Source organism: Vipera ursinii (genome assembly GCF_947247035.1).
Source record: "Vipera ursinii genome assembly, chromosome: 7".
NCBI lineage: Eukaryota > Metazoa > Chordata > Lepidosauria > Squamata > Viperidae > Vipera > Vipera ursinii.
Genome location: NC_139521.1, coordinates 61009509 through 61081597, shown reverse-complemented (window position 1 = coordinate 61081597; position 72089 = coordinate 61009509).

Below are 72089 nucleotides of genomic sequence, written 5' to 3'. Positions count from 1 at the left end.
GTTTACTCTCTGACAATAGAGATGGTCGTGGACTCTGATTATTAAGACATCCCTAATGACAACCTGCTTGAAACTGTCTTTTAGGGACAAGCAAGGACTGTCACTTTTAGAATATCTTGCTATTATGGTTAAATGAACTTCTGAGTATCATTACATTTCAAAGAGGCCAGGTTGGGGATATTAATATTTTTGTTTCAATCTCAATCCTACTATATTTTTATTTTCCCCATCCTAAAGACACTTAAGAGCAACTCAAGAGACTATGCAGCAGTAAAAACCAGGAAGTCCAAAATGATCCCTAAGATCATCTTGAAAGGCCCTGCTCTGAGACCCTTCTAAGTGGTATGTAAGAGTGGGTCTTCTCAATGATAGCCCTTTGACTCCCAAAACTCATTCTCCACAAAAATATTCCTGGCACTAGGTTTATTATCTTTTGGATTCCAGAAACGATGCCTTTAGTCTTTCAGACATTTTCATCCCTTAAGGATATGTTACGGGTTCTCTCATTTAGGGAGCTAGATTTGGTGGGCCCCTAGCTGGTGGGCCTTTTCTTCTGTGGTGTTTGCCTTCTTCTGCCTCCCCTCCCCTAGGATGAAATAGGTCTCATCACTCCTGGGCTTTCAAAGGGCCGTCAAGACATGGTTATGCCAGGAGGTCTGGGGAGCCCATGGAAGGGATAAACTAGTGAGGTAGGTCCATTATTATTAACATCCACTTGTCTATTCTTTTCTTGCTAATTTCTGCTTTAATAATTTTTAATATTTTAATAAATATATAATGGTTTGAGGTAATGATGTTTTTAAAATTTATTTTTTATTGAATTGTTGTATGCCACCTAGAGTCACTTTCTGTGAGATGGGTAGCCATATAAATTTGAATGAATGAATGAATGTGCTATATTTAGAATAAAAGGTAAAGGTAAAGGTTGCCTCGCACATGCGTACTAGTCGTTTCCGACTCTAGGGGCCAGTGCTCATCTCCGTTTCAAAGCCGAAGAGCCAGCGCTTGTCCGAGGATGTCTCCGTGGTCATGTGGCTGGCATGACTAGATGCCAAAGGCACACGGAATGCTGTTACCTTCCCACCGTAGTGGTCCCTATTTTTCTACTTGCATTTTTACGTGCTTTCGAACCGCTAGGTTGGCAGAAGCTGGGATGAGTAACAGATGCTCACTCTGTTACGCGGCACTCAGGATTCGACCTGCCAAACATCTGACCTTCTGATCGACAAGCTCAGCGTCCTAACCCACTGAGCCACCATACAGTGTTTTAAAATGTATAACTACTGTGGCTGCTATTTCTATTATTTTATCTTATTATTTTATGTACTGCAATTGTACTTTATTGTATATTGTAACTATTGCTATGAATTTTAATTTTACCATCTGATTTTAATGTATTATAATTCATTCTGACAAAGCTTAATCTTGAAGGACAGCAAATAAAATTTATAAATATCATCAGACATCAGCCAAAATTGGGAAGGGAATTCTGTTAACCATGGCAGAATACAAGCAATCATTAGAACAGAGTTAAAGTTTTCTCTATCTTTTTACTCATATCTAGTGGTCATCTGGAATTTTTCAGTTCTGTCATGATGGTGCTATGATAATATCTCTTTGGCTAACATGCAGATAAGAGCTTCATGTTCTTTTACTTTTTTTGAAAGTCATAATTCATAAATTTCAAATTTCAAAACTCTAATCTAACTTTGTATTTTGATCTCAAATTATTTCCAGTTGCATTACATTGAATGATGTACTGTAATGACAAATATGAATCTGAAAATTAATGTCTTGAAGACCAACTAGGCCAGGGGTGTCAAACTCAATTTCATTGAGGGCCACATCAGCATTGAGGTTACCCTCAGGGGGCCGGGTGGGTATGGCCTACTGGGTGGGCGTGGCCTACTGGGTGGGCATGGCTAGAGTGCATATGGCCTACTCGGTGGGCATGGCCAGCTCTACATCGTTCGCATCAAGGGTGCCTATGGGGGCCTGGGCAGGAGTGGGACAGATCTGAGGGTCTCTGGCAGAAGGAGGGTCTCTGGGCCAGGTCCAAGGCAGTGGGGGCCGTTCCCTCACTGTTTCCAGGATGGCTTTGCGGGCCACATGAAACCACTTCGCGGGCCGGATGCGGGCCCCGGGGCCTTGTGTTTGACATGTCTGAACTAGGCTTTTAACCCTGTCTGATTTAATGGCTTCCTTAATCTTAAGTGTTCTTCATTTGTTTTGTCTCCTGCAGGTCACCCAAAGTTCTCAGGACTGAGGTAGGATAGAAAAAGTGTAAACAAAAATTTTGCATGTGGCAAAAAGAAGATAAAAAGAAGACTATTGGGAGTCACAGGACTGAGACAACTCTCTTCCTGCCGACAGAGAGAGATTGCTGATGACAAAATTTTAGGTAAAGGACAAGTGAGAATGCATGCAAAAAATTCTAGAATATTGGTTGACAGCTTAGTCAATGTGGAAAGTAGCTGGAAGATTCACAAGGAGGATAGTCCAGTGAACTGATGGGAATGAATCTTGATTTAGGAAGTCAAAAGCAGGAAAAGGCTGAATTTAGCTGAGTCAGATGGAAAAAGAGATTATGATCCCAGCAAGAGATCAAGTGGAAAACAGCCATGTATGCAGAGATTATGGACATTTGCAAGGGAAAGGTATAATAATAACATTAGTTTAGAATGTACTGGACTTTTAGAATGTAGAATTCTCTAGGGAAATCAGTGCTTGGACTCCAAACATATTTTTGAGGTCACAAATGTAATATATTTCACAAATGGCTACCTATATTCTGTGGAAATCTGTCAGGCTTGCATGTCAAAGAAGGTAAGAGCCAAATGAGGGTGGAACCAGAATGCTCCCACATTTCTTGTTGTTGTTGTTGTTAGTTGCGAAGTCGTGTCCGACCCATCGCGACCCTATGGACAATGTTCCTCCAGGCCTTCCTGTCCTCTACCATCTTCTGGAGTCCATTTAAGCTCACGCCTACTGCTTCAGTGACTCCATCCAGCCACCTCATTCTCTGTCGTCCCCTTCTTCTATTGCCCTCTTTAATCCTTCTCAAGGCCAGACTGTGCCATGTGGGCAGTTGTGAAACAAGGGCAAACAATGAAGAGGATGAAGCTGGCAATATCCCCAGAACTTTTATATTTTTGAACATAAGTGGTGGCAATTGAATAACAGATGGCTACCTAGGAGAACATAGCTGTCATAGAAACAATATATTTCAATTAAACAGTTACATCTGTCTGAAAGACTGCACTGTAATTTGTCTCCTTTCAGGTAGTCCTGGAGACACTTTTCTTGCACAAGTGCTGCAAGAGTGAACTCCTTCTATAACTCATTAGCATTGGTTCATTCATTCTGATAAGTCAGCATTTCACGAGTGATAAATAACTTCCTCTGAGTTGAGCAGATGATAATTTACAAGTAAACATGTATAGGTTGTTTGTGGCTATTTTAATATAGAAGAAGCTGCTTTGACTTATAACTGTGCCATGTGCAAGCTATTAAACTATTGCTGGATATCAGGAGAGGAACCAACAAATAGCAAAAAAGACTTATATACAGCTTACAATGCTTTACAGCCCTCTCTAAGCAGTTTACAGAGTCAGCATATTTCCCCCAACAATCTGGGTCCTCATTTTACCAACCTCGGAAAGATGGAAGGCTGAGTCAACCTTGAGCCAGTGAGAATTGAACTGCTGGAAGTCAGCAGAATTAGTCTGCAATACTGCATTGTAACCACTGCGCCACCATGGTTCATCAAACTTGAACCTTATGTATGTCATTAATGTTTTTACTAACTGTTTTTTGAATGAATTTGAATTTTCAGTTGGGAATTAAGCTGGGGCTTGCACTTTTAAAACAAAGTTAATTATTTGAATAATCCAAGAATATTCCTTCTTGGCCATTTATGGGAAAGAAATATAGATAATTTTAACTAGAAAAGTGCTTTTTTTTAAAAAAAAAACAACAACAACCTCCTGACTATAGACCAGACATGTCAAACACAAGGCCCGGGGGCCGGATACGGCCTGCGAAGTGGTTTCATGTGGCCCGTGAATCCATCCTGGAAACAGTGAGGGAACGGCCTCCACTGCCTTGGCCCTGACCCAGGCCGGCCAGGAGCCAATGTACAATTTTGTGGTGGCCATCTATGCTGAAATGCATTCAGTCTTAGCTCCACAAGGCCGTCTGGAAACAGCGAGGGACCAGCCCCTGCCACGTTGGCCCCGCCCCCTGGGTGTGCGCTGGGGAGGTATCACCCTTTGTGAGGAATGAAGAAATGCACCATTGCCTGGAAGTGGCCTGCTACTTTGGGCAGCCTAGGGGCTGGGAAGCGTTGCGCTTCTCTTCAGATTCATGCCACCCAGCTCAGCCTCTCAGCACCTTGAGTAGAGCACCACACTGCCTGCCAAAACTGGGCAGGCTGGGGGTTGGGCAGCATTGCGCAGGTAACATCGACTCTCATGCTGCTTGTGGCATCCCCTCCCCCAGAGCCCACCAAGCTGGATATGTGAAGTAGGCGAGGGCCATGTGCTGGCCACTTCCAGGTGATGGTGCATTACTTCATTCCTCACGAAGGATGAAACTTCCCCAGCTGCATTTCTTGCCTATTTTTCTCCCTCCCTCATCTCAAATATTTTCCCACCACTCGAAGGAAGGAAGGAAGGAAGGAAGGAAGGAAGGAAGGAAGGAAGGAAGGAAGGAAGGAAGGGAGGAAGGTAGGTCTGAGGGAAGTCCTGCCTTAGTCCTTCCCTTCTGCCCTTTCACCATCCCCTTGCCCCCTCCTCCTGACCTATCCTAGGGTGTCTTCCATCCTATTGCTAAGGAAGCTTTGGATACAAAGCCAGGTCTCCTCACATGGAGAGGAAGTGGGCCTCCCTCTTGACTTTGCCCTCATACCCATCATAAGCAACCTGGCTAAGGAGAGCAAGCACAGGAGCAGCAGCCTTGAGGAGGAGGTAACTGCAGCTGTGCGCCCCCTTGGGGAAGTGGGTCTGGGCTTAGTGCCACGGTTGCTTGAGGGCCGGGCTGGGCATTTGACCTCCGCACCACTGTCCAGCCACCCCTCCTGCATGGCCTCAGAAGAACAGTGAGGCTTCTCCAATGGACCATGCCTTGGCACTTGCCCCAGTCCGAACTCCTTCTGCCAGAGACCCTCAGATCTGTCCCACTCCTGCCCAGGCCCCCATAGGTATCCTTGACGCAAATGATGTAGAGGTGGCCATGCCCACCCAGTAGGCCACATGCACTCCAGCCACACCCCCAGTAGGCCACACCCACCCAGCTCCCCAAGGGCAACCACAATGCTGATGCGGCCCTCAATGTAATCGAGTTTGACACCCCTGCTATAGACTATCAAATTTTGTGGAGAGCAGTAATTATAGTAAATAAATGCATCGAAAATTAGCTTCCAATGTAATGTGGTATCACCGCATTTTGTACGTGACATCAACAATGTCAAAGGTGCCAGATAGATTGGTGTGCTCCCTTTATAAGCATAAAAAATGGATGTGTTTTTTTTTAAGATGGAAAGTTGAAGTTATTATTAAAGATGGCACCTACTGCTGACCTCATCTTTCTTCAATCTTCTGGCATACAACAGTGCTCCCAGGAAAGTGGAGAGTTCAGTTACTGTTCCCTTTGAAATGTTCAGGTGAAGTTTTGTCTGCTTCTATATTATCTGAACCTTATGAAAAATTCTATTTTATCAATACATGTTAAAGGATTTGGGAAAGTACCAATCCTGTCGAATGTGAAGTAAAAAATCTTTTATGTCTGGATGTTCTACTTGAGGAAAGGTTATGACTGTTCTGAGTTTTTAGCATACGTTGATCAGAAAGCACAATAATAACAGTTTCCTACATCATTTTTGGAGATGTCAAACTGAAAACTTTCATGATGTTGAGGGACAATTTCTCCATATTCAAAGCAAGCTGCCAATTAAATCCCTTCTGTGTTCTCCCTTTTTGTAGTTCAGTCTTTGACTGTGCTCCACAGGCAGTGGAAATATTCCACAGATAAAATAGAAATACGCTATGATAGGTTGTTATTCTGTAATCCCCAATATAATTTTGGCTCAGTATTTCTGTTAAAGTAGGTCAAGATGCCCCCTTTGCATGCTCTTCATCCTTTTATATAACTGGGGGTGGATTCCATTTTCTCAGTAGTTCAGAAGTAATCTTCTCAATGAAATCCAGTTTGATGTAATGGTTAAAGGCAAACTGGAAGCCTATCAGCACTAGTCCTGCCTGAGACTCAAAGCCAGCTGGATTATCTTGCGCCAGACAATCTCTCTCTCTTAGCCCTAGGAAGGAGGCAGTGGCAAACACTTCTGAAAGTCTTGCCAAGAAAACTGCAATTGCCAGGTGTCAAGACTGCCTCAATTACTAGTATAAAGAAAAGAAGAAATAGCAGTGACAGGATAGCAGTATTCCAGTATTTGAGAAGCTGCCACAAAGAAGAGGGGGTCATGTTATTCTCCAAAGCACCAGAGGGCAGGACAAGAAACAATGGTTGGAAACTGATCAAAGAGAGAAGCAACCTGGAATTAAGGAGAAAGTTCCTAACAGTGAGGACAATTAACCAGCGGAACAGCTTGCCTTCAGAAATCGTGGGTGCTCCATCACTGGAGATTTTTAAGGAGAGACTGGACAGTCACTTGTCTGAGATAGTATAAGTTCTCCTGCTTGAGCGGGGGGGGGGGCTGGAATAGAAGATCTCCAAGGTGCCTTCCACCTCTATTCTATTCTACTATAAACTAGTAATAATAAATAATAAGTAATAATGAGACAGAGAGGCCAGTTGTGGCTGCACAAGACCAAGCCTTAAGAGCAAAGGCATACTAAGGCAGAATTGAGAAGACAGCAACAGACAGCAAATGCCATCTCCACAAAGGAGCTGAAGAAACAGTGGAACACCTGGTTAGCTGCTGCAAGGAGATTGAACAGGCTGACTACGAAGTAGCAACAATAGAGCACTGAAACATCTGCAAGATACACCATTTACCTGAAAGCAAGAACTGGTGGGACCATAAGATACACAAAGTAAGAGAAAATGAAGAAGCTAAATTGCTCTGGGACTTTAGACTTCAAACAAACAAGCACCTGTCACATAACATCCTAGACTTAAGAGTTGTCGATAAGACAGACAGAAATGTCTGGTTAGTGGATGAGGCAGCAGAAAAGAACAGAAAGAACTGGAGAAGGTGACAAAATACAAAGGCCTTAACATAGAAATAGAACTATTGTGGCAGAAGAAAGCAAAGTTATACCAATAATAATAGGCACCTTGGGGACAATCTGAAAAAAAAACCTGGAACATCACCTGAATATCATTGGCATTGACAAAATCACCATCAAACATTTACAAAAGGCAGCTTTATTTGGAACATCCACATCTACCTGTCTCAGTTCCTTGGGAAAAACTCGTTAAGTGGAAAAAATTTTCCAAATTTAGTCTAAACACGTACGTAGCTGACTGTGTTGAATCAATTATAATAATAATAAAAGTCTCACTATCCCAGTGAATTCTGAATATTTTGACAACTTTACATTGCACTAAGAGATATCCTAGAAAAATAACAAAAGCATCTGGCTGGTAACCATTCTGGACCAAAAATAACAATTCCCGTGATTTTAGAAGAGGATGGCACAATTTTGGACACTTAATTTAAACCATACCACGATACTCTCACATATTATTAATAGTTTCAAAATTCCATAGTAATTATTAGACCCTGTGGTACCTCTCTTTTCCTTACTACTGATAATCTTTCAGATCTTACTTCTCTACTGAACATCTTGCAAGTGTTGCTCATAGCTCCTTTAAAATTTAGACTACAAGTCAACATTGTTCATATAAAAATGATTCCTCATGTTGCTCCTGGTGTAACCAAATTATCTCAGTCAGAAAACTTGACAGTTCCACTAAAAACTTCTAAGACATAATTAAATATATCACAGGTTGTTTTCACTTTGAATTCTGAGCATATTTGGGAATTGTATCCAGCGCTATTTTATTTCTTTAAAACATGGTAGGAACCATGGTGGCTCTTATTACTTACAGTCATTTTAACAGCAGTTTTGAGTTAGTACAGAGGTCCCCAACTTTTGGGCACCAGGGACCAGTTTCGTGGAGAGAGGTTGTTCTGTGTACCTAAGGGTGTGTGGTTTTGTGTGCTGTCTGCATCTCATTAATGGGGCTTTGCTTGTTTGTGTGGACTGGTTGCTGGCATGCCGCGGCCCAGTACTGGTCCACGGACTGGGGGTTGGGACCCCTGAGTTAGAAGATACTGAGATACAGGAAATAATCCACCTGATGGTATTTTGCCAAGCTCTCCTCAAAGACTGAACAAAATCTGAAAGATGATTATTTTTTTGCATTCCATCTTCCTATATCCATTTTTTACTCCTATTTCTATCGTGAACTATAAATCATCTGAACAAAATCTGTGCTACTCTTTGTCCTTTTTACATCATGCTGATTTATGGAGAAATAACAGTATCAAGTTTGCATTTCTTGAAAATTAAGGAATGCTATTAGGTTCTTTGGATTATGGTCATTATTTCTAAACTAATTTCTAATTTTGAGTTTCAAATGTTTCACTCTTTTTCCAGAAGAGGATGAATACAAACATGACCTTGAGGCCAATTAGGTAGGATAAACTGCAGCCACAGAAGGCCTGTTATAACTGGACTTAATTTTAAAGTTTAACCCAGGATGACAGAAGGTAAATGTCACTTCTATAACAACAGCTGCTTGACAGCAAGACATAGTGAAATGCCTGTCCAAAATCCCAAGATAGAGGCATTAGCAATGTCTTTCTACCTTATTTAAATTCCTTCTATTAAGGTCCTAATCTACACTTTACTGAAATCAGCAAATCATTCCTCCCCTGAAGTTTCAATGCCGCCCAAATTTTTACTGTGCTCTCTATAAAATCTATATTTATAGTATTTCATTTCCTCATGAAATTGCCTGAAGCCAACATAGTTAACTAAAATGTATCCGTGCAAATAGATTATGATTGTATTTCAAATACAAACAAAGCAAACAGTTTCAGAAATAGCAAATAGCCCATATCCCTTTAGCTCTTCCTTGTATTGCTTTTTAATAATAATAACAAAGTTGGAAGGGACCTTGGAAGTCATCTAATCCAACCCCCTGCTCAGGTAGGAAACCCTATACCATTTCAGGCAAATGGCTGTCCAGTCTCTTCTTAAAAACTTCCAGTGTTGGAGCATTCACCGCTTCTGGAGGCAGGTTGTTCCACTGGTTAATTGTTCTAATTGTCAGGAAGTTTCTCCTTAGTTCTAGGTTGCTTCTCTCCTTGATTAGTTTCCATCCATTGCTTCTTGTCCTGCCTTCAGGTGCTTTGGAGAATAGCTTGACTCCCTCTTCTTTGTGGCAGCCCCTGAGATATTGGAACACTGCTATCATGTCCCCCCTTGTCCTTCTCTTCATTAAACTAGACATACCCAATTCCAGCAACCGTTCCTTATATGTTTTAGCCTCTAGTCCCCTAATCATCTTTGTTGCTCTTCTCTGCACTCTTTCTTGAGTGTCAACATCTTTTTTACATCATGGTGACCAAAACTGGATGCAGTATTCCAAGTGTGGCCTTTCCAAGGCATTGATTCCTTCTTATTATTTTAGTTATGTTGCATCCAACCACATATAAAACTATCACCCAATGTTAAAGTCTTATATAGTGTAATGTGCTAGCCTAGAAACCTGTGAGTTCTAGCATCACCTTAGGTATGAAAGCCAGTGGGTGACTTTGGGCTAGTCATTCTCTCTCAGCCCAACTCACCTCCCAACGTTGTTATGGGGAAAATAGAAGGAAGGAGTGTATCTGTATATGTGTGTGTTTACCATCTTGAGTTACCTATAAAGTAATAAATCTAATAATACATAATAAAAATCTAATAATACATAATAAAATATTAGTTGCTGTCTGGAGCAGATGTTTATTAGTATGGGAGAATTCCATTATTATTATTTATTGTTCACCAAGGAGAAGGATTCATTTTAATCAGTTGAATAACCTCTGATAAAATTAGCTACCAAGTTGGGTGCACTTTATATAACTGTAAAACTCCATGCTTTGTCTTTATCGGCAATTCTATTAAGTACAGAAAAGGTAACTACTGAATATCACGGCCATAAGTGCTTTATTGTCTCTGTTATGTATAAATGTTGTTTATCTCTGTGTGCTGTTTAGTTCTACATCTGTGTTGTTTATATCTAGAGTTTATAAAGTGATCTAAATCTTTTAAAAATGATTGCCAACAAGCCCAAATTCCTGTATTTTGCAATCCTTAAGACACAACCCTTTAATGCTTTATAGTATCAACTTGGAATCCCTATTAATTCTCTTTATAATATAAATTGTAAAATAGAATATTTTGTGCTCTCTCAGCTTGGTTGTTTTCTTGCAGAAGTTTCGTTATCCAGCTAGGTAACATCTTCTGTGACAGAAAGGAATAGGGTTTGCTCTGCTCATATATTAATAGCTTGCCCTGTATCGGTGGTGGGAGTGTGGTTTTCTGCTTGATTAGTGTGATGTAACATAGTCAGGAGTTGCATGAGGAGGAGGGTTGTTTCCCAGAGAGCAAGGAGACATCAGAGCTTGGAATTTTTGGTATGTGGTTCCCCTCCTTAGCAATCCACAGAATCTATCTAATAGTTATGCAGATAGATGCTTTAATCTGTCAAGTTTTATGTCTATAGGCAAGCAACAATAAAAAAGCTACTCAGAAGTAACTTTACATGTTATTACATGTTCTTTGGGCCTGGAGAGTTAGGCTTTATTTACTGCTTACTGCTTACTAACAGACCACATGGATCAACACCAGCTAGCAGTTAGAAGACAGAATGAAAACTCCTTAATTTTGTGACAATGGACAGACTTAGCCATAGTTTCAAATTAAAAACTGTGAGTATCCTATCCCAAGCAAAACCCAAAAATGTTAGAAAATTCCTGGAAGCTTGGCACAAGACAAATCGACCATCAATAGACACATAGAGATAAACAATATTTACACACCATTCAAGAGAAATGGTAAAAAAGCTAAAAGGGAAACAAAAAGACCAGAATGCCTCCCTTAGCAGCAATCAACTCCCAGATGAGCAGAGATTAAAAACAGAATTAACACAAGGCAAACAATCAAGCAATAAACAATAGCTTAATCAAGGAACTACTAGAGAGAAAAAACACACCTCCATCAACAGTGACTGGCAAGCTACTGTATATAAATAGAACAAATTCCACTCCCTTCTAACACTGAAGATCTTACTTATTCTAATAATGACATATCTGCAAGCCAACAACAAAGCTTAGAGAGCATCAAGGATTCTATAGTTCAACCCTGAGCTACTGATATTCTCTTTTATTGGTAGAAACTGCATGATAGTAGGAAAAATTATTATGCAGGAAGAAATTGGAAACAGGAGTTCTGGGGAAAGGTTTCTCTTTTGGAAACTAACCTAAGAGTATTAAAGGTTTATGTAATATTTTTATTATAAGTAACTAAGTAAACCACATTATCGTTGTTCAAAGAACACTTTTTTTTAAAAAAATGGTCATTTGCAATGTTCTTCTTTCCAACGACTGTTTTTTTTCTTTTCCTGGAAAGTTTGCACTGTCTTTAATTGGTTTCTTATCCTTACAGGTGTTGCTTTTGCCAAAAGATAGAGATTTGGTTCCCTCTCTGTGCTCTAAATGTGCTTTAATGTACCCATGCCAGATATTTCAGAGGCTTAAGCGTCTAGGTATACAAAGATATCGTAAGTAGAAACTGTTATCACAGCCTCTTCAAGGGTGAGCAAACTGAATCCTGCATAGAATGTTCAGGTTTCCTGAATTCCTTCTGTCCCTAGTAGCTGGGAACTTATGAGATAACTTCCTACTAATTTGTTATAGGAAATGCATGAAAAGAGCATAAATCCCAGAAGAAACTAAAACCTTCTAGAAACTATTGTCTTCCCAATTTTGTATCATCACTCTGTTTGCCTTTAGTTTTCAGTCTTCAAAAGAAATTTGGGATTGTTTGTTTGATCTATATGAAAGATTGTTTGCTTCTAACCTATTAAAAATGAATCATAATGTTTTCTGAAGCCTTCCTCAGGAAACATTAACTTCTTGAACCACTACACATACTGGCGCTCTGCACATGGAAAGCACTGAAAGGCTAGGTTTTTTAAAATAACAACGTCAGGATGATTATATAGAACAAGAAATATCAGATCATGATGTATTATTACTAAATAACATTGACTTTTCACCTTTCCTGATGGGGGAAAGAAATCTGGAAATTTATGTCATAAACAAAACAGTTCCAACAATTATTATTATTATTATTTAACTTCAAGCCCAATATTTCCTTTACAGAGATAATATATAGAAAACATGGCTTCTGAAAGTCATAATTTAGTGTGGCTGTGGCTTTTAGTTTTTGTTCTGTGGTATTTTGAGGTAGCTTTAATTCCCTATATCATTGGCTGGGTTAGGGTTAGGGAGGATATATGCTACGCAGCAGCACCCTGATCCATCATGAAGCATAGGAAAGAGAAATGTCATGTGGGTGGAGGCCACACAGATACCTCTTGTCTTGAAGGAGATAATGGTGTACTCTGTTGTATAACCGGTTCTTTGCAGGCAATGAGCGAGATGGAAGGCTCAAAACAGCAACATACTTTATTGAAGATCAAACAGAACAAAAGCAACAAGGGAGCTGCTGCGCAGCTATTTGTACGGTTGGCCGATAGGTGGCGACCAATAGGTTTGAAGCATAGGTTTCCCGCCCAAAGACCTACTTAGCCGGCTGGAGGCAACCAGTCTGGGCCGGCTAGCAATCGTTACAACATACACGTGAACTAACACTTAGCAATTGAATGCAAGCAATTAGCAAACAGTGCAACATGAGCAAACACCTACAACATATACAAAAGGCCAATACATTGCATGCTCCTTCCTCAGAAATCTGCCCTTGAACCTAATGACTAATGATTGTCCTGTCTTCAATTTCCCCTTTTTTAGAGAAGTTTGTTGAGAAGGTGGTTCATCTGTAATAGATGAGAACACTGCCTAAATCTTATTATCTAGAGCCATTTTAATTAGAGTTCAGGCTAGGATTTAGTATAGAGGCAGCCTTAAGCATACTTCCAGATGGTTTGTGGTGGAGCTGGGTGGTATACCTCTCTTGTGCTCTTTGATTTGTCAGTAGCTTTTGATAGTTGATGCATAGTGTCTTTCTGTGCTGACTCTGGAAATTTGAGGTAGGGGACACCATTCTGCAATGATACACTTTTTTCATTCAGGGTTGTTTTCAGTCAAAGTTTTTTGAGGGGGAAAGAGAGTTTCCTAGTCTCCTCTTTGTAGGGTGCCACACTACTCAGCTTTCTCTTCCCCTTTATTCATATTTACATGAACATCTGGATGACGCCATCTACTGATTTGGGGTTCAATATAATCATGCTGATACTGATATTATCATGCTCAGTCCTACCACGACTCAGTAGCTGTGCATTTACCAACACTTAGTTTGATGAATGTTCCATCTCAAACCTTAGATGGGATAGTACTCCTCTTCCTTACAGTCCTAAGAATCATTTTCAAGCAACAAGGGATGGAGTCATGCAGTTTATAATTCTAACAAAGAAGTAGAGGTATATTCCCATGTTTAAATAAATACTAGGAAATTCTGTACAAATCTTGCTAGCTACAAATATGATTCTTTGACACATAGAAGAATATTTTCTCTTGGTTCACCTCTAGTTCATGTGGAGGTTACTGAGCTGAAAGATATACCTACTGCTAGTTAAGTTCACTACAGTATCTACAACGGTGGCCCCAACCTTTTGGGCACCAGTGACCAATTCCATGGGGAGAGGCTTTTCCATGGAGTGGAGAGGGCGTGGGTTTGCATGCTGCCTGCATCCCACAGATGGGGCTTCACTTGTTTGCACAGCCCAGGTTTTGGCATGCTGCAGACCGGTGCCAATCCACAGACTGGGGGTTGGGGTACCCTGATCTAAAACCTGTCTTACTGATTTCAATTTCCCAGGTGAATATTTGATTCATTTACCAAGAATCAGGTTTATTTTTTGTTATAATCTGGACTACAGTACAATGTAGTTGAGCAGAGCTGCCTATCTCTTCTAGACAATTGGAGGAATGAGCAGTCTAAAAAACAATATATGCTATTGACAAATAGCTATCCACTATCTGCTGTATGACCTAGTTTTCAGAATTTCTTCTTTCTCTGTTGCCATGCTTGTGGTTATGTTAATTTAAACACTTCTAATTTTCCCTCCTTACATACTCTATATTCTATAATGTTTGTATGAAGGAAGCTTAATAGTATTAAACATGATTGCTTAATCAATCATGCCAAGATTTATGAAACTATAATGACTTAGTACAATGACTACAATCAGTTTTTAAATACTGAAGTGCTGTGCACACTGAAAACTTTCATTTATTCTGTCACTGACTTAACTGGGCAAGATCAAAGTTCAGAAGATTTCAGCTTCACACTGTAAATAATTTAATATAAGAGTTGCAAATTTAAGGAAACTGCAAATTATTAGTATGCGTTCCATCTTGCCTGTTTAAATAATCACTATCAAGATTATCTGTTTTTATTAAGTTCTTTGGTCATAGCAAACACTCTTTTTCAACAACCCAAGAGACAGCTCTACACATGGACATCACCAGACGGTCAACACAGAAATCAGATTGACTAGGTGCTCTGTAGCCAAAGATGGAGAAGCTCTATACAGTCAGTAAAAACAAGACCAGGAGCTGACTGTGGCTCAGACCATGAGCTTCTCGTTGCAAAATTTAGGCTTAAACTGAAGAAAGTAGGAAAAAGCACTAGGTGATTCAGGTATGAACTAAATCATATCCCTGATGAATATACAGTAGAGGTGACAAATAGATTTAAGGAATTAGCTCTGATAGACAGAGTGCCTGAAGAACTATGGACAGAGCTTCGCAACATTGTACAAGAGGTAGCAACTAAAACCATCCCAAAGAAAAAGAAATGCAAGAAAGCAAAATGGCTATCTGAGGAAGCTTTGCAAATAGCTAAGGAAAGGAGAGAAGCAAAAGGCAAGGGAGAAAAAGGAAGATGCACCCAACTGAAGGCAGAATTCCAGAGAATAGCTAGAAGAGATAAGAATACCTTCTTAAAAGAAAGTGCAAAGAAATAGAAGAAAACAATAGAATAGGGAGGACTAGAGATCTTCAAGAAAATTGGAGGGATGAAGGGAACGTTTCATGCAAAAATGGGCATGATAAAGGACCAAAATGGCAGGGACCTACTGTAACAGAGGCAGAAGAGATTAAGAAGAGGTGGCAACATTACACGGAAGAACTATACAAGAACGAGCTTAACGTCCCTGATAACCACGGTGAGGTGGTCACTGACTTCGAGCCAGACATCCTAGAATGTGAAGTGAAGTGGGTCTTAGGAAAGCTGAGCAACAACAAAGCTAGTGGAGGTGACAGTATTCCAGCTGACCTATTCAAAATGGCTTTCTGAGGAAGCTTTGCAAATAGCTTAGAAAAGGAAGGAAGTGAAAGGCAAGGGAGAAAAAGAAAGATATGCCCAACTGAATGCAGAATTCCAAAGAATAGCTAGAAGAGATAAGAATGCCTTCTTAAATGAACAATGCAAAGAAATAGAAGAAAACAATAGAATAGGGAGGACTAGAGATCTCTTCAAGAAAATTGGAGACATGAAGGGAATGTTTCATGCAAAAATGGGCATGATAAAGGACAGAGACAGAAGAGATTAAGAAGAGGTGGCAGAAATACACAGAAGAACTATACAAGAATGAGCTTTATGTTCCTGATAACCACAATGAGGTGGTCACTGACCTCGAGCCAGACATCCTAGAATGTGAAGTGAAGTGGGCCTTAGGAAAGGTGAGCAACAACAAAGCTAGTGGAGGTGACAGTATTCCAGATGACCTATTCAAAATCTTAAAAGACGATGCAGTAAAAGTGCTACACTCAATTTACCAGCAAATTTGGAAAACTCAACAGTGGCCACAGGATTGGAAAACATCAATTTACATTCCAGTTCCAAAGAAAGGCAGTGCCAAAGAATGTTCAAACTATTGCACCATTGCACTCATTTCACATGCTAATAAAGTTATGCTTTAAATCCTACAAGCTAGACTCTAGCAGTATGTGGATCGAGAACTGCCAGAAATATAGGCAGGATTTCGAAGAGGCAGAGGAACTAGAGATTAAATTGCCAACATACGCTGGATCATGGAGAAAGCTAGGGAGTTCCAGAAAAACATCTACTTCTGCTTCATTGACTATTATAAAGCATTTGATTGTGTGGATCACAACAAATTGTGGCAAGTTCTTAAAGAGATGGGAGTACCAGATCATCTTATTTGTCTCTTGAGAAACCTATATGTGGGTCAAGAAGCAACAGTGAGAACTGGACACGGAACCACTGATTGGTTCAAAATTGGGAAAGGAGTCCAGCAAGGCTGTATACTGTCACCCTGCCTATTTAACTTATATGTAGAGCACATCATGAGAAAGGCGGGGCTAGGTGAATCAAAGTTGGAATTAAGATTGCTGGAAGAAATATCAACAACCTAAGATATGCAGATGATACGACTCTAATGGCAGAAAGTGAAGAGGAATTAAAGAGCCTCTTGTTGCGGGTGAAGAAGGAGAGTGCAAAAGTTGGCTTAAAACTTAACATTAAGAAAACCAAGATCATGGCATCCGGCCCTCTCAATTCCTGGGAAATAGATGGGTTAGTAATGGAGGTAGTGACAGATTTTATTTTCCTGGGCTCCAAGATCACCGCAGATGGGAACTGCAGCCAAGAAATTAAAAGACGCTTGCTCCTGGGGAGGAAAGCCATGGCAAATCTAGACAGCACACTAAAAAGCAGAGACATCACCTTGCTAACAAAAGTGTGTATAGTCAAGGCTATGGTCTTCCCAGTTGCAATGTATGGCTTTGAAAGTTGGACCATAAGAAAGGCTGAGCACCAAAGAATTGAGGCCTTTGAACTATGGTGCTGGAGAAGATTCCTGCGATCAAACCAGTCAGTCCTAGAGGAGATCAACTCTGACTGATCTTTAGAAGGCCAGATCCTGAAGTTGAAACTCAAGTACTTTGGACACCTAATGAGAAGGAAGGACTCACTGGAGAAGAGCCTTATGCTGGGAAAGATTGAGGGCAAGAGAAGAAGGGGACGACAGAGAATGAGGTGGCTGGATGGAGTCACTGAAGCAGTAGGCGTGAGCCTAAATGGACTCCAGAAGATGGTAGAGGACAAGAAAGCCTGGAGGAACGTTGTCCATGGGGTCGCAATGGATTGGACATGACTTCGCAACTAACAACAACAACAAAATGAGTTCTTTGATCAATTTCACAAACATTGTAGTAATATTTGTAATAGAAATATATAGATTTAAATACAGTGTAAATTGGAAAGATTATGGTAATATTTTAGAAAGGAATAATTTCAAATTGATAAATAATGAACAGTTTTATCTGTTCTATAATTGTTCAATATAACCTGGATTTAATGGATCCTCATTTAGAAGATTTGGAATGCTACCAATCAAATATCTATCATTATATACCCTCAATAGATAAATCCATTACATTCAGGAATGAAGCAATTAAATATACATTCTGTTTGTTTTAATTTTATGATTTCTAGGTATTTGCATCATTTTGCAATATGTAAATGATGCATATTTATCAATTTAAATACATTGCATAATGATGATGTACTGTCACTGATTTGGCTACATCATTTTTTTTCTTTCCCCAAATATTCACTAAAGTTAAGTTTCATTCTGGTTGCACTGTGGTTAAACTGGTTGACTCAAAATGTCACATAATAGTATGTTTGTTGGTATGGTATAAGGTAAAGGTAAAGGTTCCCCCTGTACATGCATGCTATTTGTTTCTGACTGTAGGGGCCGGTGCTCATCTCCGTTTCAAAGCCGAAGAGCCAGCGCTTTTCTGAGGATGTCTCCATGGTCATGACTAGATGCCAAAGGTGCACGGAACGCTGTTACCTTCCCACTGTAGTGGTCCCTATTTTTCTACTTGCATTTTTACGTGCTTTCGAACTGCTAGGTTGGCAGAAGCTGGGACAAGTAACAGGCGCTCACTCTGTTACACGGCACTCAGGATTCGACCCACCAAACTGCCGACCTTCTGATTGACAGGCTCAGTGTCCTAACCCACTGAGCCACCGTGTCCCTATATTGGTAAGGTATAATTTACCTTTAAATGTAGTCCTGATCAGTGATAAAATTGTTGCAGAATTTTCTAGAAGGTCAACTCTTTACCCAATTCTGATTTAAACAATGTGAAGAGAAGAATTTCCAGAATTCATTTGCATGTGAAATTTAAGCAGAAAATGATAACTAATCATCATTAGATTTTTATCCCACTTTTTATTTATTATTTTTATTTTATTATATTTATATACCGCCCTTTCCCTGAGGACTCAGGGCGGTTTACAGGGAATTAAAAATCAAAACGTACAAAAGTTAAAACCAGTTAAAAAAAATATATATATTATAAAAATATATTTTATAATATATCTATCTATATAAGTCATCTCAAGATACCGAACATACATAATACTCCTGCCACCCATTTTCCCCTGTGAAGTGGGCTGAGAGGAAGTTGCTGGCCAAAGTCATCTAGCCAGCTTTAAGGCAAGCATAGAACTCATAATTTTCAGGTTTTAGACTAGCACCTTAATCACTATAGCAAACTAATTCTCCTAATGGTGAACACTCCGTGGTATTGTCATAAACATTATTATGAAAACAACCACAAGTTGAAAATGGATAGTTCTTATACCATAAGAGACCACCATTTGCCAATTTGGCACTTTCTATGCACATTAGACTACAATTTTCATAATCTACCCCTTGAAAGTCACCAGGTTTGGAAAGGCTGTTTTACATATATTTTCATGTTGTATTTATTGTTAAATTTTATATTTATGTGAGCACTCAGTAATGTACAATGCTTTACACACTTTCTTGGTAGGTATTAGGAATAGATATTCTCAATATGACTGACAGTTTTATACTATATGTGTCTATATAGTAGTGTTTAAGGCATTCACTAATCACTCACCATGGGCAATCTTCTTCTGAAAGTGCTCCCCATCTGTAAAATGTCTGTTGAGTTTCTGAGTAATTTCAGTGATGCAAATAACAACATCATTTTGGAGAGGCAATTTTCACAGTTCCATCTTTCATCATGTGCTGAAGGCCTCTTTTAAAACTCATAGATATTGGTATATCAAACTCTGCAAATACTCAAGCTTCCTAATGCAGGTCACTAGATTTCATTTATGAGAGGAATGAGGGGAAAAATTACTTGCATCCATCCTGAGAGATGCTAAGCTCCTGACCAGAAATCACATAGTACCTAAAACAATACTCACATCAAGGATAAGAGAAAAGGCAGCCAAGTAGCATTTTTGAAAATTGTTTAATAAATATCCCCATCTTTAACATATAATGGGGAAATAGGGTATAATAGCAAGTAATAATTAAAATCTTTAGGTGCCTTATTATTCAATTTCAGGAGCCCAATTATTCATTCATGATTTATCAAAAAAGATAATGTCTAAAACCTGCTTAAAAAGTCTAAAACCTGATATGGAGTTTCCTGAAACATGTGAATACTTATTCTCTGTGTTTTTATTGGGTGCATTTCTTTATCCTGGGTTTATATAAAAAAAATCAAGTTCATTAAAAAAAATCAAGAAAAGAAGCAGCGGTGTTAACCATCATAGATGGTTGGATTCCATGAAGCTTCTTACAAAGGTGAAAATATTTTTGTTCCTTTTCTTATAGAAAAACAAAGACATTTCCTGGTTCTGCCTCTGCATTGTATCATTGAGTACTGTTATGTTCCAACCATCTTAATGTTGTTTATGGAACTGTGCAAAATGATGGCTAATCTAAGAGCCAAATTATCTGTTTATGATGAAAGAGGATATTCTATTGGTATGGTTGAGTCAATAGTTCTGGATTTCAATCAAAAACTACAACTTCATTACAAAAAAACTTGCTGCATGTGGATTGTAGGATTTGAATAGTTGGCATTTATAGATGAGAATTCCAGGGGAAAATGTGAAAAAATCCAATACTTCCATTTGCCTCTTGCTGTTTCACTGCTTTACTGAATAAGTTGCTTGAGGACCTGCTTGAATAAACAACCTGAAGTGGCATAAAATGGCTTAAATTATAAAATTTCAAGAAGTTCATTAATTTCTCATATTTCTGAAGAGCTCTTTTATGACTTATGTTTTGAAACTTCATTGGCCTTGAAAGAAAAAGAATTATCTTATTCATTATAGTCTGCATATTCTACTATTCTTTATCCATGAGTTTAAGAATAGCTTTAATGCATATTTATAAAAAGTTAACAGTTTAGAGATAATAAATAGTATTAGTGTTATTCTGTTTTCCTCAGAGCATTTCAAAGAAAATGACAGATAATTAACAAATATATATTTTAGTTTCTCATAAATGCTTTCATATCTGAAAATACTGCTTTGTTACCAGAGACTCATTCCCCTGTTTCTTGAAAGAAAAGAAATATACAACTGCCTCAAAGTCACACAATAAAAAGGGAAAAACAACTCACACAATTAATTTATCGGTTGCTTTACAAAAAATCAGTACATACAACTAGAGCCTTTTGGGTAGGCCATGAACATGGAAGCTATTTTAATTAGGGTTGCTTTGGTTTGACTTGACTATTTTAGCTTATGCTAAAGAAGGAATTCCACTGGGATGAATAAATATTAAAACAAAATGCATTCCAAAATACAAGACCCAATACATTTTTAAGTTTGCATTATAGTCCAGAATTTTCTCTAAGAGATTTTTTGAAGTTTAGTATATTCTTAGAAAATGTTGACTGACTTTGAAATTGAAAATTATTGTACCAATTATCAAAACTTTGTAATGCTACCCTGAAGGAAAATACTAAACTGAGACCTGTTTAGGATATATATTTAATTAAAATGAATTAAATTGTGAATAGATGAGGTATTAAATCTTGATAGTAGATTTATAATTTTTGAGGAAAGGCAATAAAGACAATTGAATCACAAACACATTTGCACATCTTGAAGCTTATCAGACTATAATATTTTACTACATGACATAAATGGAAAATATAAAAACAAAGCACATAATCTAAAACATGATGAAGCAATCACAATAGACATTATACTCCAAATCTTTGTATTATATTACAACAGAATACCAGGATTTGGAGTAGAATATATATTGTGACTGCTTTATCTGAAACTTTACTCTTGGCTAATAGGTTTTAAGATTGCAATCATAGTTTACTGAGCAATTAAGTTAAGTCAATATTAATGTAAGTTTATTTCAGTGGGCAAGGAGACTAATAACAAATTGATTCTAGAGCCAGTAGTTTAAACTCACCATGTGTTTAGAATAATGGCTGTATTGAGATAGCCTACCAATCACAATGGCTTGTTTCACATTTCATGATAAATCACATTACAAATGGCTTTCTTTCACATTTCATGATAAATCAAAAACAATACTAAGGTTTAACGCAATGTGGGAGTTGTATATTATAGTTTAGGAGTCATGGTGGCGCAGTGGTTAGAATGCAGTACTGCAAGTTACTTTTGCTGATTGGCGACTCCCAGCAGCTCGGCAGTTTGATTCTCACTGGCTCAAGGTTGACTCAGCCTTCCATCCTTCTGAGGTCGGTAAAATGAGGACCTAGTGGTACTGTGAAGTGGTATATAAGTAAATAATAAATACTATTACTATTGCTATAATGATTCTATTGTTTAAAAGTAAGAATAGAACTCCCCAGCTTTGCACACCACCTACTATAATTGCTAGTGTCTATTGATGTTTTTGGTATTTTTCACTTACAATAAATAGAACTGGAGGAAGCATTCTGGAAAAGCAGGAAAATATCTCATTGAACAGAGAAAAAAATGCTCCTTGAAAGTTTAGCAACTGCAAGAATTAGCATCAGATAACATGGCTCTACAAGTGTAACTCTAATAGACAAGGAACTCTAATAGACAAAGTAAACAATCTTTACTTTTCCAGAAGCTACACTGGGCTAGCAAGTACAATATGTGAGACACATAATATTAAAAATAGAAATAAGTGTTTGAAGCATCCTCTTGATTTAAATATCTAAGAATTCATGTTATCAAAAACTAGTTTATCACACAGATGTTGAATGATATTCCCTACGGAATGCTTCTGATTATATATTCAAATGAAGACAAAATTATGCTCAGGGCAGTTTGAATGATCTTTCCCTACCTGATAATTTCTCTCCATCTGAATTTTTTGAACAGAATGTAATGAATTTCTGATTTCACATGAGAAAATATCAAAATCAAATACTTAGGACAAATATAGGATCTTTGTAAAGTCTAGTATAGCTTTTCCAACTCAGTGCAGAATCTATCAGGCTGAAAATGCAAGTGAGAGAGAAATTGAAAGGTGAATGAGGGAATATCATATTGGAAGGGGAAAACTGATGTCGTGCAAGAGCTCTGACATTCAGGGAGAAATTGCAATTTGAATGTCATTATAAGAATGATTTCTGAGTTTTAAACAGTTAGGGTAGGAGATACATGAAGGGTTGCTAGTATATTTTAATATTTGCATTGAAGAGCTTAAGCCCTCCACAGTTGACTTCTCTTATTTCAGATTTTCCAAGATACATTCAACAATTTCTGTATATTTAGTCAGACATTATTATACCTATGCAGTAACCAATTCCAGTAACTTCCTTCAGCATCTCTTCTTCCCTTTGTCTGCAGTAAAAAAGAAATTCTTCTAAGTGTGTGCACATTTCCTCATGTAAATCTCTTGATCCACTACCGTTTCTCTCCCTCCTGCCCCACCCGCCCCAAGCACAGATGGTAGACTATAGTAGAAATTTCCTGACAATTATAACAATTAATCAGTGGAACTTGCCTCCAGAAGTTGTGAATGCTCCAACACTGGAAGTTTTAAAAAAGAGATTGGACAGCCATTTTGTCTGAAATCATATAGGGCTTCTTGCTGGAGCAAGGGGTTGGACTAGTCCCTTCCAGCTCTGTTATTTTATTAACTTATTCTCTTTCCCAGTTCCATATTGAATTATAAGGGGACTGAAAGGGTTGAAAGGAATTTTGCAGGTAAGTTCGAATGCTCCAAGCTGCACAGCATGCAGTTTTCTGTTGTTTAATGGCATCCTGCAAGAGCAAGAAATATAGGAATACTCAGGTTACTTGGATGCCCAGCCTCAGGATCAGGATTCAGGATCACGCCCCACAAAAGGTAGTTCTGGAACAGTGAAAAATATGTAACAACAGGTCCTCATGAATTGGATAGAACTGGCTAGATAATATTCTGACTCAGCTTCACATGTACCCCAATTAAGCTTTATCCCAACTGTAAATTGGTCCATATTTCCATCAATCCAGATACATTTACATCTACTCAATCTTAGCTGGATGAATAGGGTCGAAAAGCTCTGTCCCGTTCCACGATTGGTTGTTCCCACTGATGACTTTCCTGAAAAGATTCTGTGTTAAAACATTTCTGCATACTAGGTTTGTGTAGCTTTTGGGTTCATTCCTTGCCTGTGTAATCTCAGTATATCACCTCTGTTTCATACTGAGAACTTCCTTTAGTCCCTTCATATCTGTAAAATCATGAAAAAAATGTTAAGTTGTCTTCCTTTAAGTATTCAATTTCATAAAGTTATGATTTTATATTCTACGATGTACAATCCCTCAATGTACAATCCCTCAAACAAATAACAATTTGTTGGCAGCTTTTAAAGATTTGGAAGAGAGGTCTTATAATGAGCAATCACATAGAACAAAGGAGAATAACAAACCAGATTGGTATTTTGAAGAGAAGTTAAATAACGACTATGTACTAAAGGATTTATATGATTTTAAGAAAAAATAAAGTATGCTACTATATAGCCAAAACTAATAGGGAATTTGTTTCTATTGCATATGCACTAGATTGATCAAAATGAAATTCAATAACTGCCTACAGTTTGCTATGACTAAAACAGTCAGGCACAGTCTACTCCTGTACAAAAGGAAATTTACAGCTCTCAGATTCAATTTGCAGAAAGATAGATGCAGATTCTGAAAAGTTTTCATATGTTAATTTGAAAGAGCCTGACAGCATTATGAAGGCCATAGAAAATGAGTCAGAAATAGTAAGTCAATGAAATTAAACGTATTGGGGTAAGAGGAAAAAAATAAACTATTTTACATCACTCTCATTCACTGTACTTCCATATACCCTTCTATTCAAAGTAAAGCAAACTGGCTGGGGAATTCTGAAAGTTGAAGTCTGTACGTCTTAAAGTTGCTAAGGTGGAAATACTGTTCTAAATTAACACCATTTCTGCCAAAGGATTAGCACCACTTATCTCTTATTACACTCTACTAATTTCTTAAATTTTTCATTTTTGCTGCATTCAGCATACTTTTATGTTTCTCCCATCTCTCATTTCCATATAATAAGCATAATCAAAAGTAAACACTCCATCTTTCTAAAGCTTTTTGGCAACTATGACGTAGCTGTTTAAGAATGTAACAAGCCAACAGTTCCATGGCCATTTGGCAACACAGTCAGGATAAAGGCATTTTGAATAAACAAATATTTATTTACAAAATAAATTTAAAAATGTATAAATTTAAAATGCATACATGTAATAAAATGTACAGTATTTTTTTAAAAAATATGTCAAGAAAAGGAAGTTTTCTGTATAATGCAAGTACTCTAGCTCTCTCAGTCAGAATACTAGACCATGATCAAAAACTACAGAAGCTCTTTATTTTCAAAACACATTACAGAAGAATAACTTCATTTTAAACTTACAGTGGGGAATTTGAGGTAAAAAGAACCTAATTACCTATTTGGATCCAGTCCAGAACATTGAGGTTAAGTTAACATTGCTTCTCTTGGAAGAAAGCCAATGATATATTAATGACCAAAGTGCTGGGGTATTCAATTTCCTATTTTAGGGAAAAGGTGCAGCCAAGTCCCTTAGCACCACATTAGAGTACTGCTTGGATACTTACTGGAGTAGGGTGAGGGGGAAATCGGTAGAGTAAGAAGCCCAAGCAATTTCCTGGAGCAACTTGGCAAAATCTGAATATTACCTAAACACATCTGAAGATTCAGATTGTGCCAAACCATTTTCTCATTGTTAAATTATTGTATATTTAGCCTGTCTTCCTATCCATATAAATGAAGTAAATACTGTGCCACAAATTCTAAGAATTATTCTTATTCAGGATACCAGATAGTCATGACCTTTCCCTTAGAGTCCATCCTTTGATTGTTAGATACTCCAAAACCACTACTGAATAAGATATTTGATTTTTTTTTGTTATTCTGAAAGAGGGAAGGTCTTTCCGTTGTTTGCATTTTTCTATGCTATATCAAAATCCGCCTATTTTCTTCTGCAAAATAAAAAAAAATTCTGCTGTTATATTTTATTCTCAGAGCACTTGGAGATATTTTCTCTCCAAGCTTACTCAATAATGTTTTTGAGCTCATTTTATTGTTGGAGGTGATAGAGGATGTGGCAGCTGGCTTATTGCTTTCAGTCACACTTTTTCCCTGTGAATTCGCAGCCTAAATGAGGTTAAGGGAAAGAGTTTTCACATACTGTTTTCCCCTGGGTTTTAATTGAAGCAAAGGAGACTGTAGGCTGCTGGTGAGGTGATGGTACAGTCAAAGACAGGACTTTCACAAACTACTTTTAGCCTTTTGTATCTAAGAAGATGCAATAATGTAACTTCAAAACAAAATTCTCTCTCACCTTATTGTTCTTCAAAGTGGTATTAATTTTCCCTACCCAAACCAGACTTCTGTTGACTTCTGTAATGGAGTTCTCCAGAACTTGCTGATGCAGTCTTCCTGTAGATAGGAGAATTCATTATCTTTGTATATTATGTAGCTAAACCATTTTCTACTATTTGGGGCATCTGAACAATGTCAAATTGGGAAAGGCTGCTTATATTCTCCCTGTACCAGCTATAAGTATCCAAGTTGAACGAAGTCTTCTAGTCATACATAATACATAAGCCCCATCAACAGTTCTGAAAATGAGAATGAAAATTCTCTTATGTTGGCCAAAGAGTCATAAAATCAGGAAACAGGAAAGCTAAAGTTTTAGCAAACTCATTTGCAGCTTCCCTTCCCTGTACCCACACCTTTTAGGTAATTTTTGCTAGGCCTCCTACTATGCTTTCAACAAGAGCAGCCTCCTGCGATTCCTCTGTTTGTAGATTGCACAAAGTGCCCATTTGCATTGGATTTCTATAATCCTGCATTTCATGTCAATACATATTCCTCCACAGGAGCCACCAATCACTTCCCCTTCCTCTCTATTTGTCTTTGGTTTTTCAGGGTTGCCATTCTACTTATAAAAGCATTGTTCCCGATTTGTACCAGCATAATGGAAGTTGCATACAATATTGTGAACAGCAAAAACTGAGTCCTGCAATGCACGTAGAATCCGCCTTTCCTTCTACATGTCATGTTCTTGGAACTCCTCATTGTGCTCTATATATGTTTTCACTCTCCCTCCCACCTACCCAAAGTTATTTTTATTCCTACCTGTAGAACAGTACAACGGCTTTATTCGTTGTAGCAGAGCAGTACATATTATCTGAAGGAAAGGAAACAATGATCATGTCAAACTCACCCAGGTTGCTGTTCTTCAATTCTCTGTACAACATCTGATTGCATTTAAATTGGTTCTATTGGGGTTTTATTGCTATCAGCAATCGAGATATAAATATTATTAAATACAATGGGAAATCTTTTGATTGTAATGGATTTGGATGTTTCTTTATTAAACTTTAAAACTTCTCCTCTTTAGAATAGACAGTATTTCCATCTCCATTCATAGCAGTTACATTTTCAATTAGAATTCTGAACAGCTTTTTAAAATAAAATATTGTCTTTTATTCTAAACAAAGTGAAAACAATAGCTTATTGTTTCAGAAGACTCATAGATCCAGAAATACAGAATGCCTAATTTTTTGGGGGGGAAATATCTTACAGTAATACAAGTATGAAAATATTTCTCAAAGATTTAAATTTTTATATTTTTTAATATTCAGATGAAACCAAAATTTTTCCTACTAGGACTTATAGTCAATTAGAAAAGTCACATGGATGATTGGTTTTCTACATTGTAATTGGAATGAAGTTATTAAATGTACAAAGATGGAAGACTACAGCAATACCAGTAATGTAGGAATGAATGATAAAGATGGCTGAGTTTGCAAAAATGGCTAAACTGACTTTCTTGATTAAGAAGAAAACTAGGGTGACTTTTATAAAAGACTGATTTTTTTTGTTAAAAAATGGATACAAATGAACTAATGATTTGGAGATCCATTAATTAAAAATGCTTATTTATAGGAAGAAGGGAACAATGATGTGTAATTTGGGATGGTGAAGATGGCAACGATTATGTTTGTAACTGTTGCAAAGAAGATTGGAAATTAGTTCAGAATTTTTTCATACCTCTTGTTATCTTTCAACTATTCTAATTCTTTTCCTTTTTTATATTCCTCTTATATTTTGGTAGTTTTAAAAATGTGTTTGAAAACACATACACATTTGAATACAACTGGAAGGATTCAGGTCCATATTTTTAAGAAAATAACTTTTATTATCAGTTATTTTCTTTAAAATGTGGACTAAAATCCTTCCAGTTATTTTCAAATCATTGATTCCTTGAGACATATTGCAAATACCAGAAAGATAACAAACAGTTGTCCAGATTATGAGCTATACCCCTCCTGCTAAATACCATTCCATAATAATAATAATAATAATAATAATAATAATAATAATAATAATAATAATAATAATATAAAAATAAAGCTGGAAGGGATCTTGTAGGTCATCTAGTCCAACCCCCCCTAGTGAGAGATACTTTGTCCAGACAACCAGTAAAATCCTCTGTTATAGGCTCAACTTAAAGCAGCATTACATATCTCATTGCATATTTCTGAATAGCTGCTTCAATCAGTAAAGCAACACTGCTTTCAGATCAGCCTTACACAATACATTAGATATGAACCTTATACATGCTTGCTGTATATAACTCATTATTGTAGAAATGGAAAACATAATAAAGATTATTTTTTATAGTAACAGGCTTCTGGATCAAGAACCATGGGAACAAGTTCTTAAACAATGTTAGGTACTACTAAAAGCAAAACAAATACAAAGCAAACAAAGCAAAAAACCTCAACCTTGTTGGACCACTTCTTTGTTGGCTATGGTTGAGTCAAACTTTTAGTCACTTGTAGTACATTGTGAATTTTGCTAAAAGAATAAACCATCCCAGTGAAAAAAGCAATTTATAATTATACCATTGCCAAATATTCCCTGGAGTAGAATTGTAGTTTATATTTGTGAACCTTAGTTCCTAGAACTTAGAACTACTTGGATGTTATAGTTTTTCTTTCAGTTATCTAGATATTGCAAAAAGAGTCATTTTAACAAACTCTATTGCCACTAATTGCAGTAATTGCCATTTGAAAAGTATTCTTGAAAACATAACAGCTAAAAGAATTTTTAAAGAAGTCATTATAGATAATGGAAATCAATTCTCATGGAGAGAATGTATACAGTTTGCAAAAAACAATAAGTTTACTCAAATTTCAATCATTTCCAACTATCCACAACCCAACAGGAAGCAGAAAAATTGGATTCAAACTGCCAAGCAAATTATAGAACAAGATTTGTTTTAAGTTGTGGACGATTTCCAAGCTGAGCATAACTAAACACATTTTGCCTGCTACAAGTTTTGGGAAACAAACCTATACAATCATTGGCATCATTTCAAGGAGGTCTGTGTATCAAAAGCAAAAGCAAAATGAGTCTTCAAATTCCATTTTGATAAAAACATGATGGATGTCAAAATTGCATTCAAAATTAGGTCATATGACCAGACAATAGGGTAAGAATCAACCACCATGCAGAAACAGTTTAAGTCAGTGGTTCTCAACCTGTGATCCGTGGACCCCTGGGGGGCTGCAATGTTATCACAGGGGGGTCCATGAAGGCTTGAATAAATGTTATGATTTAAATCTTGAGTTGAGTCTTGGTGGTCTATGGCCGTGGTCCATGGCCACAAAAGGTATTTTAAAGGGGTCATGGTGAAAAAAAAAAGATTGAAAATCACAGGTTTAAGAGAAAGAACAGAGTGCCTGTTGGCAATATCAATAGGGTCAACTTATATCAGTTTGCCAACACATCAAAACACAGTGCTATCAAAGGAGATCAACAATAAAACATTACCAGACTGATTATCCTTATCTTCAAGTCTAGAACCAATGACTTCTAGAAACAGTGTTAAAGACTACTTTGAATAGATAGAAATAGCAGCCATTAATTGAGGAAAAATAATCTTCAGATAGTCTTAATAACAACAACAACAACAACAAAACAAATGCATACAAAATCAAAATTGAGAAGACAGCAACAGGCAGTGTCACCTATGCAAAGAAGCTGAAGAAACAGTGGACCACCTGGTTTGCTGCTGCAAGAAGATTGCACAGACTAACTACAAGCAGCGGCATGACAAAGAAGCAACAATGGTGCATTGGAAGATCTGCAAGAAATATAATTTGCCTGTAAGCAAGAACTGGTGGGATCATAAAATAGAGAAAGTCATAGAAAATGATAAAGTTAAACTGCTCTGGGACTTCAGAATTCAAACAGACAAGCACCTGCAACATAACACCCCAGACTTAACAGTTGTCGATAAGAAAGACAAAAAACTCTGGATACTGGACGTGGCAGTGCCTGGAGACAGCAGAATAGATGAGAAAGAACTGGAGAAGATAGCAAAATACAAAGACCTACAAAAAGAAATAGAAAGACTGTGGCAAAGGCAAGCAAGGGTAGTACCAATAGTAATAGATGCCTTGGGTGTAATCCCAAAACATTCACTGCTTCTGGAGGCAGGTTGTTCTACTGGTTAATTGTTCTAACTATCAGGAAATTTCTCCTTAGTTCTAGGTTGCTTCTCTCCTTGATTAGTTTCCATCTATTGCTTCTTGTCCTGCCTTCAGGCACTTTGGAGAATAGCTTGACTCCCTCTTCTTTGTGGCAGCCCCTGAGATATTGGAACACTGCTATCATGTCCCCCCTCATCCTTCTCTTTCTTAAACTAGAGATACCTAATTCCAGCAACCGTTCCTTATATGTTTTAGCCTCCAGTCCCCTAATCATCTTTGTTGCTCTTCTCTGTGCTCTTTCTAGAGTCTCAACATCTTTTTTACATCGTGGTGACCAAAACTGGATGCAGTATTACAAGTGTGACCTTACCAAGGCATTGTAAAGTGGTATTAATACTTCATGTGATCTTGATTCTATCTCTTTGTTAATGCAGCCTAGCACTGTGTTGGCTTTTTTGGCAGCTGCAGCACACTGTTGGCTCATATTTAAGTGATTGTCCACTAGAACTTCGAGATCCCTCTCACAGCTACTACAGGTGAAACTCGAAAAATTAGAATATTGTGCAAAAGTTCATTTATTTCAGTAATGCAACTTAAAAGGGGAAACTAATATATGAGATAGACTCATTACATGCAAAGCAAGATAGTTCAAGCTGTGATTTGTCATAATTGTGATGATTATGGCTTACAGCTCATGAAAACCCCAAATCTACAATCTCAGTAAATTAGAATATTACATGCAATCAATAAAACAAGGAGTGTAGACTCCTGGTAGACGGCTGCATTGACCCTGGACTTAATGAAGCACAGTGGACCAACACCAGCAGATGACATGGCTCCCCAAATCAACACAGACTGTGGAAACTTCACACTGGACTTCAAGCATCTTGCAGTGTGTGCCTCTCCATTCTTCCTCCAGACTCTGGGTCCTTGGTTTCCAAATGAGATGCAAAAGTTGCTCTCATCAGAAAAGAGGACTTTGGACCACTGAGCAACAGACCAGGTCTGTTTTTCTTCAGCCCAGGTAAGACGCTTCTGACGTTGTTTGTTGTTCAGGAGCGGCTTGACAAGAGGAATACGACATTTGAAGCCCATGTCCAGGATCTGTCTGTGTGTGGTGGCTCTTGATGTACTGACTCCAGCCTCAGTCCACTCCTTGTGAAAGTCCCCAACACTTTTGAATGGCCTTTTCCTGACAATCCTCTCCAGGCTGCGGTCATCCCTGCTGCTTGTGCACCTTTTTCTTCCACACTTTTCCCTTCCACATAACTTTCTATTAATGTGCTTTGATACAGCACTTTGGGAACATCCAACTTCTTTTGCAATTACCTTTTGAGGCTTTCCCTCCTTATGGAGGGTGTCAATGATGGTTTTCTGCACAACTGTCAGGTCAGCAGTCTTCCCCATGATTGTGATTCCTACTGAACCAGACTGAGAGACCATTTAAAGCAGGGGTGTCAAACTCAATTTCATTGAGGGCCGCATCAGCATTGCGGTTGCCCTCAGTGGGCCTGGTGGGTATGGCCAGGATGGGCGTGGCCTACTGGGTGGGCGTGGATAGAGTGTGTATGGCCTACTGGGTGGGCATGGCCAGCTCTACATCGTTCGCATCAAGGGTGCCTATGGGGGCCTGGGCAGGAGTGGAACAGATCTGAGGGTCTCTGGTAGAAGGAGGGTCTCTGGGCCAGGGCCAAGGCAGTGGGGGCCGTTCCCTCACTGTTTCCAGGATGGCTTTGCGGGCCACATGAAACCACTTCGCGGGCCGGATTCGGCCCCCGGGCCTTGTGTTTGACATGTCTGATTTGAAGGCTCAGGAACCCTTTGCAGGTGTTATGGCTTAATTAGCTGATTAGAGTGGGACACTTTGAACCTAGAATATTGCACCTTTTCACAATATTCTAATTTACTGAGATTGTGGTTTTGGGATTTTCATGAGCTGTAAGCCATAATCATCACAATTATGACAAATCACGGCTTGAACTATCTTGCTTTGCATGTAATGAGTCTATCTCATATATTAGTTTCCCCTTTTATGTTGCATTACTGAAATAAATGAACTTTTGCACGATATTCTAATTTTTTGAGTTTCACCTGTATTGTTGAGAAAGGTACCACCTATACTATAACTTTACATTTGTTTTTTCTTGCCTAAATGTAGAACCTTACTTTTTTCACCATTGAATTTCATTTTGTTAGATAGTGCCCAGTGTTCAAGTCTGTCCAGATCCTCCTGTCTCTTCAGCCTATCTTCTGGAGTATTCGCTATTGATGCCAACTTGGTGTCGTCTGCAAATTTGATGTGTTCTCCATCTATCCCCTGGTCCAAATTCTTGATGAAGATGTTGAAGAGCACTGGGCACAGAACAGAGCCCTGGGGCACCCCACTACACACTTCCCTCCATGTAGATGCAGTTCCATTGAGGACCACATCCTGAGTACGGCCGGTCAGCCAGCTACAAATCCATCTGGTGGTGATGCTGTCTATCTTATCAAGTAGTAGGTTGATAAAGTAGATCTACTTTATCAAATGCCTTACTGAAGTCCAAGTAAATTATATCCACAGCATTTCTCTGGTCCACTAATTTTGTCACTTGGTCAAAGAATGCAATAAGATTTGTGTGGCATGATCTGTTTTTGACAAACCCATGTTGGCTTTTAGTGATGACTTTGTTTGCCTCTAGGTGTTCTCTGATTCATTGTTTGATTATATTTTCCAGAATCTTCCCTGGTATTGAGGTCAGGCTGATAGGTCTGTAGTTTCCTGGATCTATTTTTTTCCCTTTTTTGAAGATGGGAACTACATCAGCTCTTTTCCAGTCCTCTGATAGTTCCCCAGTGCTCCAGAATTTTTTCTCTGTTTGGATTTTTTTAAAATAGTATTGGTTAATTCATGACCTCAGGTTGGGTGGACAACATTTCCATGTTCAGAATGATAAATCCCACCTCTTATTACCCAGAAAGCTGCAATGAGATTAATTGTAACTTTACAGAAAGGATGAAATAGTTTTCAATGGTGGAATTAAGAGTGGGAAGTGAAAACAATAATGCTGGTTGTATTTTATGCTTTCCGGGTTAAACTATACTCAGAGGATGGTGAAATGTGAGCCTAATCAGTGAATACAAGAAAAACCAAATATTTTATTTGGCAAGAAAGAACAGAGAAAAAACAGAAGTGGGGGGTAGCTATAGAATGAGACTTTTTACTAGGAAAAACAAAACAAAGGCAGTAAGTAGTTTAAATATTGTACTCATTGTAAATAAAATCCAGTTATTGTTTAACTGAAACTCTTAGGCCATTTTATAAAGTATGCAGCAAGTATAAAGTAGCTGTAACTATTTCCAGACAAGGAAATCTCATAAAGTAAACAAAATAAGCCTCTGTGTTGTCATGAAATGGTAATTTGCAAAATTTTTGGAAGCAATGCCATAATAGTTACATTGCATTCCCATCAGTTTAAGCTGCTGGTATTGTTCTATCTATAAGGGCATCTTCTGGTCAAGCAAAAAGCAATGAGTCAGGACTTGGTTTTTTTTGGCTGCTTGAAGAATTTAGAAGGACTAATTCCATAGTTTACTTTTGTGGTTCTGTAATTCTTGCAATCACTGGGTTACAGTATTTTCTGGACCTTTCTAGCCTAGCCTGGAAGATTGACATTTGATATACATAATGAAGAAGCTAAAAGGAAATTTGTTTGTTCATTTGTTTGTTAGTTTTGCATCAGTCTTTTCCTTTGGGACATCAAGGCAGTGTATACAGCAATCTCTCCTCCCCAAGAGAGCCTTGTTAAGTAAATTAGGCCGAGAGAGTGAATTTCCATGCCTGAAGGCAAACTTGAACCTGGGTTTCTCCAGTGCAAATTTCTATACCACAGTGGCAAACACATATCAAGTTTTAGCTATAAAGTCTTCAGAGCAGCTTACAAATAACACCAAGGTGATAGTCTTTCCTTATAGACTGATGCTTTTTTTAAAAAAATAAATAAAACGAATAAGAGGATGGGGAGTAAAATAAAATGTGTACAAAGCATGTTATTGCTGGAGTCCTTTAAAAGGATCCTTTTAAAGACTATATTAGTAAATGTTTTCATTCTTCATCAAAAGGCTATCTGGGATGGTGCTAATCCCTTGGCAGGATCAATGTTGCTTTAAACCACTGGTGAAAATGAATAGTTTCAGATCCTGCATTTAATTGTGTTATAGTGGTAGAATGGTAGTCTTAATTAGCATAGTGCATTGTTTTTCTGAAGATGTATAAACTCAGCATTTGTGAATTCGTGTATTCACCTTGAAGTCCTGTTAGGTAGACTTGTAATGGCCCAGAACTCCGACTCTGATTCTTAAGAACCTGATTCAGCTGAACCAGTGGAATGTTAGCCTCAGGAGACATCAACCCAGGAGTCACCTGAGGCTGATCAAACACAAGAACCACCAGAACAACTGGAGCAGTCAGATGATGAGGTACATCATCATTTGTCTCTGAAGCTGAAATGTGGCTGGTGTAAGTAATATTAACAAATATAACTGTAAATACTGCCATTGGTTGCACTGATATTTCTATCCTAACACAACATGTGAAAAATTTGTCATCATCTATCAGTTGATTCAAGGTCAATATCTCTACTTTCATCCAATTTTTCCATATCATTTCCCCAAATTTTTTTAAATTTGGTTTCCCCATAAAGTCAATTTGCATGGGAAGAGGGGTCAAATCTTTTATTAGATATTCCATAACTTTCTAATTGACATAATTGTTTCTATAGATAAAGGATTTCTAGTGTATTTTGATCCTAATACATTCCATTGAATCAAAGTGTTTTCTGTGTATCTTGGCATGCACACACTTATGTAGTTAATGAATTCAGTGCAAATATGGAATTAATATTCCATAAATGGTTGGTAACCAATTTTTCACCTACTGGCATCAATTCCAATTAAGACCAGTTAATAGAGTATCCTGCTATTTTTGTTTCCAAGATTTTTTGTTGATTTGCTTTTCTTCCCTTATCTGCTGTTGTCAGGTTAGCTGTCAACGCTGCTAACATCGAATGTTATTGCTTGACAAGAGATGAAGAAGTAGCCATTTCATATGTTAAACTTGTGTATTGCTTTAAGAGATTCAGTTTAAAGTTGGGAGGGGGGAAGAGGAGGATTGTACCTTCAAGGCCATCTCCAACTAAAGAAGATAAGACCTTGGAGGGTTTTCTAAACGGAAGGGAAACTGATTCTTTAAGTTAATTGGAGAATATGATTAATGACAAAATTAGAAAGGTGGAGAATTGTGTTTTAATATATTGCACAAGGGGCGGAGATTTAAGATTCCAGCTTCCTTTGAGCAAGCATTTGCTGGTGTATTAGGCTAATAAAGGACTTTTAAGGTAAACAATGCCTCAGTCACTTGAAAAGCCCAAACTTGACATCCTTGAGGAAATTGCTTTCCTCACCTAGCAACTCTGTGTGTTTGTGTCTGTCTGTCTGTCTGTCTGTCTGTCTGTCTGTCTGTCTGTCTGTCTGTCTCTCTCTCTCTCTCTCTCTCTCTGTGTGTGTGTGTGTGTGTGGTGTGTGAGAAATAGAGAATGAATTTGAGTCCTGAAACAGGACAGAACCATGTGGTTTAATCATTTTAAAGACTCCCCGTTTTTTGTCTTTCTATTTTAATCCAGGTGAAAATAAATATTGGCATTGCTGCATAATATCAAGCATATATTCAAACAGGTTTCTAATTACAGTCCAAACTCTTCGGGGAGAAGTAATAGAGGTTAAAGTGCTAGGCTAAAGCCTGAGAATTCCAACTTCAAATTTATCAGCTAAATGGGTGACTTAGACCAGCGGATGACTCCCAATCCTACCCATCACAGAGGGCTATCGAAGTGAGGGGGAAAAAATCAGCACAAGACTGCAATACCCCCTTTACTTCCTAGGGAAGGACAATATGAATCTAATCAATAAGATCTGATGAAGATCTGGGGATATGCTGATTACAAATATAGCCATACCAATTTTTGCATTACACTTGTTTTCTTGCTCTAAATATGGCAATAATTAGAACAATGAAACAATACTAAAATAATTTAGATTTACATAATTTGAACAAATATTTCATATAAAGTTAATCCCTTTTAAGTTCATGACTTCAAAAGGAATGATTTAATCATACAATTAACCCTTCTTCACTCAAATAGCCACCACTTAAGTTCTGTAATTCCAGGTGGGGAATTATTGTAAAATCATAATTAGACAAGACAGGAATGAATTTTCCATATGCAGGAGGACCTGATAGAAATTGAGAAATCTTGAATGTTTAAAAATGAAATGCGTACTTACAGTTTTAATGGAACATACAATTCAGTTCTTAAAGGCAGAACTATCTTGATCAAACCAGATTCAGAATATTCCATTTGTTCCTTTCTTTGTTGAAAGGGCAATAAAAAGCAAAGCCATTCAGTCCAATATCTCACTCACACACACTTTTTTTGATGATACTTTAAAATACATTTACAGTTAATAATTTAGTAGCCTGACTTCTGAATTGTTTGACTTTGAAGTACTTTAGCCAACCTCATTCCGAGTAAGCTTTCTGGCTCTGTTAATAAGCCACCTCCATCCAATCACTTGAGCTTGATAAGAAGATTAAGGGCCAAGGAATATTTCTCTATATATTTACCCATCTACACATAGACCCACACCCCTCAGTAATGCAGGGAGTAGGGAAGGTAAATGGTATTATATTTTGATGACAACACTGATGACCTCACAGAAATCTGTCCTCCAATTTTCCAAAGTTGCCTTCATTTAAGAAAAAGTATGTTTCTCTCTTATTCACAGTTCTTTATAATTTTTCTTCCTCACTTTTTTTGGAGCCTTTCTTCTTTTTGGAGGTGACAATTCTCTCAGCTTTTTCTTCTGTTATGCATTTCTCTGGCAAGCTATAGCTTCCCTGGTTGCCCTTGCTTGCTGATCTAAAAAAAATTCTGCAGTGCAAGAAAGGAATTCCATAATGATGTCTTCTCTTGGGACTTAATTGAAGCAGAAGAAGCTTAGAAAGCTTCAGATTACTGGAGAGTTGATTGTACAGTAGCAAGAACAGGACAGTAACACACATTTTTCAGGTCTTCAACCACACTGTAATTAAGGAAGGTGTCAGAGCCCTGCCAAATTTTCTTTGTCCTTTGCAAAACAATGGAAGCAATTTATTTTCATCAAGTTGAATGAGGATGAGTTTTTAAAAAAATGCAGGAGAAAATTTTGGAACAGTGCTTTAGAAAACACAAATTCTATTTTTCAGAACAAATAGTTTCTCTGCAAAGAAGTAGACTGTTTCTAAATCAGAGGCATTCTTCTCTGTCAAAAAGGCTGTGTGTTGAACACGAGAAAATAGACAAACTTTTGATAAGTCTTAAAATATCCCAGTAACTAGACACTTGCATATTAATCAGTCTTTTATGTTCTACATAGGAATTGGGAAGAAATAGCATTCTATATTTCCACAGAGTCTGACTCATATGTGGCAAAAATCAGGTGCCATATAATTGCAAATAAGCTGAAAATATTAGGTGCTAAAATATTTCTCCAAAACTGGGTTTGACTATTTGAAAGTACATAGAGTAGGGTTTTTTCTCAACTTTTTAAAAGTAGTCATATCTCCTTTATAAGCACATTTATGAATAAGCTAACTCTTGAATTTTTAACCACAATAAATCTCAGATAAATCGTGAAAATTAAAACAAAAATTTCAAGGATTGGCTTAGCCACATGTGGCACTTAACGCGATTTTTGTTAAAAATTCAATGATTGGCTTATGTGCTTATATATAGCAGACATCCTCAGTGGTATATAAATATTCTAGATGGCCTTGGGAAAATAACTTGACCCTGGATAATATGGTCAGTGGTTGCAGGATATGCAATCCAAAACCTCTGGAGAACATTTCTATGACTTATAGTATATTCAGTAGATTTGTGGCCAATCTAATTCAGGGTAAGTAAATTAGAAAGGAATAAGGTAAAGGTAAAGATTCCCCTGCACATGTGTGCTAGTTGTTTCCGACCCTAGGGGCCGGTGCTCATCTCCGTTTCAAAGCCGAAGAGCCAGCGCTTGTCCGAGGACATCTTCCGTGGTCATGTGGCCGGCATGACTAGACGCCAAAGGCGCACGGAACGCTGTTACCTTCCCACCGTAGTGGTCCCTATTTTTCTACTAACATTTTTACCTGCTTTCAAACTGCTAGGTTGGCAGAAGCTGGGACGAGTAACAGGCGCTCACTCTGTTATGCGGCACTCGGGATTCGACCCGCCAGACTGCCGACCATCTGATTGACAAGCTCAGCATCCTAACCCACTGAGCCACCGCGTCCCTTAGAGAGGAATAATAGTGTTCAAAATAATTCAGTAGTGGAACAAATACTTTTCATACCAAAGAACCAGCATCCTCACAGCTGCTATCAGTCAGAGACAACAAACAGAGGCAACAACAGTCAGAATCTTAGAAGGATCAAAAATCTGACTCCAGATAAGGTTTGTATATTCCTGTTTTAGGCTTATTTGTCTCTATTAGATTTGTTTATCTAGTGGATGATTTTGCAACATGAAGATTTTTGTGATTGGATAAGAAACCATCCCTTCCCTAAAAACCCAATATACATCCTTAATCAGCTTTTCATTATACTTCTAATAGTTAAGATCAAGTCAGCAGTGTTATCCTATAATGATCAATTACATTCAACATGAAATATAACATCAGATTCAATTATAATTAAATGAATAGTACATGTACTAAAGACATCTAACCTCCTTAGATTTAATTAATAAATTATTGTGACCTTTCATCCAAACCTACTTGAGGTTGTTCAGCCAAGGATTTCTACCCAATGCAGTAAGAGAAAAATTATCTTCAAGGAGAGCATATTATCCCTTGTAGCATCTCTTACAAAGCGCAGATTATTCTGTATTTAAAGATAACATAATTCAGCAAGTCATCTGTTCTTTTCATTTGAAGGAGAAAATGCAGTACAAATTGTTCACTCAGTCCCAGAACACCTACTCATGAATCGGAAGAATAAATATATAACCCTGTGTCTATTAGGCTGTGCAAGGTGGCTTTGATTTGCCTTAATGAGGTATTTTGCTCTGCAAAAGCAAAGCACTATGTCTCCTTGGGGAAAATAAGCAACATGATTTGCCTCATTGAGGTGCTTTGTATCACCTTGCAGCCTCCTCCAGCCCTTGAAATAGCTGGAAGAGGCTTTGGGAAATTTGCATCACATGGGCGGAAGCCACTTGCAAGGGCCAGAAGATCAGCAGGAACAGAAGACATGTGGTGCTTTTCCTTTGCTTTAGAAATAAGGGCTGGTTTGTTTTGAGAAGCAATTTCAAGAACTGCTTTGCTGGAGCTTTTTGTTGAAGCAAAACACCCCCATGATGATGCTTTAACATTGCTGTTTGAACTGCCTTTGATTTGAGCCATTCCTTTGATTCAAATTTTTAATATTTATTTATTTATTTATTTTATTACATTTATATACCGCCCTTTCCCGAAGAACTCAGGGCGGTTTACAGGGTAATTAAAAACCAAGATTGTTGTTAGTTCCGAAGTCGTGTCCGACCCATCGCGAACCTATGGACAATGTTCCTCCAGGCTTTCCTGTCCTCTACCATCTTCTTGAGTCCATTTAAGCTCACGCCTACTGCTTCAGTAACTCCATCCAGCCACCTCATTCTCTGTCGTCCCCTTCTTCTATTGCCCTCAATCTTTCCCAGCATTAGACTCTTCTCCAGTGAGTCCTTCCTCCTCATTAGGTGGCCAAAGTATTTGAGTTTTAGCTTCAGGATCTGGCCTTCTAAAGAGCAGTCAGGGTTGATCTCCTCTAGGACTGACTGGTTTGATCGCCTTGCAGTCCAAGGGACTCGCAGGAGTCTTCTCCAGCACCAGAGTTCAAAGGCCTCAATTCTTTTGCGCTCAGCCTTTCTTATGGTCCAACTTTCACTGCCATACATTGCAACTGGGAAGACCATAGCCTTGACAATACGCACTTTTGTTGACAGGGTGATGTCTCTGCTTTTTAGTGTGCTGTCTAGATTTGCCATGGCTTTCCTCCTGAGGAGCAAGCGTCTTTTAATTTCTTGACTACAGTCCCCATCTGCAGTGATCTTGGAGCCCAGGAAAATAAAATCTGTCACTACCTCCATTTCTTCCCCATCTATTTGCCAGGAATTGAGAGGGCCGGATGCCATGATCTTGGTTTTCTTAATGTTTAGTTTCAACCCAACTTTTGCACTCTCCCTCTTCACTCGCAACAAGAGACTCTTCAGTTCCTCTTCACTTTCTGCCATTAGAGTGGTATCATCTGCATATCTTAGGTTGTTGATATTTCTTCCAGCAATCTTAATTCCAACTTTTGATTCATCTAGCCCTGCCTTTCTCATGATGTGCTCTGCATATAAGTTAAATAGGCAAGGCAACAGTATACAGCCTTGCCGGACTCCTTTCCCAATTTTGAACCAATCACTGGTTCCGTGTCCAGTTCTCACTGTTGCTTCTTGGCCCGCATATAAGTTTCTCAAGAGACAAATAAGATGTTCTGGTACTCCCATCTCCTTAAGAACTTGCCACAGTTTGTTATGATCCACACAATCAAAGGCTTTAGCATAGTCAATGAAGCAGAAGTAGATGTTTTTCTGGAACTCTCTAGCTTTCTCCATGATCCAGCGTATGTTGGCAATTTGATCTCTAGTTCCTCTGCCTCTTCGAAATCCTGCCTGTACTTCTGGTAGTTCTCGATCCACATACTGCTGGAGTCTAGCTTGTAGGATTTTAAGCATAACTTTACTAGCATGAGAAATGAGTGCAATGGTGCGATAGTTTGAACATTCTTTGGCACTGCCTTTCTTTGGAATTGGAATGTAAACTGATATTTTCCAATCCTGTGGCCACTATTGAGTTTTCCAAATTTGCTGGCAAATTGAGTGTAGCACTTTTACTGCATCGTCTTTTAAGATTTTGAATAGCTCAGCTGGAATACTGTCACTTCCATTAGCTTTGTTGTTGCTCAGCTTTTCTAAGGCCCACTTCACTTCACATTCTAGGATGTCTGGCTCAAGGTCAGTGACCACCTCATTGTGATTATCAGGGATGTTAAGCTCATTCTTGCATAGTTCTTCTGTGTAATTTTGCCATCTCTTCTTAATCTCTTCTGCCTCTGTTAGGTCCTTGCCATTTTGGTCCTTTATCATGCCCATTTTTGCATGAAACATTCCCTTCATCTCTCCAATTTTCTTGAAGAGATCTCTGGTCCTCCCTATTCTATTGTTTTCTTCTATTTATTTGCACTGTTCATTTAAGAAGGCATTCTTATCTCTTCTAGCTATTCTCTGGAATTCTGCATTCAATTGGGCATATCTTTCTTTTTCTCCCTTGCCTTTTGCTTCCCTTCTTTCCTCAGCTATTTGCAAAGCTTCCTCAGTCTGCCATTTTGCTTTCTTGCATTTCTTTTTCTTTATGATGGTTTTAGTTGCTACCTCTTGTACAATGCTGCGAACCTCTGTCCATAGTTCTTCAGGCACCCTGTCTATCAGATCTAATTCCTTAAATCTATTTGTCACCTCTACTGTATATTCAACAGGGATATGATTTAATTCATACCTGACTGGCCTGGTGCTTTTCCCTACTTTCTTCAGTTTAAGCCTAAACTTTGCAACAAGAAGCTCATGGTCTGATACACAGTCAGCTCCTGGTCTTGTTTTTACTGATTGTATAGAGCTTCTCCATCTTTGGCTGCAGAGCATATAGTCAATCTGATTTCTGTGTTGACCGTCTGGTGATGTCCATGTGTAGAGCCGTCTCTTGGGTTGTTGGAAAAGAGTGTTTGCTATGACCATCGTATTCTCTTGACAAAATTCTATCAGCTTGTGCCCTGCTTCATTTTGTGCTCCAAGGCCAAACTTGCCTGTTATTCCGGTTATCTTTTGGCTTCCTACTTTAGCATTCCAATCCCCCATAATGATAAGGATATCATTTTTGGGTGTTAGTTCTATAAGGTGCTGTAGGGCTTCATAGAACCGGTCAATTTCATCCTCTTCAGCACCGGTGGTTGGGGCATAGACTTGGACTACTGTGATATTGAATGGTTTGCCTTGGATTCGAACTGAGATCATTCTGTCATTTTGAGGATTGTATCCCAGTATTGCTTTTCCTACTCTTTTATTGACTATGAAGGCTACTCCATTTCTTCTGAGGGATTCTTGCCCGCAGTAGTATACCTGATGGTCATCTGAATTAAATTCACCCATTCCTGTCCATTTTAGTTCGCTGATTCCTAAGATGTCGATGTTCAATCTTGTCATCTCTTGTTTGACCACGTCCAGCTTGCCTTGATTCATGGATCTTACATTCCAGGTTCCTATGGAGAAAAAATCTTTACAGCATCGGACTTTCCTTTCACCACCAGACATATCCACAGCTGAGCGTCCTTTCGGCTTTGGCCCAGTCACTTCATTCTTTCTGGCGCTACTAGTACTAGCCCTCTGCTCTTCCTCAGTAGCATATTGGACGCCTTCCGACCTGAGGGGCTCATCTTCCAGCGTCATATCGTTTTGCCTTTTGGTACTGTCCATAGGGTTTTCATGGCAAAGATACTGGAGTGGGTTGCCATTTCCTTCTCCAGTGGATCACGTTTTGTCAGAACTCTCTGCTATGACCTGTCCGTCTTGGGTGGCCCTGCACGTCATAGCTCATAGCTTCATTGAATTACGCAAGCCCCTTCGCCACGACAAGGCAGTAATCCATGAAGGGGAAAAAACCAAGATACAAAAGTTAAAAACAAGTTTAAAAAAATTATATTTGTCCCTGTATAAATAAAACCCCAGTTAAAATAAGATTAATCCTCAGCCTGGGTTAGAGAGCTCGAAGAGCCAGGTCTTCAGGTCCTGGTGGAATGAACGGAGGTCGGGGGCAGTTCTCAGCTCCACTGGCAGCTGGTTCCAAAGGGCAGGTGCCCCCACTGAGAAGGCCCTATCCCTGTGTGTCGTCCACCGGCAATCTCTTACCGGTGGCACCCTGAGAAGACCCTCCCTGTGGGAGCGCACTGGACGAAGGGAACTTGATGCCAGCAGCAGGTGTTCCCTCAGATATCCCGGACCCAAGCCATGTAGGGCTTTATAGGTCATCACCAGCACCTTGAATCTCACCCGGAGGGCAACCGGAAGCCAATGCAGCTCACGGAGTAGAGGTGTTACATGGGAGTATCGGGAGACCCCCATCACAACTCGTGCGGCTGCATTCTGCACCAGCTGAAGCCTCCGAGTGGTCCTCAAGGGCAGCCCCATGTAGAGAGCGTTTCAGTAGTCTAAACGGGAGGTCATGAGCGCATGAGTGACTGTGCGTAGGGCATCTCGGTCCAGATAGGGTCGCAACTAGCGCACCAGGCGAACCTGGGCAAAAGCCCCCCTGTTCACGGCTCCTATATGGTCTTCAAAATTGAGTCGTGAATCCAGGAGGACACCCAATATGACCCAATTCAAATAAATTCTAAAATAGATGTTATGAACTGAGCAGTAGATTTGATTATTCACTTCGACTTTGTGATTTGAATCAGCAATTCAATCCAATTGACTCAAACTTTGAACAATTTCTGACTTGGAGGTATATGAAGTCCTTTCATTTAATAGAGCTTACAGAGACAAACTATAAGAAACTGTATGTAGGAGAACAAGTGAAGATGGATTTGAACAAGAAATGCTTGCTTGCTTGAACCAGGCTGTAGGATTTAGCTTGTGGCCTCTTCTTGATTGAGAAGATTCACCCTTAATTAATAGTTACCAATAGATGTCTATGGAGAATCTACAACAATCAATAGCTTTTTGACACCACTATCTGGAAGAAAGGGACATAGTGCTAATGATCCACATATCAATAACATCACCTTTGGATTTGTGTAATGTGTTCTTCACAAGGTAGGCCTGTACACATGTTGTAGCTGGCATACAACAGCATGGCTGGTGAATGGCATATACTAATTATGGCACTGCATTCTGATATTGAAACAGCTTCTTTGCTCTCTAAGTTCAAATTAGAAGACTTGGTAAAAGCTTCCCTACCATATTATTTTGTCCCATACAGTCTAACTTTGTCTGCAGGTTCTCACAAAGCACCACTATGTAGATTTTGCCATAGAGATTTCTAACAGAATTTTAACAAACTCTACTTTATCATGGTGGAAAAGAATTTTGCTTGTTTTACATTTAGAGAAGCTCTGATAAATTTCAAGGAATTCCAAAGTTCACCAAATTCATAGAGCATGGCTGATAAACAAAATGTTCACGATAATTTCACATTTTATAAAACTGTCCCTGATCAACGGACTTTGTTATTGTATCACAAAGTCTAATTTGATAATGAAACAGCTGACTTGGAATTTATCAAGAAATTTAACACTTTTCACACTAAGTTTTCATGTTACACTATACCCATTAAGCAGTTGATTAGTGCAATAATGTCTCCTTCACAGCTCAGTTGATGAAAACATAGAAACACACACTATTTTCACAGTTTTATAGTCCATGCATGAATGGACTTACTCTGTTATCTGAGAGCAATTTCATCCTGTTGGGCCAGAGGAAGTGGACAGGCTATTCAGGGCCATCAGTGCTTGCTTCTTGTCCCTCCTGGCTATTGAACTACTTGCTTGCTACTTGGTTCCTATCCTTCCTGTTTATTGGCTGCTTCCAGGATGGTACCTTCTGGGTGGGTGCGTGCAGTGATTAATGCAACACTGAGGAGGGGGTGATCCTGACACTTTTTAAAGAGGCCATGATCAACCTTCTCCTCAAGAAGCTATCATTAGGCCCCACCATAATGGATAATTTTCATCTAGTTTCCCAACTTCCCTTTCTAGGGAAAGTGGTGAAAAAGTGACTGTGCTGCAGTTCCAGGGGCTTCTGCATGGAACAAGTTATCTATACCCCTTTCAGCAAGGTTTAAGGCTGGTCATGGAACAGAAGCAGCATTGTTCACACTTTTTGATGAACTCTGGCAAGAGAGAGATGGAGGTAGTGCATCCATCCTTGCTCTCCTTGTCCTCTTGGCATGTTTTGATACCATGGTATCCTTTTGGGACTGGATAATGCAATGTTACATGGCTTGGTTTTTTTCTCTGTGACCAGTTCCAATTGGTTTTAATGGGAGCAAGAGGTTGAGCCAATAACTGCTCCTTTGTGGGATGCCACAGGACAGTTTGCTCCTTCTTATGTGAAACCACTGGGTGAAATCATGCAACACCATGGGATAAGATATCATCAATAAGCTCATGGTACCAGCTTTACATCTCCTTCCCCATGGCATCAACTAAGTGATGCCCTGGCTGCCCTTTTGTGATGCCTGAAGGGTGTGAGGGCCTGGATGGGACAACAGACTGCAACTGAAACCTGGTAAGATAGAGTGGCTGTGAGTATGCAGTCTTGGGATCTGGAGGCATATTTAGTTCTGGATCAGATGGCACTATCCCAGACAGACTCAGTGTGCAACTTGGAGTTTCTTCTAGACTCGTGACTCCTGCTTGAAGAGCTAGGAGAGCTTTTGTACAACTTTGTGTGATGTACCAATTGCACCCTCTGGATTGTGACGCCCTGCACTCAGTCACATGCCCTGATTATCTTTTGCTTGTATTATTTCAATGTACTCTATGTGGGGCTACCCTTGAAGAATATTTGAAAGCTATGATTGGTTCAAACACAGTGGCATGGGCAGTTATGAAGGCCCCTAGGTTGGCACATGTAACACCACTGATACACAAATACACTGATACACTGGCTGCCAATCTGTTTCTAGGTGAAATCAAGGAGTAAAGCCCTTTATGGCATGGGTCCAGGATATCTCAGGAGCCATGGGACTGGCCTGTCCCATTAGTGCTGGCAGAAGGGGCTTAATGTAGATCCTTTCAGTCAAGAAATTTTGGATGGTAGGATCCAGGAGAAGAATTTTTTCTGCCATGGCTCCACCTTTTGGAATATTTTACTGTCTGAGGCAAAATCTTTCCTCTCTCTTGTAGCCTTCAGGAAAAGCCTTACAATTGCTATGCTATCTGGCATGTGGTACTGAAGGAGAAGCTGTTGGCTGGAATTGGTTGGTGCGCTAACAGAGAAGGCAATCACTCATTTTTTAGTTTGTTTTTAAAAAAAACTTTGTAATCTGCTTTTATATTTATAATTGTCTAGATATTTGTATATTTTATCACTGTAAGTTGCTCTGACTCACCTCAAACTACAAGATGGGTGGCAAATCAACTTAACAACAACAACAACAACAACAACAATAATTTCAATCCAGTCAGAAACATTTCTACCAATCCATCAATGGAGAAACTGCAGTGAATCAGTCAGTACCTAACAAGGAAGAAACAGTGCAGTTCTGGACCCAGATATGGGATAATCCAAAGAAATAGAACAAGGACGCAGTTTGATTAAAAGAGGTGGATGCAAATAAAACAGAAGTTGAAATGAAAGAACTAGTATTAACAGCAGAAATGGTAGACAAAAGAGCAAGGAAAATCAAGAATTGGTCAGCACCAGGTGAAGATGAACGCCATGGTTTTTGGTTGAAACATCTAACTGTTCTATACCCACTTATTGCCAAGCAGTTCAACAACATACTACAAGGCTAACAACTGGGAAAACTTACCTGATAATAAAAGATCCAGCAAAAGGGGCAGCACCAGGCAACTACAGGCCAATTACCTGCTTACCAACAACTTTCAGATTGCTAACTGGTGTGGTAGCTGATGCAGTCCAACAGCATCTAGTTGAAAACAATCTCTATCCACCTGAGCAGAAAGGAAACTGCCCCAATAGCAGAGGAACAAAAAATCAACTCCTAATAGACAAAATGATCTTGGAAAACTGCAAGAGAAGGAAGACCTACCTGACCGTGGCATGGATTAACTACAAAAAGGCATTTGACTCTCTGCCACATGACTGGATAATCAAGTGCCTACAAATAAAAGGAGTCAATAGAAACATCAGAAAGTTTGTGCAAAAATCGATGGCACAATGGAAGGCACAGTTGTAGGTCAATGGTGAAAGACTGGGAGAGATTTATATCAAGAGAGGAATATTTCAAGGAGATTCACTATCACCACTACTATTTGTTATTGCACTGTTTCCTCTGTCAACAATACTGAATAACTCAGGTCACAGCTATCAAACATCAAAAACACTTTCCAGACTATACCACCTCCTTTACATGGATGATTTGAAACTGTATGGGAAAACATTATCTGAAATAGAACCACTGCTCAACACTGTCTGTATATATAGCCAAGATATTGCAATGGGGTTTGGCTTGTGCCACACTTACTATTAAACAAGGAAAAATAGTGCAAACTGAAGGAATCAAGATGCCCCACAAAAATAACATTAAGAGTCTGGATGAGGAAGATTACTACAAATACTTGGGTATCCTTCAAGCTGACAACATCAAGAAAACTGAAGTCAAGAAAAAGATTAGAGGTGAATACATAAAGAGAACAAAGAAGATCTTAAAGTCCAAACTCAATGGAGGAAATACCATGATGGCAATCTGTAATGTATTGGGATTTACTTGAACTGCTTTCACATGTCTTTTGAATGCTGCTTAAGGTTGCTTAATTGGTGTGGCTGAGTAAGAGTCACTGACTTGCCAGACAAGCTGTCTCCAAGAAGATCATTGGAGGATTTGGGGTGGGAATTTGTTCCTTTAAACCTATTGCTGCTGTTGAGTGGCCAACCGTATAAGTAGCTGCACAGAAGCCTCTGATTCAGTTCTGTTCCTGTTTGCCTCAATAAAGCAATGTTCCTGTTTGCAACCTCTTGTCTCACTTACTGCCTCCAACAAACTCACTACACAACGCAATTAACATCTGGGCAATTCCAGTCATTAGATACACAGTTGGAATAGTGGACTGGACTCAAGCAGAACTAAAAGCAATGGATAGGAAGACCAGAAAAATAATGACAATGAATCATGCCCTTCATCTACGCAGTGACATTGACAGTCAAATAGGTGGGCATGGAATGTTGCAAGTACATCAGATGGTTGAAGAAGAAAAAATGGCTTTGGAAGAATATCTGAACAATGATGAAGGTGGACTGAAGTTAGTATATCAGGAAGGCTTATTGACTACTGGAGAGACCAAACTGGCCTACAAGAAAGACCAAATAAAGAACAGAATGGAGGCATGGGAAGACAAAGCAATACATGGCCAGTACATTAAAAAAATAGCTGGGAAAGCAGATAATAACAAGACCTGGCAATGACTAAGAGCAAGAAAGTTGAAGAAAGAGACCGAATGACTAATTTTGGCTGCACAAGACCAAGCCTTAAGGACAAATGCATACAAAGTCAAAATTGAGAAGACAGAAACAGACAGTAAGTGCTGCCTATGCAAAGAAGCTGAAGAAACAATGGACCACCTGGTAAGCTGTTGCAAGAAAATCGCACAGACTGACTACAAGCAGCAGTATGACAAAGTAGCAACAATGGTGCATTGGAAGATCTGCAAGAAATATAATTTGCCTGTAAGCAAGAACTAGTAGGATCATAAAATAGAGAAAGTCATAGAAAATGATAAAATTAAACTGCTCTGGGAATTCAGAATTCAAACAGACAAGCACCTGCAACATAACACCCTGGACTTAACAACTGTCAATAAGAAAGACAAAAAAGTCTGCATAGTGGATGTGCCAGTGTCTGGAGACAGCAGAACAGAAGAGAAAAAACTGGAGAAGATAACAAAATACAAAAAGCCAGCAGTGTGCTGCAGCTGCCAAAAAAGCCAACACAGTGCTGGGCTGCATTAACAGAGGGATAGAATCAAGATCACGTGAAGTATTAATACCACTTTACAATGGCCTGGTAAGCCACGCTTGGAATACTGCATCCAGTTTTGGTCACCATGATATAAAAAAGATGTTGAGACTCTGAAAATAGTACAGAGAAGAGCAACAAAGATGATTTGAGGTCTGGAGGCTAAAACATATAAGGAACGGTTGCTGGCATTAGTATGTGTAGTTTAAGGAAGAGAAAGATGAGGGGAGACATTATAGCCGTGTTCCAATATCTCAGGGGCTGCCACAAAGAGGAGGGAGTCAAGTTATTTTCCATAGCACCTGAAAGCAGGACAAGAAGCAACAGATGGAAACTAATGAAGGAGAGAAGCAACCTAGAACTAAGGAGAAACTTCCTGACAGTTAGAACAATTAACCAGTGGAACAACCTGCCTCCAGAAGTGGTGAATGCTCCAACACTGGAAGTTTTTAAGAAGAGCCTGGACAGCCATTTGTCAGAAATGGTATAGGGTTTCCTGCCTGAGCAGAGGGTTGGACTAGATGACCTCCAAAGTTCCTTCCAAGTTCTTTATTATTATTATTATTATTATTATTATTATTATTATTATTATTATTATTATTATTATTATTAGTATTAGTATTATTATTAGTATTATTATTAGTATTAGTATTAGTATTAGTATTATTATTATTATTATTTGCAAATAGAAATAGAGTGACTGTGACAAAGGCAAGCAAGGGTAGTACCAATAGTAATAGGTGCCTTGGGTGTAATCCCAAAACAACTGAAGCACCTCTTGAACACCATTGGCATTGACAAATTCTTCATCAGTCAATTGCAAAAAGCGGCCTTACTATCCTGCGACGATACCGGTAATACCATCAACTCAAACATCCACATCTGCCTATCTCAGGTCCTTGATAAGATACTCAATAGGTAGACAAAAATGCCAAATCCAGTCTGAACATCTGTCTGACTGTGCGATTAATAACAACAACAACAACAACAACAACAACAACAACAACAATAATAATAATAATAATAATAATAATAATAATAATAATAATAATAATAATAATAAACAGAATGGAAATCCACAAAAATATATGTGATGATAAATTAGTGAATTTTTAAGGTACATAGGACCCATTTTTTTGCATTCTATTTGCATCCTTTAATTACAGTATTTCCTGTTTAAGTATTGTACAGAACAAAGTCTGACCTTTTACATTCTTTTTAGAACCCCCAAATCCCAAACTGCATAATTTTCTCTGTTTCTTGTTGGTAATGTAGCTCTTCTACTATAGGTGCAATTAATTTATGATTACTATCATTATCCCTTGAACTGCAATAGAAATTTTCATCCTTCCACCTGCCACCTTATTGAGTCTGACATTTGAGTCTTATGAGCAAGACTTATAATAATGTAGGTGTTTTTAGCTCATCAGATAAATCCCTTAAGGAGGGGGTAGAAACGCACAGACCCACCCAAGAAAAATCCAAATAGTGACAGATGCCAGTAGTACAAAGCATGTGTTTTCATCTAGATATTTCAGTACCTGAGAAAAATGTCTTTTGAACAATTTGTCACTTCTAAGTTCCTTTAAAACAGACAAACTTGTGAGATATTGTTAATTATTGTTGATGGTTATCCTAGACTGCCACTTTCTCACTTTATTCTTTTGTGAATTTTTATTTTGTATTATTGATGTTTTCAGCTGTGTTCCCCAGTCAGAATTGCTTATTCAAGATGGATGACTATGTAAATTGGATGAAATAAATAAAATAAAATAAACTCAATGGTAGACGTCTTTGCATATTAATTAGAAATATATTGGAAATGAAGCACTCTAAATTTGGGGTCTTAAGAATGTTTAATATGGAGAATGGAAGTCTACAGGGAGATGTAGATGTCCTTGAGGGCAAAATTGTTTATAGTTGTTCCAGACAATAGGACGAAAAAGAGTAGGTCTGAATTACAAGAATTTTTGTATAGTTTATTGGAAAAAAGTGAATGACAAGAACGAAAGAAGTACATTGAAATAATCCTATAGAGAGAATGAATGAATGAATGAATGAATGAATGTTGATTTGTAAAGCAAATGTGAGCAAATGGAAGGACCAAGGCATCTGTAGCTGGAAGGAGTCCATGGGTTCCTCCAAAAGAGAGAGAGAGAGAGAGAGAGAGAGAGAGAGAGAGAGAGAGAGAGAGAGAGAGCTTTTTTAAAAAAAGCCATATATTGTATGAAGCAGGGGGTGCGATGGCTCAGTGGTTAATGATGCTGAGCTTGTCTGCTGGAAAGCTGACAGCCCAGGTTCTAGATCCAAGAGCCTGGGAAGGTGAGCTCCTGTTACTTGCCCCAGCTCCTGCCCACCTAGCAGTTCGAAAGCACGCAAATGCGACTAGATAAATAGGTATCTCTTCGGTGAGAAAGTAACTGTGTTCAGTGAGCCTTGGCATGGCTGGTCACATGACCAAGGAAATGTCTTCAGACAATGCTGGGTCTCTTGGCTAAGAAACTGAGATGAGCACCACCACCTGGAGTTGGAAACAACTAAACAAGGGAAACTTTTACCTTTATTGCATGAAGCAGTACATGGAAAGAGTAGAAGTAAGGGTGGTTTGAAAGGATTAAAATGTATGATTTTTTTCTTTATATTCCTTCAAGCTGGCATCAACTGTTGGTGACCACACTGATTTTCTCAGGGATGAAATCACTTTATATTGTCCATTGATGTGATTTTTTTACTATTGCCTTCCTTCACCCTGTAGGAAATGATGTGTTTGCCATAGTCAATAAATTGATTATAGAAAGATATAGAGATAAAATAAATGGTTTGGTGTCTGCTGGAGCTAGCAGTATTTCAAAAGAAAAATAAAACAATTCATTTTTAATGGTCCAGCTAACATTAACAAACATTAAAAAAAACTAAACAGGTGGTTAAAATTACACAAAAAATAAAATCAATATACACCACATTGATAAGCACAATAAATATATTTTAAAGCCTAACTATAGCTACAATCTAGGGACACGGTGGCTCAGTGGGTTAGGACGCTGAGCTTGTCGATCAGAAGGTCGGCAGTTTGGCGGGTCGAATCCCGAGTGCCGTGTAGCAGAGTGAGTGCCTGTTACTCGTCCCAGCTTCTGCCAACCTAGCAGTTCGAAAGCACGTAAAAATGCAAGTAGAAAAATAGGGACCACTCCGGTGGGAAGGTAACAGCGTTCCGTGTGCCTTCGGCATCTAGTCATGCTGGCCACATGACCACGGAGACGTCCTCGGACAAGCGCTGGCTCTTCGGCTTTGAAACGGAGATGAGATGATGCCCCTAGAATCGGAAACAACTAGCACGCATGTGCGGGGGAACCTTTACCTTTACCTTATAGCTACAATCTAATTTTACTAAAGGCAATCCACGGTAGAACAGCCATGTTACCATTTTTTTCCTTTCTTTTATTCTTGCCTTATTTCCTTGGCTTACTATAAGTTACTGCTTTTCTATGTCTTGCATCACATTTTTTGTTTTGAAAGAAAGTAAGATAATGGGAATGTCAATATGTCAATGGAAAGGGATAGTTGGTTTGTGTCTGTTTGGCTCTCAGCACTAGCATTGGAATATTCTTGAAAGTGAGTGTGAAATACCATAATAAACCACACATATAAGATTGACATTTTTCTGTGCTGCTTACCCTCTTGGGGGGAAGCAATTCCAAATCAGTCATTGGTTTGCCTGTGGCCAGAATCAAAGCAATTCAGAGTAGTGCGTGTATGCCCGTTTCCCTGAGGTTATATACGTTGTTCCTTGTTTACAACCAGAAAGGCTTTCAGCAGTGGAGGAGTGATATGTTTACTCCACAAAAAAATGTGAATTTGTAGAGGGTTCACTTTGCTGGTATTTGCATCACTTTTCTTCTTCTTCTTATGAAAATGAGCAATCTGAGTATAGTGCTAATTTTATGTGGAGCAAAGAAAAACAAGGTTGGTCCTCAGGGCACTGCAATCACATTACCTAGACTTATTAGAAGGGAAGATTTAACCAAGCTTGATAATACTCAGCTGCTGTTCAAAAGCTTTAGCTTTTAAAAAGGGAAGGTTTTACAGGCAAACTCGAGCTCTTTTTTTTCAATAGGAGAGACTATCTGTAGTTTAGACTTGAACTGTGGAGTCCTGTCTGAGCTTGGTTGGTTGTCTGCAGATGTTTCATTTACCAGCTAGGTAACATCAATGTAATGACTCCAAGTTTTTTTTTTCTTCCCAAGGGCTGGCCAGTACCTCATGATGCTTAACAGCTGTGTCGTCCATGCCCAAAAACACTCCAACCATTAATGCAGCTGAAGAGACTGACAGGTTTTATGGTCAAATTCAATTTTAAATTGACAAAATACGCAAACAAGATGGGCTGCTTGTGGTTGGAGACTGGGATGCCAAAGCTGGAAAGAGTAAGGAGGAAGTGTACTTGGGCTATATGGTCTAAGAAATCAAACTAATGTAAAAGGATAAATAGAGGGCAGAATCTTCTGGGGACAGTCTACTTATATGGTCAGTAAGAGTCAACACAAACTGTTAATTACATTAGTTTTCTCAGAGTTTGCTTGAGACACTTCCTTATTAAATTTTGAGAATGCTGCAGATGCAATTTGTCTTGATTGCAGTAAAGCATACTGCGAAAAATTTAGAAAAATGAAATGTCTAATGTAGGAAGTTCCTCCCCCAGAGAAGAAAATATTTTGGGGGACACTAAAAAAGACAGAATATTATATTTTCTCAAAGGTATAATGGAGAAAAATTTTAGGCAGAAAAGCCCTCAGTCTCCATATCCTCCAAGCAGAAACTGAGCAGGTCAGCTCTTTAGAAATGTAGATTTGGTAATCCATTCAGGAAGATGTGGGGGTGAGGGGAAGAAGGTTGGAGCTGATGAAAAACAAAGGCCCCCAAAACAGGAACATGATCTTCAAGACATAATAGGATTAACCCACCACCATTGAATACCAAAAGGGGACACCCAAGCTCAGGTCAAAGTACTTAGACAAGAACAGACATTTCAAATACAAAGCCCAAGAAGATATAAAAACCCACCCACTCCCAACTCCATTTTGTCAGCCACCCCAGAAACATGCTGTGTCACTGAAGTTTCTGGCAACTAAGTAAATAAAAACCTTCTTTCCTAAGCAACCTCCATTTTATTTCCAGTATCTTAGCCTCCATTTTATTTACTCCTAGCTTGGACTGGACATGATGATTTTTCTTTCAACACAACATTTTTTTTTAAAAAAGGATGAAAACTGTGCATACATTACTGGCTTGAAAAGTATATTCTTATCAAACTGAGTGAAATATTGAAGTGCCAATTGAGTCCAGAGGCTCCCTCATATCTGCATTTGTGGAAGGCATATTTTGCTAAACTGAAAACAATCCAAAATGGGGTGAGGTAATTAATACCTGAGAAAATAAATAAAATTTAAGAGTATCTTGATGATTAGAGAAATTGTGGAAAAATAATAGAATGATATTTAACAATAAAAATGCATAGGAAACCAAAATTAAATGTACAAATATAGAATGGAGATACCTGGATTTATAATTAGTATCTGTAAAAATGATCTTGAGATTACATTTGATTGGTAACAAAATATGAGCTGGTGGTATAATGTGGTTACAAAAAATAAAACAAAAACCCAAATCCAAAATATACTGTATTTTCCCTGAAAATTTCCCAGAGGTTTATGTTTTATTGGGTTTCCACAGTTGAAAAAGGATTCAGAAGTTCAAGACAGACAAAAAAAGATGATTGGAATATTAAAAATGAAGTCTTAAGAGAGGCTGAATATATTGGAAATATTTAGCTTTGAGAAAAGATTCGTAGAGGGTAGAAAGTATATTTGAAATACCTGAAGAATGTAATTCATCACAGCACCACAATTATAAATTCAAAGACTAACACTTATTTAATTTAATAATTTAATTTAATAATTTAATTTGTATACCGCCCTTCTCCCGAAGGACTCAGGGCGGTGAACAGGGCAATACATAATAAAAAACAGGATACAAAAATTAAAAAGTGATTAAACAACTATGCCCGTAGTAATTGATACATATTAAAAATTAAAACTAATTATAAAAAACCCAACCCCATCCCATCAGACCAGGCCAGCTTGTTCAAAAAAGAAGGTTTTGAGATCGCGCCGGAAGGAGCGAAGGTCGGGGGCCATCCGGAGCTCGACCGGTAAGCGGTTCCATAGGTCTGGCATGCCCACAGAGAACGCTCTCCCCCTGGGGGCCACCAATCGGCATTCTTTGATCGGAGGCACCCTGAGGAGGCCCTCTCTGTGGGAGCGCACTGGACGGAGGGAAGTTGACGCCGGCCGCAGGTGTTGCCGTAGGTAATCCGGACCCATGCCATGAAGGGCTTTGTAAGTCATCACTAACACCTTGAACCTCACCCGGAGAGCAACCGGTAGCCAATGCAGCTCGCGGAGCAAAGGTGTAACATGGGAGTATCGGGAAACCCCGATTAACGTAGGCCTTGATGATAGTCTTTATAAGTTCCATCATTGACCAAAATTATATTCTTGAACCATGTCCTTAGAAGCCTGAATTCTCATAATGACTTTTTAGTCATCATAAATAGAATCATATTTATGACTGATGACACATACTGTTCTAAATTCTTATATTAAAAGTAAGTAGTTCCTCCAGATAGTTTAGTTCTCAATTCTTATGAGCTTCAGGAAGCATCGCCCACAGTCAGTGATTATGGAAATCATAAGCCCAAATGTTTGGAAGATATCATATTACTTATCCCTGACTTAGAGTTATTCCTATGTCCAGATAAGAGGGAATGAAACATATACACAAATACGATTGTGGAAATCATTCTAATTTGCAGTACTTTTGAAGACATGAAATGTGTGTATATGTATTCTTTTAACTGCAAAATTTATTTGTAGTGAATAACAGAAACTATATTAATGGATATACATTAGGTTTATTGTATTTTTTTCAGTCTGTCAACCAATAATCCCATTGCTCTTCAATGTCTATTAAATTACTTTCCCAAATATCTTTTTTGAACAGTGTGGCCATGGGAGTAGGCGGTATAGTGGGTATTGTCATCAAAAACTTTAGAAAATTCTCATTTGCCTGATATAATCTTTATACTGATGTCATTAATGAAATATCTAATCAAAATGTTTATCAAAATGTCAGTTTAAGATTAACAATTCAACAATAGTTTCATTAATAGTTAAATATCACCAAAGTGCTTGGAGTTAAAGGAAAAGCTAAAATCAATTGATATTGAAAAAGAATAGGGTTTTTTTGTCCTTAACCGTATTGCATATTGTGTTGGCATATATTTACTATTGACTGAGATATATTGTGTATGATTTATCCTAAATTTAATTAAAAATATTAATTGCTTTGGGATTTGCTAAATTCAGTTCTCCACTATGCTACCTTTATTTGCACTGTTACCTGGAAATAAGATTATTTTTTTAATTCAGGTGATCCTAAATTTGATTACTTAATCTGCACATGGATGTCTCCTTGACTACCCAACCCTGATATGAGATGGTTCAAAGTGAAGCTTGTAAGACAATAAATACAGTGACCATCATAGTGCAAATTCTGACAGTGCTGTTATCTACTGTAGAAATCTGATTGTTGCTGAATGGATTCATCCAACTTGTGAAAACATTTGACACCATGTAATTGCATGGATTATCAAGTAAATAGTGAAAGTGGTAGTCATAATTTCTGTTGGCCTCTTTAAGAAGAAACCTAGAGGAATCTTGAGCATGAATTGGTAGTCATAGCTTTGATAGGATGTTGAGAAAGAGCTGAAAGACATGCCATAATTAGTAGATACAATGCTATTCACATTTTTTTTTATTATGGTGACTTGTTCATAGCCTCCCGTGTCAAGAAGACTTTAGTTGATTGCAAGCTGACTTTGTAATAATGCCGCTTGGGGTGTGTGTGAAAGCCCTAATAAGCAGGCATATACATAGAATGAAGGCTACTGCTAAGCTTGTAAGCCGCCCTGAGTCTTCGGAGAAGGGCGGGATATAAATGGAATTAAAATAAATAAAATAAATAAAAATATAAAAATGTTTTTGGAGTAATAGTAATTTGACTGATCATCCAATAAGTGAATTATGTTTTATGTTTTTTATGTCTTCAACATGGAGACTCCAACACAACACGGAAGATTCTACTTCTATACACACACACACAAACAGACATTATTAAGGCTAAAATCAAGAATTATAATTGTTTCAGAATGGCCGCTTTTATTTATGTCTCATTCCTTTCAGTTTCATGATAAATTGTCAGGGAAGGGTAAGATTTCAGATTGGCCATTGCTTTTTGATAACTAACAGCAGAAAGAAAAGAAGAATTAATACAGGCAGTCCCTGCAGTTTGATTATTAGCTTCTCGTCACCCCAATATTTTTCCCCCACATACGGCAGAACCGGTAGCTAATTTTTTCTTGCCCAGGCCCAGAGTGGACTTCCGGAAGCGGCATCCACACAGAGAAATAGTTGTTCACATATTTGAATTCCACCACTGAACTCAGTTGTAATTGAATCTGGTTTCCCCATTGACTTTGCTTGTCAGAAGGGGATCACATAACCCCAGAACGCTGCAACTGTCATAAATGTGAGTCAGTTGCCAAGCATCCGAATTTTGATCATGTGACTATGAGGATGCTGCAAAGGTCATAAATGTGAAAAAATGGTCTTAAGTCACTTTTTTATATAAGTGATATTGTAACTTTAAACGATCACTAAATGAACTAAGTTGAGGACTATCTGTATTTAATGTTTTTAATTTTTTTTTCATTTGCAATGTTACTACTACTTTTACAATTGTATGAAACTTTGAGCTGGTGGGGAAAACTTTTATTCCTGGTCAATTATTTTTGAAAAGATTAAATGCGCTTTTTTTCTTTTAACAGACAGTATGCAAAAACCAACTTAAAATAAGGGTATATAAAGAAAAACAATATTTTCAACTGACCCAGTGAATGCTGTTATGATATTGCTTCTGTCCATCTTAATATGAGATTTTTTTTTGCGGTTCTGGCAAATAAATCTATAGCAAAATGTCAAAAAATTTCTTCTAATATAATGATGTTTAATCTTTCTTCTTTTAGTTCACACATCTTCCACATAAAACGCTGGTGGGTGAATTTAACTTATATACGGTGAAATGATAAAATATGGACAGAAAACTGTCAGCTAGGAAATATTTTTTGCTGATGTATTAATTTGTTTCATCTGCAATGTGGCATCACCATCAAGGCTAACTAGATTTTATGAGAAGAGTTACTGAACTGAAAACCAAGCCAATGAATCGCTTAATATGAACTAATGAAGACTAGATATAAAAGCCTTTAGTAACTGGCTTGGCACTTTAATTGTTGAGCTGATGTGAATTCAGAGTTCCAAGGAATGCAGTGGCACTACCAGGCAAAAAGGTAGGATTCTTCCACAATAATTGGTTTTAATTCAATATCCTTATAAATAGATCCAGCATATGGGAAGAAATTAAAACAAGACTTTTCCAACGTGAAATGGAGGTTTTTTCTTTTTGCAAAAGGTTTAAACCAGGAGAGGCCTCACCCTAAGGTTTGTATTTAAAAACATTTCTCCTTTGCTTGTCATAAGTAACAAGTTAATGGATTCTGATTCTTCTGAAATAGTCCTGTGAAAGACAGAATGAAAAGGATAGCATAACATGGCATGAAGCTGACTGCAGGCTACACAGAATTCAAAGGTCCTGGTTGCTGTATTTTTAAAAATGTATGTTTTAATTTTTCTTCTTTCATTTGGTGAATTTCTAACATACTGTAAGTAAAGCTTCCTTTGTTTTTTTTCCTATGAAAGTCTACATTTAACCTTTGGCTGTGATTCCCTGCCTAGTTAAAAATAATAGGATTGTTCCATGTACAACAAAAATGGTGGGACTGAAGCTATCTATTGTTCCAAATTCCCACATGGAGCTCCTTAAATCTCTTGTCTATTTTGGACAATTTGTTATTTAAAAATCATATATAATAGCTCCTTTATGGGTATGTAATGGGTATATAACATCAATATTTTTATTACATTTGATAGCAGGATTGCACAATGACAGAATAACAGAGTTGGGAGGGATCTTGGAGGAAGCAGGAAACCCTGTACTCTTTACTTTCACTTTGTAGACAAAAGCATGTTTATGGACAGCTGAACCATCTACCTGTCTACTGCTCTGAAAACCAAACATTTTCCTGGATTCACCACTGCCATTGCCAAGTGCCAACGGCGCATTTTCCAAAACATAACTGAATTTTCTTGTTTTTTTTCCTTTTGTGGAAAGTCAGCCCCCCCAGAGAAGGAAATATTAAAAGGGCAGGATAAATTTCCCAAGTAGAAACCAACCCTGCCCCCAAGTCTCTCTGTCCCAAGCAGAAACCAAGTCTGCAGGATTACAGATGTGTTAATCTTGTCAGAAAGACTGGAGTCAGGAAACTGGGATTAGGAAGAAAGATCCCTAGAATCAACACCAAAAAGTCATCAGCCACAGCCCAAGGGAAGCAGGATATGACCCTTGGGACATAATAGGATTAACCCACCACCATCAGAATACCAGAAGGGAACACCCGGACTCAGGTCAGAATACATGACACAGGAAATACAAAGCCTCAAACAGGAACAGGAAACAACCTCAAGAGCCCCAGAGAGTATAAAAACCCACTCCCTACATGTGCTCTCCCCTCTCTTTTTCCAGAGCCATCTTCATGTCTGACTCTCCTCTTCAATAAACTGCAACCTTCTTTCTAAAGCAGTTGCCACGTTGTTTATTCCTGGCTTGGACTGAACCATGATGAAGACCTTTCCTTCAACACTTTGAAAAAGTTTCGCTTCTTATCCAACAAGCTTTTTCAGTTCTCTTCTTCTTCAGGACTTAAGAAGCTTCTTGAATAAGAAGCAAAACATTTTCAAAGAAAAACAAACCAAGAAAGTCCAGTTGTCTTTTGGAAAAAAACACCTTCGGGACAACCATGACCTGGATGATTGAGAATATCCATAGAAATTTTGCCATTGCTAAGCTTCATGATTCCTGGGAAAAATGCAGGTTCCTTAAAGAAATATAGACTATGTTTATGTGAGTGGTCTCCCAGGTTTCAAAATACTTTTTACTTTTGAATTTGGAGTACATGGTACCCCTGATTAATAGTTTTGTTTGCAAAACTATTGTTGACACTGCATCCTATCTATCTATCTATCTATCTATCTATCTATCTATCTATCTATCTATCTATCTATCTATCTATCTATCTACCTACCTACCTACCTACCTACCTACCTGGTTAGTTACAGTTTTAACCCCATCAATTTACATATGAAATCAGGAGTTTATGTATCAATATGTATCTTTTACATTTACTTCAGTTGAATCCTATATTATTTAGCAAGTCCTTCTCACGTGCATATCCTGGAGGAATAATAAGTTCAAGCCCACTTGACTTAGGAAGACAGCTGAGCCCAAAATTTCTGTTGTTAAGTGAGTTTTGCCCATTTTACAACTTTTCTTACCCTATTTATTAAACGAATCATTGCAGTTATTAATTTAGTAACAAGGTTGCTAAGTAAATCTGGATTCTCCATTGACTTTGCTTGTCAGAAGGTTCCAAAAGGTGACCACATGACCCCAGGACCCTGCAACCATCATAAATATGAACCGGTTGCCAAGCGTCTGTTTTGATCATGTGACCATGGGGATGCTTCAATAGTCATAAATGTGAAAAATGGTCATGTCACTTTTTTCAGTGCTGTTGTAACTTTGAATGGTCACTAAACAAACTGCTGTAAGTTGAGGACTAACTGCATATGCACATTTAGGCAACTCACTGCTTATCCAAAAGATCACGTAAGAACTAGTCAAAAGGCACCAGACCCCACACTAAAGGACTTCAATTTGTGTTTCTATTCATTTAGAAACGTTTTCATCCTCAAAGAAGGCTATAGGGAGAAAACTGCTAAGCTTGTAAGCCGCCCTGAGTCTTCGGAGAAGGGCGGGATATAAATGGAATTAAAATAAAAAAATAAAAATAAAAAAATAAAACTGACCGTTGCAGAGTCTATACTTTTTTTTATTTTAACCTGACTTTTCCCTTTAAATTAGCTTTGTATAAACTGAAATTAGACATTTTAATGGTTTTTTTTTAGAGTTTTAATGGTTGTTATTGTTTTATTGTTTTAAAATGTTTTTAAGATTTTAATTGTAATATATGTTTCTGAACTGTGAGCTTCCCAGAGTCATTTGTTGAGATGGGCAGCTATAGAAATCAAAAACAAACACATAGGTACATACTTAAATAAATAATATGTTTTTCCTGTGACTAGCCTTCCTGTGAATTTCCCCAGAAGAGATGTTAAGATGATAAGTCTATTTCTCAGATCTCTATGGGGATCCCTTTCCTCTAAAAAAATAATGTATTCTCCTAGTCCACTGGTACTACATATGGTTGAGGGACAAATTGAACATTTTTGTTAATAGGTCAGGAAATTCACATTTGAGGTCTTTAAATATTCTCAGGAAGACGCTTTGAGGACTCCATGATCTGTTACTGTGTTGTCTTGAAAGGCATTCTAGGATGTCTTTTCATATCAATTTGTTTTAGTTGTCCAGATTCAAATCATTTTTACTGCTGTGACATGAAAAAGTGATTGCATAGCTTCTTTAATGTTAATATACCTTTTTTAATATCTACAAAGAACTTACAATGTTTTTCTTAAAAAAATCAATATAATGATATTTTCATATTCCCCTAAGACAGGCACAACTTGCTTGAAGTGTCCCAGAAACTTGATGCAAAACATTTAGAACTAAATTGTTATTGTAAGACAAGAGTTGTAGCCATTACTAAGATTTGGCCATTTCTGAAACATTTAGACTGATTCCTTAAGTTAATATTTTTTTAGATTCAAATCCCGTGACTTCTCTTTCAATGCTTTACTGTATGGAAATTATCATTAAACCTTTTGTATATCACACTCACTTGGAAGTGGCAATTGCAGCTTACATTTTGTATTTTCCTGCTCTGGGGATCTCTAGATTCTAATGATACCATGACAGACGTTATTGTTTTGAAATCAGAATCAAAACACTTCTTTTTTTCCTAAAAATCAAGATAACTTATTTCCAACTCTGAAAAGGGAGCAGGTATATTCCCCTTTGGTAAACAGGAAGTGGTCCTTACAAAATGGCAGCAGTGGGGAAAGGGAGTGAAATACATTTGAAATCTCTCATTTAATGGTGATTAGGGACGCGGTGGCTCAGTGGGCTAGGACGCTGAGCTTGTCGATCAGAAGGTCGGCAGTTTGGCGGGTCGAATCCTGAGTGCAGCATAACAGAGTGAGCGCCTGTTACTCGTCCCAGCTTCTGCCAACCTAGCAGTTCAAAAGCACATAAACAAGTAGAAAAATAGGGACCACTACGGTGGGAAGGTAACAGTGCCTTTGGCATCTAGTCATGCCAGCCACATGACCACGGAGACGTCCTTGAACAAGCCAACCTAGCAGTTCGAAAGCATGTAAAAATGCAAGTAGAAAAATAGGGACCACTACGGTGGGAAGGTAGCACTGGCTCTTCGGCTTTGAAACGGAGATGAGCAGCGGCCCCTAGAGTTGGAAACGACTAGCACACATGTGCGGGGGAACCTTTACCTTTACCTTTAGGGAAACTTTATGTAATTTTACTGTGCAATATTTCTGTGCATTGCAAGGTTAAAATAAAAAAAAACATTGGATAAAAATAAGTCAATAATGTGCATCTATTTATCTGTTAAAATTATTTTCTGCCTATCTTGCTGTCAGGATACTCTAAGCAGCTTATAACCATAAAAAGGAAGAAATGAAAAGAGTGTAAACAGAACAGAAGTAAGATAATAGAACAATAAAATAAACAATGAAAAAGAGCACAGTGAGAATACATCAGTATGATTAGTGAAAAAGAAAGAAAGATGGACAGGTAGAGAGCAGAGAACAAGGGGAGGACAAGAACATCAATCCAGCAGTGTATGTGTGTATGCATAATTAAAGCATATTTTAAGAATAGTTCAAATATACATGGAAGGAATATTTTGTAGCCTGAAGGACATATATAGCTCTCAAACCCCTTTTGGTGGCCCCTCCAAAATATGATTTATTAAGTTCCACAAATCAGCAAGATAACAGCCTCAGGAAATTCGTCCCTTCAGCTTATATGGTACCATACCACCACCAGCTGCTGTATGTCTCTTGGTTGTCTTGAAATAATATAAAAAAATTGGTTCACCTGCCATACACACACCTATATTCACATACAAAACATTGCCTATTTTTACCTCAGTCCAGGGACTGGTACCTCTGGCCTTCTGGGCATTGCTGAATTACATCTTCCAACTAATGTGGTGCAGCTTGTAATTCAGTAGTATTTGGACATCCCCAGATTCCCTACATTGGTTGAATCGGACATTTCCCACCAAAGTATAGTTTGGGTTGTGAAAGATTAGACTTCAGTTGTTATTTTTCTCCCACCACACGATGGCAATTTGACATGGAATATTTTTTTTCCTGAGAACTGAATTAGCAGTAAGTAATTTTCTTGGCAGCATAGTTGTTTCAAAGGCTCCCTCCTCCTCTTCTTTAAAGGGAAAAAAATATATGAAATGAATGTTCTTAGTCTTTCATGCTATTTTTTAAAGAGAGGCTTGCTTGTTTTCAAACAGTATATTCATGTGTTTTTAGTTTTCCAACAACCTGTTATTTAGCCTTTTGTATGGAAACTACCATCATCCATAATTGTAGTAATAATATTTATCCCACTTGGATAACTCTGAATCTTGAAAGCTGTGTATATTATATACACTTCATGACACCCCAGTGATGGAGGTTGGCTGAACCAATTCAAACACTGCAGAAGGAGAACCTGGAGTGGGCTGAGATTCATAATCAATTCATGGGAAGGAAAAAAATGAATCAAGAGCTTTTGGCTTCAATGTTAAAGCCCATTTAATCTACTCTTCTGCATACTCCCATGCTGCAGTTACCACTGTGTATTTCTTCTTGTTCCTTTTCAGCTCTGCTTCTACCTTTGTGTTGTTAACACATTTTATACTTTATTTTATCATGAAACACACTGGAATTATTTCCCATCTTGAATGTTAAAGCAAGGGTTCTTTCAACATTCTTCTTTCTTCCTAGATATCTTTTCTTATGCTTCACAGTACAAATCCTTACGCTTTATGTAGTTCAAAATTGGGTTACTTAGCACTTAAAACTTATATATTGCAAAGTTTGATTGCTTTCAATAAAAGGCATGTTCTGCAATCATTGGCAAGATCTACATCTATGTATATTTAATATTAACTGCTCCATAGTTTCATCATATTCTGTATATCTTGAATTCCCATTTAATTACCCAAATGTCTAATAACCTTTCTGGGATTCAGCATAGTTAAATTAGGTAATCCTAAATCTTTAGGCTAGAGAAAAATGAATACTCAACTGTTCAGTTATGTCATTTGATTCTGAACATCCTTTCTGGAAAGTCCAAATCTGACCATCTCCCTGACTGATGGGTATCAGTTTAAGAGGGCTTAAGATTGATTATGAGTGGAATAGACCATAAGACTTAAATAACAATGCTTTCTAGCTTTCGCACAAAATAGATATTCCTCGCAACACTACCATTATCTGTTGCCATGACTTTGCTGCAGTTACATCCCCTCTTACAGCTTCCACATGCTGAAATGGACAGAAACATAGGCCCCTAATTGATTCTAACTGGTTTAGTATCAAGTGGGGAAATGACACTGAATTGAATAGTATTTGTCAGCTTCTGTGATGGCTGTGTCTGTTGGCTGTTTCATATTGGCTTGTGCCCTAAAAGGCTGCTCTCAGAAAAGTCAATTTTGGTATCATGACTGGTGCATCTGCTGTTTTCTGAAAGAGGCGGGGAGGTGAAGAGGGAGAAATGATTTCAAGAGAAATTGCTACCCATTCTGCTGAATTTCTCTCCTGAGAAATACATTTTAGTCATGGGAACAGAGCTGTTAATGGTTGAGGAAATAGCCCTTCAGCTTAGAGTTTTTCTGAGCATTACTTGCTCTTTCACCTGAATATTCTCTTTGGTGAAAATTATTACTCTGTAGACTATGAGGAATGAGTGTTTCCACAGGAAGCCTACACATATTACTGCAGAAGTACTGATATTTGTCTTAAATGTCCAAGAATATATTTTCAATGCAAATTCTTTTTTCTCTCCTCTGCTTCCTCCTTTCTTTGCTAGTTCTTCCTATGCAGTTATTTTTCCACCCACACATCCATTCTCTTATGAGTGCTGAAATGTGTCTGCTCAGATATTGCTCACTCTTGGTTCTATAATTGCCGTCACTAAACGGCAGTTCCATTCCTCTGCAGAACACTTTCTATATATTGGAGGAATTATATGGAAGCTTAAAAAATACATAACACTAAACACATACAGTGGTGCAATGATTAAAAGTTAGATTCTGAATTGGTTAGTCTAAAAAGCCTATTCAGCTGTAAAAGCAATCATTGTGCCAATCATTCTTCCTTAAAGCATTAAAAAGTTTATATTTATCATTCACTCTGTAGACCTCTGTGCCTATTTTTGCATTAAAAATGTACAGTACATTATATACAATAGCTTTGGTAGCTTTCAATCCATAAGGATGTTCCAGTTGCTCTAATTCTCCTGAATATTTTGCTGATGTTATTTTACCATCTCGAGTTATGCATAAATATGGTGTTACCATGTTGTTTATTCAGTAGCGCAATGGCACAGTTGGAGGTTTGATGAAAAATCACCACTTTCTGTTTGAATGCCAATATATGCAGGAATGAAACCTGACACCAAGGTAGCATATATGTAGTTAATCACTAGCCCAGGCAGATATTTGGATGTTAAATAGATTTCACTACACAATGTGTTTAATAGAACATAATAAATTGTTGTCAATAGATTGCTGTAGTTTCTTTTGTCCATTCATGTTGTTCCCATATAAAGACTGCCTCTTCATTTCTAAGCAACCTTTCATCTCCACTGCTCTGCAAAATATAATAAAAATTGTACTGGGTCCACTGAATGATCCAATTTACTGTAGCACTCTGCTAGAACATCCATAGCATATCTTTCTGACTTTTTATCCCTAGTAACTATTGTAATTGTTCAACACTTCTTAATATATGCTAAACAAAAAGCATTAGCAAACTTGAATTCAATATTATAAATGGACTTCTCTGTATCAACAGGAAAATAATCAGAGATCACAAGAATGAATTCTCTTCAGAAGAGAAGGAGAAGGAGAAGCAACAGTAGCAGCTCTGGAGAGATTATAGTATGATCTGAAAAAGAGCTGATCGTAAGGAAGAAAGAATCAGTTCAGCAAGAACTGGGTCTCAGCAGGACAAAGAATTAAGAATTCTTCTGACTCCAGTAGAATTCTAGAAACTTCTGTAATGAATCAACATCACAGTTTCTGCCTTCAGCAAACTCTAAATATGAGCGAGCTTCTTATTATGTTTTTATCTGACAAACATGTGAAATGATACTCAGAGAAACTCTTGAGTACAAAAGCTTCTGACAGGCATAGTGAGACGTCAGAAACAATTCAGGATACTGTTCCAGTTCCTGTCATGTTATCTGTACTGCTTAAATCTTACTATTTAAGGCTAATCTTCTGACTTCAGTTTTATGCATTGGTTGCTTACCATTACATCCTGATTATCTGATTTTGTTTTACTTTGTTCTGCCTCTTGATTTTATTCTGACAAGGACTTTCAGCCTGGCCAAACATATATATTTTATTGAGAACTAAGAAGACAAGCTTGCTTTTTCTTCCTCTGTATCATTTAGCAATAGAAGTTTGTAGCTACTAACAAATTGTTATATATGAGTCATGATATCGGGATTTGCATTCATTTTACACATTTAGCCCTTCCTATCTAGATCCTGTGTAATTATGTAAAATATATGTTTCGAATACTTGTGTTTTGGGAAGGATTTGGCATCTGTGTTTTCCAAATTGTTATTTATAACCATCCAGCTATTCATATTTACCGTGCTCAAATTATTCTTCTTCACATATTATTTATAAACTAGGGATATATTCTTTAAGTGAGTTCTGAATATAACAAAATGTAGTCCAGATTTTTTTATATTGGTGCCTAAAAAGATCTCCTTAACTGTTCTTCACAGTACAATGAATTTTTCTGTAACAAGATGGGTAGCAATAAGAAATTTATCAAAATAAGTCACTTTTCTTCTTTAATAAATCTTTCTTCCAGATCAAATTAATCAGAGATTAATGTATTCATCTCTAGAGTTTGACTAGAAACTGTTGTGTGGATGGGTTTTCTCTAATTGGGCTGTTTTTGTCAGTTGTCAAGATCTTTAAGAGCTGAACACTTATCAGAAAATGGAAAACCAAGCTCAAAGACTACAGCATACTTTGTTCAATCATGCTGCTACTTGGGACAAACTGCGATATGGATTACATGGATGAATAAGAGTAGAGATGGTGTAACAAAGAAAAAGCTGGTGAAGTTATTTCAATTTGCTGCTGAAGATTCCCTTTCTAAGATTGGTTCCTGGCAAAAATCTCTGCCACGTAGATTAAAAAAAAAACCACATAGTTTTACCACTTAGGATGCTAATGCATTTATACAAAAGGCTATGAATATTTGGATAGCTGTGTAAACTCTAGTTTCTAAATATTAGCAGAAATATGGTTAAGTTAGAAAAGGTGTTCAAACAGAATAGTGCAAGGAATGTGTCATAATTTGAGATGTTTAGTTGATATGAATAAAGGCAGATAAATAAAACTTGTTCTTTCCACAAAGGATGATTTTCTCCTCTTTTCAATTTAGAAGTGGAAGGGCGGAATTACACACACACACACACACACACACACACACACACACACACACACAGAGAGAGAGAGATTTTAAAGAGTTTTTAATGTTAGATTCCAATTGAAAAGAATATATGTAGCTCACAGTTGTACTGCTAGGTTCTTTTCAGTCTCTGAATTGTTGTCTGGCAGATGTTTCATTACCAGGCTAGGTAATGTCGTAACCTAGATTTTGATGGCAAATGATTTTTGATTGAATTGCTTGTCAATATACACCAGCAGTTTAGATCTTCAACATGGGACAGAACAACATGTAAAATGTTTTTGGTATTCACCAGTTAAGAAGACCTTCATTGCCAAACTAGGTAAATCTGTTTCTTGTGGTCAGCTATTGAATTGTACATGTGTCAACATCCCACTAAATCATTTGCCACTGATTCCTTCTACTGAAAGTGGCCAATGAATATCCTATAAGACCGTGGTGGCGAACCTATGGCACACGTGCCACAGGTGGCATGCAGAGCCCTCCCTGTGGGCACGTGCGGCATCACCCAAGTCCTAGGCCTTCAGCTGGGTTTTATAAAACCTTTTCGCTTTAGGCCTCTGCCGCCATGTGCAAAAAAAAAAGGTTCAATCAATCAATTTCAAATTCTCGTGAGAAAAAAAAAGTTGCAAAGTTGGAATTAATTGATTGAACTTTTTAGTCCCACCCAGTCTGCTCTTACCGCTGCAGTCACACCCACCCAATAGGCCACGCCCACCCAGCACCCAACAATACATAAGTGGGTTTTGGGTTGCAGTTTGGGCACTCGGTCTCTAAAAGGTTCGCCATCACTGCTATAAGATATAAATATAAAAGAGCTGTCCGTTTCAGTTGAGAGTTCCTTGAGTAGCTGAGACTTTCTGTGTTGGTTATTCTTTGCTTCAGATGCCCATGACTTCAAATTTAACCTTACATTTTGAAGTATTTTTCAGTCATGATTGCTACATCCTCTGCAAAGAATACAGGAGAAATCTACCTGAAAACAAGCATGTTAGAAAACAAGCGTGGGCTGAAAACATTGCTATATCTCAATATACGTAACTTGTATCACAATTCTGCAGCTCAAAAATGATACAAGTGCATATATTAGGGAATAGTATATACAGAAGTGCAACTTATTATGGCAATTTCCTTTAGGGGAAAAAAGACAGTGTCAGCAAACAGCTTGTAAGAGATGTTTACATCTGAGTAGAGATAGGCAGCCATTAGAAGGATAAGAACGGCACTTAAATTCTTGGCTTTTTTTTTCTTGTGAGAATTTTTTAAGTCATGTTATTTTGTTTTAAAACTCATGGATTTCTCCAAAGTCTTGGGATCTCAGATCAACATAATCATTCAGTGAAAAAAATTGAAATTGGTACAACCTGAAGAAGTTGTGGATGCTCCATCACTGGAGGCTTTTAAGAAGAGATGACAATTACTTGTCTGGAATGGTATAGGATCTCCTGCTTGAGCGGTGGCGGTGGCGGGGGGAATTAGAAGACCTCCAAGGTCCATTCCAACTCTGTTATTCTGTTATTAGATTAGCCAAAGCTGTTTAACATTTTAATTTATTTTGTTTTAATCTTCAAAAGCATTGATTTTGGCCAATTCAGGCTGGAAGAGGGATCAGAAAGTAGTTCACCAGCAACTTATAGTGCTGAAGCTCAAGCCTATATTAGGGTAATATTCTAAAACATGTACATATATCATTAGCCACATATAGAGACACAATAGTGTTTATTGACATTAATGCCGATTTTTTTTTAAAAAAAATCTTGATAAAAAATGAATTGAAGAGATTAACCCATTTCTCTTTGTATGGTTCATTTCAGATTGTTTTCCACAAGTCAATATTCATTGGATGGTTTATGTCTGAGTACTTACTCTTCATTTACTTAGTGTTCTGTCAAAAGTAACAAATGTATATAGTTATCTATATATTTAAGTGTTCACTTTAAAAACAACCACAAATGATGCTCATAATTGCCTGTATAAATACTCAAAGTGTTCTTGGTGAATTTTTGGGATGATTTGCCACTGTTTCTTCCTAGGGCTGAGAAAGAATGACTAGCCCAAGGTCACACATCTGGCTTCATGCCTAAACTAGGATTAAAACTCACAGTCACCCAGTTTCTAGGCTGGTGCCTTAACTACTATACCAACTGGCTCTTCTACCAAAGAGTTATACATTGTTAGTAATTTAATTTGTATAATCTTGGATAAATATTACGTTTTCATCCCCATTTATGCTGCACCTTCTTTATTTTTCATTACAATATATCTCTTTACTGTTTTCTTGACAATACATTGGAATGATTAACTTTGCTAGTAGTGTAAGAAAATCAGCAGCATTGCTACTAACTGTGATATGATGTTAGCTACAAATGTAGCACTTGGTTATCACCAACTGATGCACATTTAAAATTCATACTACTAGAAAAGTTGCAAACGTGAGATATTAAATTTGGTTTCATACTTATTAACTTGCATTCTTCATGCTGAATTTCAGTGACACGAAGCGACAACCTTTGGCCTCATTTCAAAGACTTTATAATCAATCAATAGTTCTCAAGGTAATGTTAAATCTTTTTAGTTACAGTCGAATCCAAAGCAGTTTGGTGCTCCTACATGCTAGTATTAAGTGTGTAATTTAAAGTTTGTGATTAAAAGTTCATACCGTTAACAAAATTTCTTCCTTGTGACCTGTATTGGAAGACTTTCCCCCTCCACTAAAGAAAAGTAGCATTAGAAACACTTCAAATGCTTCTTCTGCTTCTGATATTTAGCACGTCACTGAAATATGAAATATATAGATTTTGAAGAAGCAAATGTGTGTTAAGGTCTAACATCAAAAAGACAAAAAATCTGCCTGTATGTCAAATGGAAACTAAATTACTATGGCATGAACACGCAGAAAAGTATTAAAGACATTTATGTGCTTATAAATATAGCCTAATGTACAAGTAAAGGTGATTTATGGGATCTCATCATGACAATATGCTACCAAGGACATGCTATACTATATTCTAAGTTGTTTCATGGTGATGAAGAGCCGTGGTGGTATAGGGGATAGAATGCAGTATTGCAGGCTAATTCTGCTAGTTGCTGGCTGCCAGCAGTTTGGCAGTTCAACTCTCAAGGTTGACTCAGTCTTCTATCCTTCTGAGGTTGGTAAAATGAGGACCCAGATTTATTTATTTATTATTGGGACTTATATGCCGCCCTATCTCCTGAAGGACTCAGGGCGGCTAACAATAAAATACAATAATACAAAAGTTAAAAAGAAATTAAATTAGATTGTTGAGGGCAATATGCCAACTCTGTAAACCACTTAAACAGGGCTGTAAAACATTGTGAAGCGGTATATAAGTCTATGTACTATTGCTTTTGCTATTGCTATGTTGACAAGATTCTCTTTAATATGGTGCTGGCATTGTATTTTCCCCAACCGCATCCCTGAGGAGAGCAGAGAGCAAGTTTTAGATGGAATTAATATAAACTTGAGGCATTGATGGGTAAAGTAGTTATGGAGTGAAGGATATCAGTGAAAGTTTGTATGTCTCTTTCTCTAGTAATGTTCAGTTTCTTTCAGCTCTAGACTCCTTTGGTGGCATGAATTGGTAAAATTGTTTTGCTGGCATATGAAGCATTTCACTATGATTTATGGCATGTTGCTAGTATATCTTGAATTCTAGTAGACTGAGTATTTTGCCAAATCCTCATGACTTCTTAGCTGGCATTTTCATCATGATAACATTGTACCCAAACATGACATAATCTAATCCAGTTATGGGCCTGGATAATTTATTACACTTAGTTACACAGTTTATGTGCTAAATAATAAATAATTGCTGAGAATGCATGGAATTAATGCAAGAGCAAGAAAGAAAACATTTTGGGTTTTGTTTTGTGTTCACTTTGTTAAGATTTCAAAATAAATGGCAAGTTGACAAGCCAGAGGACATGAAGAAAGCAGCATCATACGGCAGAAACATTGGGAGAATAACTTTGGCGACCAAGTGGTGATCAGTACAGAGGAACAATATCTACAGCCAACGATACAAATAACTAAACCATGAAATGAGCACAGAGGAGAATTGCAAATAAAAGAGGACAACATTGAATCAGATCCCAAAGATTGGAAATTGGGACCTGATGTACATACATCCTTTTATTTACAGGTATAGTATAGGGGGTACCTTGCTCAATAGTAGTAACTGTGAGAGGATCTTGAAGTCCTAGTGGCTCATCACTTAAATATGAACCAGCAGTGTGC